At 42.1% G+C, this 72089-nt stretch overlaps 1 protein-coding gene across 2 annotated transcripts; it reads left to right on the top strand.

Moving 5' to 3' along the window:
* The first annotated feature begins 27426 nt into the window (after window positions 1-27426).
* Rlim (ring finger protein, LIM domain interacting) lies at window positions 27427-48670 on the top strand. Of its 2 annotated transcripts, none has more exons than XM_028891955.2 (5): window positions 27427-27646; window positions 29426-29482; window positions 39340-39529; window positions 40246-40329; window positions 41808-48670. In XM_028891955.2, the coding sequence occupies exons 3-5, from the start codon at window positions 39364-39366 to the stop codon at window positions 43379-43381; spliced, it is 1824 nt and encodes a 607-aa protein (XP_028747788.1). In that variant the 5' UTR covers window positions 27427-27646; window positions 29426-29482; window positions 39340-39363; the 3' UTR covers window positions 43382-48670. The 2 variants fall into 2 exon arrangements, with proteins under 2 accessions (XP_028747788.1, XP_028747787.1); XM_028891954.2 differs by having other exon boundaries at window positions 29421-29482.
* The last annotated feature ends 23419 nt before the right edge of the window (window positions 48671-72089 follow it).

Below are 72089 nucleotides of genomic sequence, written 5' to 3'. Positions count from 1 at the left end.
CTATGATGACAATTAGGGTATTCACTGACTTTTTATGCACAAAAACCATATCCTGGTTTGACACACTTCAATTAGCAAGAACAGTTAGCTGTAAGCAGAGCTATAGAAGCCAAGAAAACAAGGTTAGTACATTTAGACACTTTCTTAGAACTATGGACTATGATGGATTAGGTCTATGTTCTCATTTGGTAAGTTTTGGGGTCTACTCGGGTTCTTAGGTTAGAATGGTGTCTCTAACATGGTGTCAGTTGTGCTAAGGCCTGAGAGCTTGTTACATTCCCCACTGGTTCTATGGGCATGAGTCAAATTGTGGACTCATCATGAGGCAGGGATTTAGTTGTAGCACACCCTCAGTACTATCAATTTAACAGAATTTACTGTCGTACATAGTTGAGTAGGCAATTGAGCAAGCAGGGCCCTAAAGGAGCAAAAGGATTAATGGCCCAGCAATTGCCGTACATAGAACAGTGAACCAGGGGGACCAGGAGAAAAAGGATTGATAATAGTTATCAGATTCTCAGCATCTGTTTTCTCTCTCCTTAAGATTATTTCTGACCATGGCAAACTTTCTCTAATTACTCCTGGGTGGTTGGCACAGGAGCACCATGTTTCTCCCAGTACCATTCAGAGACTCCCTTACTTCATGAAGAGAAGGTCTAGACCTCTTCAATTCTGAAGAACAACCTCCACTAAGCTTCCAGATGGGAAACAGAACTTTCCAGATGGCCTAGATCTATGTTTACTTGAGTGCTAAGCTCCTTAAAGTTGTTATCCCCTACAATTAGGGCTGAAGTTCCAACTACAGTGGAGCCCGCAATACCTACCCCAACCTGCTGGGAATGTCTTTCTGTATGCTGATTGATTGATAAATAAAACACTGATTGGCCAGTAGCCAGGCAGGAAGTATAGTGTAGGTGGGATAAGAAGAGAGGAGAATTCTGGGAAGTGGAAGTCTGAGTCAGGAGACACTGCCTGCTGCTGTCGCCATGAGGAGTAAGTGTTAGGATTCTGTACATGTGCAGCTTGGGTCTAAAGTCTTACATCATCAGGGGGCACGGGCAGGTACATACATAGTCCCCACCTTAAAAAGCCAGATGCAGACCCCCACCCCTCTGTCTTTACTGTGTTTCCTCTCTCTGTTCCTGCTCTGCTCCCTCCCCCAGGCCTGGCTCTCTTTCTCCCCCTTTCTGTCCAATAAAGCTTTAAAAACTAACATTGGGTTCTGCCATGACCTGTGACTTTTCCACTGACCAACCAGCACCGTATTACCATCATTGGTGTCGTGGACTGGGATCTCAGATAGGAAGTTCTGCACACTCAGCGTCCAGGGCTGAATGTCGTGGGAACCCTATACTGAGGGCCTGCGACTGCCTACCACAGTACTGCATTGGGACTGTGCTTGCGTAACCATGGTTGTAACTGCATCCTGCCACCGTGTCCTGCAACCGCTGCATCTCACCACTGCTGCGTCTCCATCATATGTGCGATTGGCAAGTCCCTTCCTGCAGCTCTGCACCCTGAGGTATATTATTCAAGCCAGACCTCCCAGGGTGGGGAGGTCCTCTGACTGCGCAGGCAAGGACACATTCTGTCTTGATGAAGTACAGGATGCTGTCGGACCACCAGGTGGTCCACATGCTGTGTAGGCTCCCAGCTCTTACTCCTCTCTTAACAAAGGCTAGAATAACTTGTGCTGATTCATAGATCCTTCCTCTACCTCAGGGATGCTTGAGATAGGAGCCTAGGATCCTGTTTTGTTATTTTAACTTTTTATTTTTCTCTCTCAGAAGCAGCAATGGGACAAAAGTAAATTTGGCCTCATAATGGCTTCACAGGAACTTCTGCAAGCGAACAGCAAATGAAAAGAGTTACTTTATCCTCAAGCATTCTACTGAAGCTCTGAATCCTTCTCCCTCTCCCTAGAGCCCCCTGCCACATGCAATCACTTCTGTCTATCTGACTTCTGCTTTCCACTCTCCGGCAGTGGGCGCGCTTTAACCCACCTCACCTTAACTCCTGAACAAATGGGCAGGCTCTCTAGTGTTGTTCGGGCCACTTCTGCTGACTCTCACCCTAACTCACCTTAACTCCTCCCACTCATTCTCAAGCTGCTGTGAGAGGCACAGATGGGTCTGGAAGCAGGCTAGGATCCATGCAAATAAGTTTACAGTAATCAGGATGGCTCTTAAGCCAGAGATCAGTTTAGAGCCTGCCTCATGGCAGGTCTACCTCCCGACATAGGCATCTGGAGATCAAGGCTCCTGACCCCACACACGAAAGTGTCATCTGTGACATTCAAGGTGTACCAGGGAAGAGATAAAAAGCCCGAGAACAAAATTGCCAAGTGCTGGCATACCCTGGCTCACAAAATCTATTGGGTCCCTGTTTTAAGTGAGGAAAAAGGCCACGTGGCCTAGTGAGTGCCCTGCCAGGCCATCAGTTGCCTTGTTGAAAGTGCTACCTAGAAAACAACTGGTCAACTGACTGTCCCCAGGCACCAAGATGGCACAGGAACATCAAACTAAGACCTCCAGCAGACCTAGGCTTGGCCACAGGCTCATTCGCAGGAACCCAGAATGCAGCATGGAAGAGATCCATGTCTTTCCTTCTGGACAGCAGAGCTACTGACCTGGTTCTGGGAGTTTTGGGGTCTCACCTCTCCTTGTTTCCCTGTTGTTGGGGTAGGGAGGACAGCCTTACCCCCCCTCACCAGATTTAACTGTACTTTCAGGGTTACTTAATGGGAAAAGATTTTCCAGCTAAGGTAGGAAAATCACTGCTCCCTCCATGTGCCTCACTCCAGACCCACCTGTCTGTGCTTCTCCTCCTCATGCACACAGACAGGGCCCTGATCTCTGCCTTGTCCCTAATTCCAAAAGAATAAGTTCTCATGTACCACAAGATTTTCTCTTCCCAGTTCCCTCTTCTAATTAACTGCTCAGCTAATGGTTACAGGATCACCACAGAACTGGAGTCCAGAGATCATCAAGTAAGGAACTCTAACAGCTAAAAGGTATTTATGCCCCCAGACCCAAAAGTGTCTGGGCTCTACAAAAACTGACTTTAATATAACCACCTATTACTGTTAAATGCTTTCAACAATTGATCACCTGTGTCTCCTGGATGCTAAACTAATAAAGCAAACAGGTGCCTTAAATAATCTGTCTCTGATAAATCTTAAAAACATGTTCCAATCTCTCTGTCTCTCCCGTTAACACTAACCAATATAAGCAGAGTACTAAACACCACAAATGGTCACTAATTTTCTCATGGCTTCTTCTTAACAAGTTCAACATTTTCCCCAAGCTCCAGAAACCAGCTTAAATCCATCTGGACAGGTCGGATCTACTTCAGACTTTTCCTGTTTCACCAGCATCCTGCCAGACACAAAAGCAGCCAGAGTGCCACGCCAAGAGGAATAGATGGCTCCAGGGCAGCAGGACAGCCCACCATTCCAGAACACCTGTCTAACTCAGAAGGCCCCCTTCCTTACCCCCTCCCAAGAGCCAACTGACACCCACCAAGTCAGCTGGAAGCAGGTTTTCTGGGAGAAACAATGCTTCTATTCCTATTCACTCCCTTTTTTATAATAAGCAAAAGGTTTGGAATGTTAGGATTCTGTACATGCGCAGCTTAGGTCTAACGTCTTACATCATCAGGAGGTGCAGACAGGTACATACCTGCTGCATGGTCATGCAGTCCCCACCGGACACAGATCCCCACCCCTCTTTCTTTCCTGTGTTTCCTCTCTCTGTCCTCACTCTGCTCCATCCCCCAGGCCTGGCTCTCTTTCTCCCCCCTTTCCCTCCAATAAAGCTCTAAAAACTAATATTGGGTTCTGTTGTGGCCTGTGACCAACCATCGCCGTATTACCATCAGTAAGATGTAAAGATACCGGTAAGCCATGAGCCACATGGCAAGGTATAGATTTATAGAAATGGGTCAATTTAAGATGTAAGAACTAGATAACAAGAAGCTTGAGCAATTAGGCCAAACAGTTTAAATAATATAAGCATCTGTGTGTTTATTTGGGTCTGAGTGGCTGTGGGCCTGGGCAGGAATGGAGATAACTCCGGCTACAAATAGCACTCAACAGCTTGAGTTTCCACCTGAAACCTGAGAATATTTAATAAACAATTCTAAATGGAGCCAAAAACATGTCTCATGTGGGTGGCAAGATACCACAACATACAGGCTTGAGCTACTCTATGGTGGGTTCATGGCATGTGGGTTTGACCTATTCCCACCAAGTTACACAAAGGTTTCTGTATGCTGTACACCATGGTGTGCAGTGGATTTAGCATTTGCTAGTACAAAAAAAAAGGGGGGGTTCTTTGATAGAAGCATAGACCCACTGCTTCTGAGAGTTGATGGTACACGTGGCTCTCAGACCCAGAGCTGGCGGTAAATGTACCACTGCCATGTTGGAAAGCTGAGGTGGGCAGAGCCAGCAGCCATGGCTGCCTTTTCAGGCCTAGAAATGTTGCAGTTTAAAGCAATAGGTTCACAATAAGACAGATTCAGATAAAATAGTTTACAATGTGTGTAAAAATGTATGTAGGCTTCAAAGAGAGAGAAAAAGAAATATATATATATATATATATAAAGTTATATAAAGAAATAGTTTTAAAAAATAAAGTCTTTAAAGAGACAGTTAAGGTAATATAAAAAGTAAGCCACGTAAAGATGGATATTACACAGAGAATTTGGATTGTGTTATCTTAGGGATTTTTAACTGAAGAAAGACATTTGATTGTAAAAACTGTTGAGTTAAGCCAATATGTATATTTTAAACATAACGACTTCAAAATTTGGATATAAGGTTATGTTGTTTTGGAAAGGAGGTTCTGTTTTTGTTTCCACAGGAAGCAAGAGGCTATGGATTTGTTCCAGATTAAGATACATCAGGTTTGACAAGCCAAGACCCCCTGAAAGGTCTCCGATGACACCATGTCCCAGATGATCCAACATCCAGAATGGTTTCAAAGCAACTGGCTCAGACAATACAGCCTCACGGACTACTCCATAATCATAAATTTTTCTTTATGTATCCATAAGAATACAGCACCCTCATCCAGCAGGAAGTAGTATGAGAAGCTACACCCAAATTCCCAAATATACCAAGCTGGCTTTAGAAATGGAATTGGCTCACTCCTTCTCTAAACTCAAGCATATTGAAAAAAAAGGTTGAGAGATTCGTCTGTCCCATATCAGAAGAGCCCTCTGGTGTGGGACAGAAAAAACAAACAGAAAAACCAATTATTTTTATTTAAAGCAGGTTGATTATAAATGCAATCTCTTTCTAAAGAAGAAAAGGGGATAGTGTAGACATATAGGATGAAAGGGTAGATTAATAAACCTACTTTTAAAGAGCAACAACTTGTTTAGAAATGTCTTATGTTTATTTAACTCATTTAGATTATAATGGATAATTAATAATTAGTCTTCTATGATAGTCAAACTTATAGTCATGTTAAGTTCTCCAGGTATATATAGATATAATTCAATTAGGTAGGTAATCTTCAAAGACTTCAAAGACCTACAGAATATGGCATTTAAAATGTTTTAAAAAATTTAGACTTTCTGGACAGTGAGACATGTCTGCTCCTGGCAGCACCGATTTACTTCAGAAAGGAGGATGGGCATTGAAGACACTCTATATGGAGTTTATCTTCTTCTTTGCAAAAATAGCCATTTGGGCAAGAAACTGTTCTTACCTGGACTGCTTGATCGACTGGACATGCAGGACCCATAGGAAGATGACCACTGAACTTTACTTGGTAAAATGGTCCTTCAGGTTCCTGCTTCGCAGAGAAAACTGCCAGACATTCTACAGGACATAGAAAGAAGTGACTGAGAGACTCTAGGCCTGTGGGCTGAAGACAGATGCTCCAACTTTACAAAGGAACTTTGGATGACTGTCCAGGCTGCCAGCTGTCTCTGTCTACCCTGCAAGACTCCCAAAAGTTGCTTGCATCCTTCTCCCGTTTCTCAGGTAATATTATATCCTTCTGGGGTCTTTGATGCAGTTGAAGACTAGATAGTTATAATTTCCTCAGTTATGATAAAAGATAAGCTAGATATGAAACCTTAGACTCACAAATATAGGATAGATAGGATATCTTCTATAATTTTGCCAAATACAAATAGACTAGATATTGTAACTATAATTCTTGCTTGATAATTGTTTTGTTATATGTAATTTTACTATGTCAATATGTTAAAGTTAAAACCTTCCCTTTTGAAAAAAAGAAAATGGGAAGTGCTGGGAATGTCTTTCTGTATGGTGTGAAGGTGTTGCTCTGATTGATTGATAAATAAAATGCTGATTGGCCAGTAGTATATAGTATAGTGTAGGCAGGATAAAGAGAGAGGAGAATTCTGGAAAGTGGAAGGCTGAGTCAGGAGACACTGCCAGATGCTGCCGCCATAAGGAGTAAGATGTAAAGATACCGGTAAGCCACGAGCCACGTGACAAGGTATAGATTTATAGAAATGGGTTAATTTAAGATGTAAGATCTAGCTAGCAAGAAGCCTGCCACGGCTATTCAGTTTATCAGTAATATAAGTCTCTCTGTGTTTACTTGGGTCTGAGCAGCTACAGGAGCTGGGTGGACTGGAGAAAACTCCAGCTATACCAACCAAGAAGGGAATGAGAGTGGGGACAGCTTGGTGCACATGGGAAAGCTCAGAATCTAGATTTAGGTGGATCCTACCCTCCTCTCCATTACAGATGAACACCTGTGCTATAACCTACATAAGGATGCCAGGGAGTGGGGTCTCCTACAGAGCAAATAACTCAGAAGACGCCCATTTAGTTGATCCATTAGTGCAAGCAAAACAGGTAGTCTCTGGGGCCTGTTACACTGGCAGACATGTGTTCACAAGGCCCTTTGTTTAATACCAAATGCAACCCCCTTCATCTTTATCAGAATAATATTTACACATCACAAAATAAGAAAATTGAAGTATATGCCAGAGAATACTATACAGCAGTTTAATGGAACAAACTGGAAGGAGAGATAATCTGAGTTCTTGCTCCGTCTTCCTCAAAGTCTAGCTCCTATTTTGTTTTATTTTTGTTTTTACAGTGCTGGGGAGAGAACTCAGGGCCTTGTGCATACTAGTAATGTTCTACCACTGAGCTACATTTCGAGCCTCCCACTTACTAATTTATATTACTGAGTAATTCATTTTTGTGTGTTTATAATATATGGTATTGATCAAAATGCCTTTCTTCTCTACAGATATCCATTTATTCCATCACCAGTTATTGAAAAGATTATCAGCTGTCCATTGAACTGACTTTATGTAAAAAGTCAACTAAAATACTAATTATGAGGTCATACACCTGTAATACCAGCACTTGGAAGACTGGGGCAAGACAACTGTAAGTTCAAAGTCAATTTGTGATAGTTTTACATTATATCTTAGAAGGAACTGTATCCAGAATCTAAGAACTCAAGTTTCTTGGCCCTTTAAGATGGACTCAGTACCAGTGTCTCACCTGAGAACTTCTAACCATTCAGCATTGAATTGGGACCATGACAGTCTTCTACTTTTCCTCCTGGATTGGAAAACTGATCATCTGCTTCTCCTGCATGCAGATGGCCACTGTTGGACTCATGTAAGACAATCCAATAAATCCCCTTTTATAAAATAGACATGTACTTTTGTTCTGTCCCTCTAGAGAACCCTGCCTAATGCAACAGATAAACAAACTTAAAAGCAAATAATATAATTAAGTGTTATGGCCAGGGCCTGTAATCCAGAGGCTGAGGCAGGAGGATTAAGAGTTTAAGGCCAACCTGTCTACATAAGAAGACCCTGCCTCCTGGACCTCCCTGGACTGACTCTACCAGGTTGATCGCAGTCCTCGGGGGAGGACTTGTCCTGGAGGAGGTGGGAATGGAGGGTAGGCTGGGGGTAAGGAGAGGGGGGCGGGGGAGAATAGGGGAACCCATGGCTGATATGTAGAACTGAATGGTATTGTAAAATAAAATATATATAAACTGGAGTGCGGAAGGCTGCAGCCTAAAAAAAAAAAAAAGAGTGAGATCCAAACTCATTAAATTGTATGTATGAAGTACAAAAAAAAAAAAAGAAGACCCTGCCTCGAACAAAACACACACACACACACACACACACACACACACACACACACACACACACCATAAACACACACAATTAATAATAAAATAATTTGGAAAAATAGGCAATGCTAGGTGATGGACTTAGGAAATAATGGAGGCAGGAGAACCAGGGGTTCAAGGCTACCTAGGCTACACATAAGTTTAAGGCTAGTTCGGGCTATAAGAAATCCTGGCTCAAAACAAACAAACAACAACAAGGAAGTAAGCAACAAAAATACTAATACTATAAAATATCCCTTTGTACCTATTAAACTAACAAAAAATTAGAAATCAGAGACATGCTAAGTACTACAGAAGACTGGGCTTTGTGATCTCTCCTGCAGGCAGGAGAGAAGATTTGGGCCATCATTCCAGAGAACTAACTGGAAACATTTAGTTCAATTAATGCATAGCCCATGCTCCAGCAGTTCTGTTCCTGTGTTGGTTTCCTAAGGAAATTCTTAGCCTCACAGAGTGGCACATGACTGTGATTTTGACACTTGAGAAGGGCACGCAGAAGGGTGTTGAGTTTGCTTGTGGCCCTCTTAAACTACAAAGTGACACCCAAAATATTTAAAAAGAAAAAAATTCTTCCTGTGGGTTCAAATAGAGTCATGTTCACTGCAGTGCAGTTTCTGGTGGAAAGGAGCTGGATGCAAAGCATGGACTACCACGCCACAGAAAGAAATAGTGGGCTGATATAAACAGAGCTTTCAACACAGCCACTGATGGAAGAATGAAAAGCATAATATACTGTCATTTGATGTATTGAAACACACACACACACACACACACACACACACACACACACACACACACACCCCAAAGATGCATCAGGCACAGTAACATACACTTGTAATCTCAATACCCTGGAGGTTAAGTCAACATTGAGTTTGATGTCCAGTAGGGATACATAGTGTCTCAGAAAAAAAAATCATTGGGATAAGTAATAAAAGTAAGTGAAGTAGCTCTGGCTTCACTTAGAAGCTGGATTGTTAAAACAAAAACAGCTAGCCAGGTGGTGGTGGCCTTTAATCCCAGCAGTCGGGAGGCAGAGGCAGGTGGATCTCTGTGAGTTCGAGGCCATCCTGGTCTACAGAGTGAGATCCAGGACAGCCAGGACTACACAGAGAAACCCTGTCTTGAAAAAGAAAGAAAAATAGAAACATCTAGAACTTATGTCCTAAAAAGAACTAGCACTGTCAAACTTGATAGTGGCATGATGTCTTTATTTATTTTTAAGATGTTATTTTTAATATTTTGAGATTTAGTATTTCTATTTAATGTGCATGGGTATTTTTGCCTGCATGATGTGTGTCCGTGTGCCACATGTGTGCCTGGTGCCCATGGAAGTCTGATCCTCTGGAACTGAAGTTACAAGCAGTGTGAGCTGCCATGTGGGTGCTGAGAATCAAAGCCAGATCCTATGGGAAAGCAGCCAGTACTCTTAACCACTCAGCCATCTCTGCAAGCCCAAGATTTTATTTTAAGTTATGTGTGTGTTGTGTGTGAGTGTGGTTTGCACACAGGAGTGCAATGATCAAGTAGCCCAAAAGAAGGCGGTGGGTCCCACTGGAGTTGAAGTTGCAAGCCTTTGAAGTCACCTGATGTGGGTGCTGAAAACTGAACTCTGGTCCTCTGCTAGAGCAGTGCATGCTCTTAGTTGTTGGGCCATCTGTCAGCCTCCATGCCTGTCTTTTTAGTGATTTTTGTCTACCTTCTCCTATCTTTAGAAAAAAGAACCATCAACATTTCCAAACTGCAGTAATATACTAGTAAATCTTGGACTACAATCCATATGTCTTCTGCCTGTATATTTTGTAACTCAGATGTTAGAACAATGTTTATAATGGCTGGAGATGTAGCTTATTGATAGAGCACTTGCCTGGTTCAATCCCCACAAGGCCCTGGGTTCAATCCCCAAAAGAAAGAAAAAAGAGAAAAAAGGAAGGAAGGGAGGAAGGGAGGGAGGGAGGCAGTGGAGGAGGGGAGGGAGGAGCCAAGTATGGCGGCGCATGCCTGTACTACCAGCACTGGGGAGGTTGAAGCAGAAGGCTTGCAAAGTTTAAGGCCACCCTCGGCTACATTGGGAGTTCTAGATAAGACTGGACTACAGAACAAGACACTGTCTCAGAAAAGGAAAGAGAGGAGGAAGGGGGAAAGAAAAAAAGAAGAGAAATTATTTTATAAGAAAATTTATTTAACTGTGCCCCCAGATAATCAAGGAAATGTGTTCTTAAAGGGCAGAAAGCCTTGTGACTTTTCCAAGTCAACTTCTCTCTGTGGTCAAATGTATCTCCACCTCTCTACAAAACCAAAGTTCTACTTATCTGACTTATTCCCTGAGTTATTATTTTGAATATGGTCTGCCAAATGCAATATTCAAAATAAGAAATAATATGATTTGGGGGCTGTCAAAATGGCTCAACAGCTACAAGTACTTTTCAGCAAGCCTGAGATCCATGAGTTCAATCCCCAACCCAAGGTGGAAAGGAAGAAGAGATTCCTGAAAATTGTCCACACATAGACACACACAGAGACATACGAACGCACGCACGCACGCACGCACGCACGCACGCGTGCACGTGTGAGATAAGAACATATTTTAGTTTGATGTGGTTTGGGGGGATGTGGTAGTAGTTTTAAGATTTCTTTATAATGCAGTGTTCTGCCTGCATGTATCCCTGTCTGCCAGTAGAGGGCACCAGATCTCTTTAGATGGTTGTGAGTCACCACATGGTTGCCAGAAACTGAACTCAGGACCTCTGGAAGAGCAGTCAGTGCTCTTAACTTCTGAGCCATCTCTTATAATCAGCAGCTCCAGAGAAGCTAGGAAACAAGGAGGATCCCAAGAGGGACACATGGATCGCCTTGGGAAGGGGAAACAGAGGAGATCTCCATGAGTAAACTGGGGATGGGAGCAGAGGCAATAGAGGGGAGTGGATGGGGGATGAGAATATGAGGGGATGGGATGATTGAGCTGGGGAAGGGATGGAGAGGGAGAGCAATAAAGAGATATCTTGATAGAGGGAGACCATACGGGGTTAGGGAAAAGCCTGGTCCTAGGGAAATTCCCAGGAATCCACAAGGACGACCCCAGCTTAGACGACTAGCAATAGTGGAGAGGGTGCCTGAACTGACCTACCCCTGGTAATCAGATGGATGAATACCCTAACTGTCATCATAGAGCCTTCATCCAATAACTGATGGAGGCAGATGCAGAGATCCACAGCCAAGCACCAGGCCAAGCTCCAGAAGTCCAGTCGAAGAGAGGGAAGCGGGATTATATGAGCAAGGGGCATCAAGATCATGATGGGGAAACCTACAGAGACAACTGAACCAAACTCGTAGGAACTCATGAACTTTAGACCAACAGCTGTGGAACCTGCATGGGACCGGACTAGACTCTCTGCATAGGGGAGACAGCTGTGCAGCTGGGTCTGTTTGAGGGGCCCCTGGCAGTGTGATCAGGATCTATCCCTGGTGCATGAGCTGGCTCTCTGGAGCCCATTAACTATGGTCGGATACCTTGCTCACCCTTGATGCAGGGGAGGGGCTTGGTCCTACCTCAGTTGGATGTACCAGGCTTTGCTGACTCATGGGAAGCCTTACCATTTTGGAGGAGAGGATGGGTGTGGGTCAGGGAGAGGAGGAATGAGAGGGAGATCTGTGGTTGGTATGTAAAATGAATAAAAAAAATTTTTTAAATGAAAAAACAAAGAAAATATAAAGGAATAAATAACACAGGAGCCACAAGAAAAGCAAACTGTGATTGAAAACAATAAATATATATGACAAAAAAGATTTATTTATTATGTATAATGTGTTCTGCCTGCACGTATCCCTACAGGCCAGAAGAGGGCACCAGATCTCTTTATATATGGTTGTGAGTCACCATGTGGTTGGCAGAGACTGAACTCAGGACCTCTGGAAAGGCAGGCAGTGTTCCTAACCTTTGAGTCATCTCTCCAGCCCATAGTCTCAGGTTTTATTTAGATCAGGAGGTTAAAAAATTTCTCCCTTCATAAATAATTTGCCACTTTTATTATCAGGTACAAACGATAGCTATGACAAGGTGCTTGGCTACTCAGTGGTCAGTTGAGGATCTACCCTCTGCAGATGGCTGTACATTTTAAGATGGACTACATTTGCAAGTCTCACTGGTACTCAGTTTAACGCTAGCAGGCTGTCCTAGTTACTGTTCTATTACTGTGAAGAGACACCATGAGCAAGACAACTTAGAAAAGAAAGCGTTTAATTGGAGGCTTCCTTACAGTTCCAGAAGGTTAGCCTTCATGATCATCATGGCGGGGAGCATGGCAGGAGGCAGGCAGGCATGGTGCTGGAGCTGGAGCTAAGAGCTTACATCCTGATCCACAAGCATGAGGTAGAGAAGTAGAGGGAGGGAGGAAGGGAGGGAAGGAGGGAGGGAGGGAGGGAGGGAAGGAGGGAGGGAGGGAGGAAGGAAGTGAGAAAGAGAAAGACTAGGCTTCACATAGGCTTTTGAAACCTCAAAGTCCATCCTCAGTGACACATCTCCTCAAACAAGGCCACACTTTCTAATCTTTCCCAAACCAGTTCCACCAACTAGGGACCTAGCCTTCAAATATATGATCCTATGGGGACCATTCTCATTGAAACTACCACACAGGTACTAAAAAGTACCATCATTTTGGATTCAGTTTTTCATTCCTCTAACAAATAAATGGGTAGTTGGTGTTTGCTATGTAACAGGAAGATGGGGAAAGAAGTCAGTGGCATTGATGAGGTAAATTCTATGGGTATACACTTTGCCTGCAGCATAGGGAGAAAAAGCATACGATGTCATTGGCTGTTTTCATCAGGAAATGTTTGAAAGTGAACGCATTTCTAAAATCCTAGACTTTTCAGTTACTCTTCGCCAATCCCCTTTCTTCGACCCAAGAGTACCTCTTGTACCTTCCCGCAAAACACAAAATAGAACATTTTTTGAGGACCATACCCCAAAGGTAAGATCTTACATGCCTGAGGGGCCTCGGATAGGGTTAGGATTTTAATTATTTACAAATGAAATTTTCTGTACAATTTGGAAAAAAAAGAGTAAAGCAGAGTCTCCTAACGCCGCACCACAGTGCTCCCTACTCCTCAATATTTGTTGAACGTTGGAATGCCGCTGCCAGGACTCTGGTGCGATTAGCAGAGGGAATGTTAAGCCATGGTCCGCTGCATGGTGCTTCTGACTTTAATAATGGCATTTTATACCTTGACAGCCCAATAAATATGTAAGAAGACAGTGGCTCCAGTGGTGTCCCCAGCTAGAGTTTCCAATGGGTTCACATAATGAGGTACTATGAATTCACAGTTGGTCGATCCGCTCAGATTTCTAAATGCCCCACTTTACTGTGCAAAAATTTCCTACAGGAGATTTCAGAATCAATAATTCCCCATCAGTGGCTTTGAGGACAAAAAAGGAAACCCTCCCCTGTTGCCTGCTGGGTCTCTGAGGGAAGGCTGGAGTCATGATCAGGCTCCAACCCATCTCCTTAGCCCTGCGGCAGCCATAATTAAGGATAAGCCATAATCTGTCTTTAAAATGTCCTCCACGTTTTGTGCCTTCCTTTGCACAGCAGTAACTGTTTTAAAAAATCAAATCATCAAGAGCTCAGATTGGCTCTTTATCCTGCCCTCCTATTTCTGATATCAAATGTGTAAATCCTCCAGCCTTGCTGTCTGATTCTGAAGAGCCTGTTCGAGGACTTTTTAATAATTTAGTGGTTTGAGGGATTTGAACACTCATTCTCCCTTGGGCACCTGCTGATAACCCAAAGTACAAACTTTGTACTTTTATCTCAGTTTGGACGCAGAGCATGGAATTCTGAAGACACAGCAAACGAGATGTGACTGAAGCCCTGTGAACCTGTTTGGCTCTCAACAGGACAAGGTCCTTGTCATCTCAGCTGATTAAACACTGGCTGCGGCAAGCAGCCCAGAGTGGGTACAGACAGCCCATTTGCCACTTGTCTTGGTACATAGCTTTTCATTTAAACATTTTCAATCAAGTGCCCAGACAGGCTAGTTAGGAGAACTGTTGGAGAACTGGACCTAATCTCACCAAAAGCAATATAAGGAAATAATTGTGTGGGCAGAAATGGACAAATTTGAAATCATTACTGGTCACTCTGTACCCTCAGCCTTGGTGAGTAGAGAGCACCGTTCTTTTCCCAACACATGGGCAAATGGCCCATTAGCTCTTTTTAAAAAGCTGCTTTTTACTTTTTTCTCATTACTGATGAGAAAGAAGGTGGCATATTTAAATATGCATGCCCACATAGGTACATAGGCTTATATGTATGCGTATGCACGAGTGGACTTAGTCAACATTTATTGAATGCAGAACACTGTGTGGCAGGAAGTACCAGGGGAAATTAAAAAAAAAAAAACTAATTTCTGCCCACATGATAGTTACAGTCTAACGGACGATTTGTGATGCATAGAATGATGAGCAAAAATTGATTACTCTGGAGAGAACAGCTTCTCTGGTATAACATTTTTTTCCAACCAAGTGCAAAAGTGGTGCATATTTCTTGTAAAAACTTTAAAATATAATCACCTGTTAACTTCAGTGCCCAGAAATATATATTAGCATTTAAAGATACATCCTGAAGACATATCTTTCTGATGCTTAGAAAAATGTACTTAAGATAGTTGGAACCCAGCAGAGCAGTGCACATCTGTAATCTGAGCACGAAGGAAATGGAGGCAGGAATTTAGGACTTCAAGGCTATCCTCAGCTACATAATGAGTTTGAGGCCAGCAGTGGTTCCAGGACACCTTATCTCAAAAACGAATAGACCAGGTAGCACATGTGTTTAATCCCAGCATTTAGGAGACAGGGCAAGCAGTCTCTGTGAGTTGGAGGCCAGCCAAGTCTCCAGCATGAGTTTTAGGTCAACCAGGGCTACATAGGAAAACTCTGTCTCAAAACCAAACAAATAGGGGCTGGAGAGATGGCTCAGCAGTTAAGAGCACCAACTGTTCTTCCAGAGGACACAGGTTCAATTCCTAGCACCCACATGGTGGATCACAAACATCTAATATTTCAGTTCTAAGAAATCTGAGACTTTCTTCTGGCCAGGCATATACAGACATATATGGAGACAAAACACCCATACACATAAAATAAACAAAGAAATAATTAAAAACACACAAAACCAAAGCAAACTGTTACTGTACTATGTATATCATTAAAAAAATGATTTTTTCAAACCCAATTAACTGAGCTGCCTGGCATTCCATCCACCCTTAGGCCTCAGACCACATGGATCCTAATCCAGAGCCTGGATCGAGACACTCAGAGCCGATCTGCTCGTCCCCACTTGCTCACCCATCAGCCATGACACTGACCACCCCAGTCTGGAAGAGTTTCAATCTACACCTAGAATCTGAGCCAGAACTTCATGTAGGACTTCTCAGAACCAGTTCACTAACACCAGACTGTCAAACATCTCATCTACTATTGGACTCCAAGTTTTGTAGAGCTGAACCCAGAACCCCAGTTAGAGATTTCCAGAGCCAGTGCCCCCTTCATTGCCCTCATCTATCAGGTACCCCATCCACCATATAGATCTGAGACTGCTTGGTGTCTGAACCAGAGTCCAAACCATAACTTTAGGTAGGAACTCACAGAACCAGTACATTCCCTCCCTGTAAATGTCAGCTACCCCACCACCACACTTAGCAGGGACCTCTTAGAATACAAAATCTGAATATGAATCTGAATTCCAGGAAAGAGCTCCCAGAGTTAGCCCACCAGTCTGCCTAACTCTCAGGTACCCAATATACTGCTGGGTCCCAGGACTGTGTGGAGCCTGACTCAGAACCCCAGTTAGAGATATCCAAAGGCAGTATCCTACCCAGCCACCTGCTGAACTATCAGCCATTCTACTCACTACTCCGATCTGAGACCACTTGGAGACTGAACCCAGAACCTCAAAGTAGCCACAACACTTATAACCAAGCATCATTAAGCTGGTCTACAATCTAACAAGTTGGAGTAACAACAAAGAGTAAACACCAATTCAACAAAGGCCAAAGTAGATATTCATACAAAAATACCCTAACTCCAGATGCCTAGATCTTATAAACACACACACAATGAATGAGAATGGTCCCATAGATTCATATATTTGAATACTTGGTTCTAATTGGTGGAACTATTTGGGAAGGATTAGGAGGCATGGCCCTATTGGAGGAGGTGCATCACTGGGGGCAGGCTTTGAAATTTAAAAAGCCTGTGCCATTCTCAATTATCTCTCTCTCTCCCTCCCTTCCTTTCTCTCCCCCTTCTTCCCCCCCCCACCCCCATCTCCCTCTATGCCTTGTGCACTATAGTAGATTAGATATAAGACTCAGCTACTTCTCCATAGTCATGCCTGCCTGTTTAGTGCCATGCTCCCTGCCATGATGGTCATAGACTAACCCTACTTAAAGGATTTCTTTTATATGTTGTCTTGGTCATGATGCCTTATCATAGCAATAGAAAAGAAACTAAGATGATGAACAGATAAGATAATATGCCACCTCCAGAAACCAGCACCCATATTCCAATACACCCCAATACAAGCACTTACCTGATATAAAGACAAGGACTTCAAAATAGCAATTATGAACATATTCAAAGAGTTCAAAGAGGATGTAAATAAATGTCTAAATGAAGATGGTGAAAACACAGTTAAATGAAATAATAAATAAAAAGCAAAAATCAATTCAAGATATGAAAATAGAATGCAAAAAAGAGACTCTTTGAGGGGGATGAAAAATGAAATAAAAATTAAAAAAAAAAAGTTGGGAGGTTCCAGGCCTATAGGTGCACACCTTCAATCCCAGCACTCGGGAGACAGAGGAAGGAGGATCTTTGTGAGTTCGAGGCCAGCCTGGTCTACAGAGCGAGATCCAGGAGACTCTGTCTCAAGGAAAAAAAAGAAGAAGATAGAAAGAGAGGGGGGAGGGAGGGAGGGAGGGAGGGAAGGGAAGGAAAAGAAAGAAGGAAGGAAGGAAAAAGGAAGAAGGAAAGAAAGAACAATTTGGGAAGTCAAACAACAAGATAAAAGGAAAGCCTCACCAACATGCTGGATTGAGTGGAAGGGAGAATATCAGACCTTGAAGACAAGGTAGAAACAGATCACTCAGTCAAAGAAAATGTTAAATTAAAAAAAGACCTAGTAACAAAGCATCCAGGAAATCTATGACACTGAAAAGACCAAACTTATGAGTAATAGATATATAAGAAGGAGAAGAAGAAGGCCGGGTGGTGGCGGCGGCGGCGGCGGCGGCGGCGGCGGCGGCGGCGGCGCACGCCTTTAACCCCAGCACTCGGGAGGCAGAGGCAGGCGGATCTCTGTGAGTTCGAGGCCAGCCTGGACTACCAAGTGAGTTCCAGGAAAAGGCGCAAAGCTACACAGAGAAACCCTGTCTCGAAAAACCAAAAGAAAAAAAAAAAGGAGAAGAAGAAACCCAGGTCAAAGAAACAGAAAATGTTTTCAACAAAATCATAGAAAATTTCCCTTGTCTAAAAAAGACATGCCTATCAAGCTTCAAGAGGCATACAGAACAACACATAGACAGGACTAGAAAAGATATATGTCATTTGACAAATCATCAAAATACTAGATGTAAAGAGCAAACAAAGGATATTGAAAGCTGTGATTGTGATTGAAAAATACTAAGTCACGAGCCGGGCGGTGGTGGCACACGTCTTTAATCCCAGCACTTGGGAGGCAGAGCCAGGTGGATCTCTGTGAGTTCGAGGCCAGCCTGGACTACCAAGTGAGTCCCAGGAAAGGTGCAAAGCTACACAGAGAAACCCTGTCTCGAAAAACAAAAGAAAAAAAAAAGAGAAGAAAAACCAGGTCAAAGAAACAGAAAATGTTTCAACAAAATCATAGAAAATTTCCCTTGTCTAAAAAAGACATGCCTATCAAGCTTCAAGAGGCATACAGAACAACACATAGACAGGACTAGAAAAGATATATGTCATTTGACAAATCATCAAAATACTAGATGTAAAGAGCAAACAAAGGATATTGAAAGCTGTGATTGTGATTGAAAAATACTAAGTCACGAGCCAGGCGGTGGTGGCACACGTCTTTAATCCCAGCACTTGGGAAGCAGAGCCAGGTGGATCTCTGTGAGTTGAGGCCAGCCTGGACTACCAAGTGAGTCCAGGAAAGTGCAAAGCTACACAGAGAAACCCTGTCTCGAAAAACAAAACAAAAAAAAAAAAGAAAAGAAAAGAAAAAGAAAAATACTAAGTCACATATAAATGCAGGCCTGTTACAATAACATCTGGGTTTTTTTTTCCTTCTTTTTTTTTATTTCAAGATAGCGTTTCTCTGTGTAGACCTGGCTATCCTGGAACTTGTTCTGTAGACCAGGTTGGCCTTGAACTCAGAGGTCCACCTGTCTCTGCCTCCCAAGTGTTGGGATTAAAGGTGTGCGCCACCACTGCCCGGTGGACACCTGTTTTTTTAATGGAGACTCTGAAAGCCAGGCGAGCCTGGAATGATGTTCTTCACGTTCTGAAAGGTCACAGATGCCATCCCAGACTACCATATTAGTAAAACTATCTGAAAGACCATGGATGTCACCCTAAACTACTTTACCCAGCAAAACTATCAGTCATAATTGAAGGAAAAAGAACATATTTCATGGTAAAAATACATTTAATGAATTTATGTCCACTAATTCAGCTCTATAGAACATACTAAAAGGAATGTTTCAGTCTGAGGAGAAGACTGATCACACCCAAGTGGATACAAGGAATAAATAATCCCAGAACTTACTGGCACTTGGGAGGCAGAGGCAGGCAGATCTCTGTGAGTTCAAGGCCAGCCTTATCTACAAAACAAGTTCTAGAACAGCTAGGACTGTTACACAGAGAAACCCTGTCTCGAAAAACCAAACAACCCAAACCAAACAAAACAAAAATCTCCCGACTGAAAAAGGCCAGGGCCAGATCCATTTAATGTAGAATTCCATCATATTTTCAAAGAAGTACTAATGCTAATACTCCTCAAATATTCTGCAAAACACAAGAGGAAAAACATTTCTAAAGTCTTTTTATGAAGCCAGAATTACTCTGATACCAAAAACAAAGACTTAATAATAAAAGAAAATTATAGAGCAGTATCTTTTATAAACATAGATGCATTGCACACCAAATTCAAGAACACATCAAAAAGATTATCCATGTGGTTAAGCTGATTTCATCCCAGAGATGCAGAGATGGTTCAATATATACAAATCAAATAAAATTATCATAGCATTGCCACAAAAATGGACACATTGATCAATGGAACAGAACTGAAGACACAGACATAATTCCACACTCTTACAGACTCCTGATTTTTGACAAAGAAGCTAAAAATGCATGCTGTAGGGAAAACAGCATCTTCAACAAATGGTGCTGGTCAAACTGGACAGCTGCATGTACAAGAACGAAACCATATTTTTTGTTGGGGTGGGGGTTAGAGACATGTTTTGTTTGGTTTTTGTTAGTTTTTTTGTTTTTATTTTTGTTTTGTTTTTTGGGTTTGTTGTTGTTGTTGTTGAGATGAGGTTTCTTTGCATAACAATCCTGGTTGTCCTGGAACTTGCTTTGTAGACCAGGCTGGCTTTGAACTCAGAGATCCACCTGCCTCCTCCTCCCAAGTTCTGGGATTAAAGGTGTGTACCACCAGTGTCCGGCTCCCCATTTTTTTCTTTAGGAAAATTCCTAAAATTGGATCTGCTTGGCTAAAGGGTGGGACATCGTGCCTAAATATTTTTATGGATTTTCTTTCATTTAAAAAAATGTCTGTTCCAAGACAGCAAGAGCTGTTACACAGAGAAACCTTGTCTCAAAAATAAATAAATAGAAATTTGCCAGCCTCGTGGCACAGGCTTGTAATTCCAGCTATTCAAAATGGGAGGACTGAAAGAAGGCCTGTCCAGGCATCTCAAGTGAGACTCTGTCTCATAAAAAAAAAAAAATTAAATAAAAAGAGGGCGTTGGGGTGGTTCATTTGGGAAACACTGGGTGTGGTCATGCACACTTGTAATCTAAGTTCTGGGGAGGCAGAAATAGAAGGATCCCAGGGTTCACTGGCCAGCCAGTCTAGCCTAATGGATGAGCTTCAGACCAAGAGGTGTTATATCTCAAAGGATGCAGATGGTATTCCTGACAATGATACCTGAGCTGGTCCTATGGGTTCTACATACATAGTAGACATGTGTTCACACACACAGACACACACACACACACACACACACACACACACACACACACACCATTACAAAACAGAATGTGTAGTGCTGGTGGGGTGGTTGAGGGGGTAAAGGCACCTGCCACCAAGCTGGAAGGCTGAGGCAAGAGGACCATGTATTTGAGGCCAACCTGGCCTGCATAGTGAGACCTGACCCTCACTCTTGAAAACAACTGATTAGTACAAAGCAATCAATCATACCTTGCAGCACACTAGCTGCTCTGCCTGGTTTCTCAATTACTCCACTACTGAAAGGCACAACTGCATATATATATATATATAGATAGATAGATAGATAGATAGAGAGAGAGAGAGAGAGAGAGAGAGAGAGAGAGAGAGAGAGACTGACCCCACATGTTATGCTCGCCTTAAGTTGGAGCTCCTTTTGCTCAACCCCGCAAATTCTGGGATTTTAACAGTATTTGCTTGTCTGGTGTGCAGTGCTGGGTTTTGAACCAAGGGCCTTGGACACGCTAGACAAAACACACTTCCACCAAGCTATAGCCAGAGCTCTTCAATTTTAAAATCATCTTCTAGAAAATATATTTCCAGCTAGTGGTAGAATATTGTTTAATATATGTTAAGGCCGTGAGTACAATGTCCAGTATATATATAAATTACTGTCCTTTTTTTGTTCCCTGGCGTCATTTTTGGGTGTTTCTTCCATGTATAAGGTGTGCTTCTACTGTGTTGGTGTAAAAAAGAAAAAAAATTATTGTGCGATTCCCTTGAAACTCGATTTTGGAACCAAGAAATGCATTTTGATTTGGGCGCTGTTTCTCACTGCTTTGGCCTTCGTTGTCCTCACTTACAGTGCTCGTAACATCTTTCAAGGCGTTTGGGTGACGAGCACTAAGAGGCGCTATCGACTTCTCTTACATGGCAGAGATACAGTACACCACAGCTACTATCGTTTCAACTGTAGGGGGCCTCCGAGTGCTTCTCTGCGAATCATCCTGCTCTGAATCTTCGCTGGTGGCTGGAACAGTCATTAACATGAAAATTTCTACCAGTGGGTGGCGGTGACCAGCGAAACCCAGCAGCCTGGAAGCAGAGACAAGAGAATCCATAGCAGCATATTTCAAGTCAGCCTGGTCGGTAATTACAAGTTCCAGGCCACCAGGCCGGAGTGCGTAGAGACCCTAACTGAGAGAAACAAAACGCAACAACAACAAACCCTCAAAGTCATTTCAATGAATAAACACAACAGTTTAAAATCTGAAGATTCTCTCACGCTCCTACCTGAAGCATCTGAATGACAATCGTAGGGTGGGGTTGAAGTCTGTTATTCTAAATAAGCCTCCTTCCTGTCTCTCCCTGGGAAGCTTGGGAATCTAAGAACTGAGCCTTGGGATTTTCCCTAGAGTTCTAGGGGGAGGGGAAGACTTTGGGGAGTTTGGCATTTTCCGGCCAAAGTTCTGGGAAGGAGGGGCCTTCCTTCTCTGAAGAGACTTGGAAGGCAGAGAAGCAATTTTTTTTTAAAATGTGTTTCCCCAGAGAAAGCAGCTGCGAATATGGCCCGCACGAAGGACAGTGTGGGTGACATGGTAGAGGCCTGACGGCTGACCTCTGACCTCTGCGGCGAGTAGAGTTGAGGTGGGTAGGCTCAACGTTAATTTTTTGCTGACTGAGGAGACTGAAGATAAGAAGCAACGACCTGGGTATCTTGTCTCCAAAGAGACACTTGGTATGTTTGACTTCAGAGATGATAGTCCGTCCACAATTATCCAGAACCAGTTTTAAACATTTTATTCTCCACAGTTAAAATAAGTTAAACAAAGGGGGATTTACTTATTAAAATGAATGATAACAAGAATGCATCTTCTCTAAATCCACAACCCTCTCTAGGACCCTGTTCTTAATTTGCTAGAGAAAGGTTACATTCTAGTTGCTTTGGCAAAGTGTTCTGTGCTTTGTGACCCAGGCTGTGACCTTTTCGGTTTGGATACTGAAGGCGCATCCTACTGCTTTACTAAGGCAGGGTGCCTTTTAATTCCCAGACAGCAGAGTGTAAAGAAAACCCTGTCGTTGCTGCAGGAACAGCTGGGGGCGGGGGGGATGACTATAAACCTACTCCGAATTCTTTCAATATTAATGCAATTAGCCAGAACTCATTTTATTTCTAGTATGCCAAACATTTGCAATAATACTTCCTATTCTAGAATTTATTTTCCTGAGGATAACAACTGCAGTTAATTAAGTTACAGGGGGGTTGTGAGAGAAACAATATGCACCACAATGAACTTTGCAGAGAGATAATAGCTCTCAAGGATCTAACAGTTTTCAATAACAATGCCAGTATAAACAGGACGTTTGACAGGCACGCGCCTATAGTCCCAGCTCAAATGGGCCATTGTGCTGTTAGAAGTAACAGGAATTGTAAGCTTTGCCACGGATGAGGCTAACACAGAGACACCATTTCTAAAGCTTTGGGGCCTTGAAATGCCCTCTACAGGCTGTATGTGCTTTGTGTGCTTCCCTTTCTAATCGGTCTTTTGTTCTGTTTTATTAGAGTGTATCAACTGTACAAAATAATAGGCTTTATTTTGACCTTTTCTTGTTTTTATCACTGTGACATTTTCATACATGCGTGTAAGTTACTTTGATCATATTGATGCCTTCTGTACCCTCAAACAAATCACACGTGTGACTGAACTAGAGTGTTTCCTGGGCAGTCAATGGGATGAACACACATCTTTACAAAATGATGAAAGTACATCCTCCCAGGACTCCACTCTGTGAACAGGACAGAGCTTGTAACTTTTGTACACATAGCCCCAAGGCCTAACACTGAGCACTGGCTCACAGTATTTGTTGAATGAATGACTTAATCAAAGGAATAAATGAATGAATAAGAGGCTTAGGGATCTAGTTCAGTGGTAGAATTCTTCCTTAGTGTTCATAAGACTTTAGATGCCTTCGGTTTGATCTCTAATGCCAAAATAAATGAACAAATACTTTATTTATTTAAATAAAACAATGATTTTTTTATCTTTGTATCTTTATCCACGTCCTCAGACAAACCGAAGAAGGCATTTAGAGTTCACTCATATCTTAGCTTTTAGTGTGAACCACTAAAGAAGTAAACTGGTCAATGGAAGCACTAAGAAACTGGTAATGGGTTTTAGTTAAAAGATTTTGACCAGTGTATGTTTTTTTTTTTTTCATTTACTCATTTATTCAAATGGTTACAGAGTATTTATTACGGGTCAGGCATCCTCAAAGCATTGGGAATATAGAAGCAAAGAAAAGAGACAGTGCTTGTTCTCATGAAATAGACATTCTCGTTGAGGACATGCCATCTACAAATGCAAAACAAGTGCACGTTACGTCCAGTGAAAATGAGGTGCCGGGACAGGAGATCTCTCTGTTGTGCTCACCCGAGCTGCAACCTGACCAAAGGAGGAGTCAAAAGAGCACTGTGGAGGAGAGCTGGCAGAGACAGAGGCTCTGTGTGTGCAGTGGCGAGGTGACATACCCTGTACCCACTGGTGGCATCAAAGAGGGCCATGATTCTTGCTCAAAAGATTCTTAAAAGACATTAGAGGCAGTACCTGACCTAAATAAATATTCTGTAGCCGTTTTTTTCCCACACAACCTTTGGAATGTCTTAAAGACAGTGCTTACTTATCACATTTTTAAAACAGCGGAGTTATTTCTAGAGAGAAAAAGGAAGTTACAAACACACGGCAGCTGTAAATGTTAGCCCCTTATTTGACTATTATTTTTTAAAAAGGCAAAATCAAAATCAAACACATAGCATCCATAAAGAGCTTTAAAAAACCTTGAATCAGATAGTATTGTTCTATTGCTCTTTAAAGATCTAACGATTTTCATTGTTATTAGCATAGATCCAAAATCTGCAATAAGACCTACACACTAATTTGTTGACTCATTAAAAAAAATTGATTGAGTGCCTGTTAGTGTTTTAGGCTCGGGTGATACGCTGTGAGGGGGTGGAGCCAAGTTTCAGTTCCCACGGTGTTTACTGTCGGAGGGGGGGGAGCCAGCCAGCAGGAAGACTGACAGATTATAAACATACAAATAAAATCAATAAGCAAGAAAAACGGACCAGATAAATCCTGATGTGTGAGCGCTGTGAAGAAAATAAAATAGAATCTTGCTGGAGAAAACCATCTAGTCTTTCAGTAGCTCAGGCTCCATTTTCTCACCCCAGGATATTTAAATAAGGCTGTTCCTCCTCTCTCTCAGGGTTCCTCCTTTATTTTCCTGAGGCACCTTTCTGTTTTCAGATCTCAGGCACAAATAGCAGCTTCTCTTGGTATTTCCGTTGGTACGGTACTCTCTTTTGCAATGTTCTTTACATTGATATTGGTTCAATGCCGTCTTACTACACAGTCTGTCGTGTGATGATAGCTACTGATAGATCTGAATAGCAATCAGCAGACCATTGAGAGGAACACAGGAAATGTTATTTTTTTTTTCCTAAAGGCCATGTAATCAAGAAGGGGTTTTTAGGAAACATTTCAGTGTTGCATGAGAAAAACAAGTATGCTAAACAGAAATAAAGTGTTCAGCGTTTGTTTTGGGTGGTTCTAGAGTACAATCAATGGCATCACTGGCTGCATTTAGAGTTTGGCAATAAAGTGGATAGTTTCCTAAATACCTGAAGCAGCTTTATGCTTATGAAAGAGCACAGGAAAACAGCTAGAAGGAAACAAAGGCAAAGTGTGTATTTGGACCGTGGAAGGAAAAAAAATGGATAGGAACTCTTTTTTTTCTTTTTATATTTAGACAGATATTTCTTCTGAATGAAAATGGCTCTCTTCTTCTAAAACCTATTAACACATATATATTGCCGGGCAGTGGTGGGCACACCTTTAATTCCAGCACTCGAGAGGCAGAGCCAGGCAGATCTCTGTGAGTTCAAGGCCAGCCTGTTCTACAGAGCAAGATCCAGGACAGGCAGCAAAACCACACAGAGAAACCCTGTCTTGAAGCCCCCCCCAAAAAAAATAACCCACATATATATTATAAAATGTTTAAGACAGTATAGGAAAAGGTTAAGATGGTTAAATGGCTAATCATGATCACACTTTACTTGCATGTATGGCCATTTAGACTTCTTTCTAGGGGTTAGATGTTTAGCTTAGTGGTAGAGTGTTTGCTAAGGCCGGTCCCTAGCACTGGGGGGGGGGATACAAAAAGCAGACACACACACACACACACACACACACACACACACACACACACAATGTAACTTAAAGATTAAAAAAAAAAAACTCCACTATGACCAGCATTTAAAAAAAGGGGAGGGTCTCACTCTAGCCTAGGCTGGCTTGGAACACTCTAGGTAACCCAGACTGACCTTGAATTTTTTGTAATCTTGCTTTAGTCTCTTAGGTGCTGGCATAACAGGCAAAAACTGTCATGCCCACATACACTGAGGCTTTTGGCAAACATTACCAAATTGTCTTTTTAAAGTTACATGAATTTTGAGCAGTGAGTAATAGTGCAGGTTTGAAATATCAGTACTTGGAAAGTAGAAGCTTGATTGTAGATTCAAGGCCAGCCTAGGTCTCATAGAGAGACTCTCCATTAAAAAAAAAAAAAAAAAAAAAAAAGTCTTACATTTTAACTCAGGCTGGCCTGGAATTCACTATGTAGCCCAGGATGGCCTCCAACTCTCAGCAGTCCTCCTGCCTCAGCCTCCCCAGTTCTGGGGTTTTTATTTTGTTCTTAAATAGTGAGATAAACAGTTTATTTATTAAGTGCTTTACAGACAAGCAGGTAAGGGCATTGGAGAAGTTGTTAGGTTAAATAGGGTGGTCACAGAAGGTTTCTCTGGGAGGTGAGGTGAAGCTAGATGATTAATGCAAAAATATCAAAAAAATATTACAGCCTAGTTTATGTTTGTTTGCTTGGTGTTTTTCTTTTTTGTTTGTTTGTTTGTTTGTTTGTACAGTGTTTCTCTGTGTAGCCCCGATGGCTTGCAACTCGAACTGTAGACCAGGCTGGCCTCGAACTCTGGCCTAGAACTCACAGAGATCCGCCTGCCTCTGCCTCCCAAGTGCTGGGGTTAAAGGCATGCGCCATCCCAGCAGGGCTTCCAGCCTAGTTTAAACAGCTGAGGTAGGAATAAGTTAGGTCCTTTGGAAAAACAATTTAAAAAAGCTACTGTACCTATCCTTTTAATAGAAAATAATGGGGGTTGGGACACAGAGACATCCTTAAAACGCTGGTTTAAGGTTCTTTTCCCCTTTAAGCGTTCAATGGGAACTGGAAGCTGTACGGTGCATTCCCTTCATTCCTTCCTTTAGTCATTAGCATCTGAGAAAGGCTTCCCTAACCTCCCTTTAGAATTCCCTGCTCTCAGATTTTCCCATCCATTTACAGTCGCCGCCCCTTTAGAGTACCCAAGTTAGAGAGCCTCGTGGCGCCCTTCCTCACCACTTTTTAACATTGCAAATTTTGTTTTGTCCCTACCGCGCACCCTTCCCCCACCTTCAAACTCCCGTACTGAGCAACAAATAATGCATTTTAAAATTTTGTTCACTCTAGACTACCAAATCCCGTAGGAACTGAGAGTTCTATTTCTAGACTAGTCCAACTTTATTTTTGGTTCAACTTTCTCAACATCTACAGCTGTGCTTGATGTACAGTTGGCAATAAGTACGTGTTAAATAAAATGTTGCCCGCCGTCTACGCTAGTCTGGACTGTGTGGATCAGTGCCACTTAACACCGATACGACATGCCTGCTCTCTGAAAAAAGGCTGCAGGCGGCCCGCCGGTGACGTCCTTGCAGTTTTCAAAATGGGAAAGCGAAGGTTCCCACAATTCTCAGAACGCGAATTTCTCGCCACAATTCAAAATGGCGAAGGAGGGTGGGGCCTGTCACATGGTGGGCGTCACAGCAGCATTTTTTCCCTCCCCGCCTCCCCGCCTCGTCGGCTAGTCTACCCCTCCTCTGCCCACGAAGCCTTTTCGAGGAATCGGCTGCCATTGGCTGGCTAGCAGTCTGGGCGTGGGCCTGTGAAGTCGGGACGCTGGGCCATCACTTCCTGTTGTGGGCAGTCGTTTCCTGTCAGTGCTAGGTAACAATGGGGAAGATAATGGCTGCTTGAGCTACGTCTTAGAACGGGCGCTGGGCTAGAGGCGGGTCTCTCTCAGAGGTTCGGAGGCGGGCTAGAGAGCCGCGGAGGCAGAGGCACGGCGGAGCCTGGGTGGCAGCGGCGGCGCCCCGCGAGTTCGCTCTTGGTCGGAAACCCCGAGTAAGTGAAGGCGCGGGCAGCCTGAGAAATGGGGTGTCGGGCTGGAGCAAGGCAGCGGCGCCACGGCTCTCAAAATGGCCCGAGTGGCCGGCTGCGGCCGAGACACCCAGCACGGCCTCCGGACCCGGGCTTGTGGCTGTGGGGGGCTCCGTGGCGTAGTCGCCGCTGCCATTTTAGCTGGGTGGTGTGTGGCGGCCGGTTCGTGGAAGAAGGGGAAGGAGGTGGGTAGGACTTCCTCTCCGTGGCCCCGGAGTCGCGGCCCGGTCCTCCCAAGCTCAGAAGGCCGGGGAGGCGACCCTGGACTTTGGGCCTCAGGCGTGAGAATCTAAGCGTCTCCAGTTCTTCTTCTTCCTCGGAGTTTCCCCCCTCGTCGCCCCGCGTTGCCGCTCGGGCTAGGGTTTGGGGAAGTCGGGTGGAGGTGCTGTAAGTCGGATGTTGGGAACTCTTGGGCCTTCAGATTTTCCCAGGGTTCGCAAAGCCCCATTTTGAACCTTTCGGGAGGGCATTACCAATTAGTTGCCCTCTGGGGCTACGATGTCAGTCTTTCCCGAGGATTCGGGACAAATTTGGTTTGCTTCCTTGCTGCTTTAGCCCTGGTGTATCCTTGGTCAGATATTACTAGAAGGATCCCTCCCCCAGCCTCCAAAATTTTTTTTTTAAAAAAAACGGAGGGAAAAGACGTTGGGGGTTGTTTTCCCTGGGTAAGTGTGGGAATTGAGCCAAATTATTTTCAAGTTAATATCCGTGTGATCCGCCAGCAGTCATACCCCTCCCCCACTCAAAAACCCCTAAGGGTCTCAGCTTCTGCGGGCGGTACCTGCCACGTACGCCATAGCTTAGTAACTAGTATTAACCGGTTGGGCTTCTGCTTCCTGAATACTCAGTCCCTTTTCCCCTTATGCTGATTAATTTCAAGATGGAGGAGACAGCCACGTTCTTTCCCTAGATAGTTTCACCATACTTATTCCACAGGTTAGTCGAGCAGTCTGAGACCTAGCAGACTAGTTATTAAGGTCATTTTTTTTTCTTTTTAGGGGCAAAAGGATTTATATCAGATTCTCATGCATCACTGGCAGGCCCCACAATTTTTTTTTTTTTTACTAGAAATCAGTTGCTTACATTTCTTGAATCATAATTAACCACAGTGCGTTTAGATGATTGAAGACAGGAAAAATAATGTAGTGCTAATCATTTCTTTGATTTTTCATAATTACAAAGTTACTCATCTTCCCATCAGATCAGAGTCGTCTGGAGAGGAGGCAGGCACAATTACAGGCCGGCCTTTTTCTCAAATCAATTTCTGAAATACAGGTTAACTATCTAGAAAAACCAACCCAAGCACCCCTTAAAGTAACTATTTTAGGGCAGTTCCTCTTACTGAAAAGGGTCACAAACATTCTTTAGCCTAGATGTCCTGATGTTTTTTATTACTGTAGTTTCTACCTTAGGCTAGTGTAGTGTACCAAATAAGTCCTAGAAAGTGACTCTTAGAATCTGAAAATAATTACTAGTCTGATAAGGAAAGGCTTGTTTTAAACAAGCTAATATTAAAAGGTAGATTGCCTCTTGGCCATTAAAGGAAATCTTTTTTATCTAACTCCTGGTTCCCTCTGACACTCTTGGTTCCCCAAATATCCTAATACTAACATTGAATTAATTTGGGTTATGATGCATGTAACCAAAATACATATGGTATGTGTTTTTAAGAATTTGTTTTATTTCAATGAAAGTGTGGATTCTATTACAGGAAGAATAATGAATTTTTTTCTTCTAGAGCAGAGTGAAGAAAACTAAATCCCAGTTTATTGGATTTGAGTACTATGTCATAACAGACAGGTAATTATTTTTTGTTTTGTCTCCTGATGATGTATTTGTAGACTGTAGTTACAAATATATGTTGTTATGTTCTACAATCCCTGTGTTTGAATGGGTTCTTCATGATGAGGGTGGGTGCTTTTTACTGTGAATTCCAAGGGCACCTGAAAGTCACCTATGCTTTAGCTGGGGGTTGTATTTTTAAAAGTAATCTAAAGTTAGCCAAACTTTTATAGCACTGAAAGGAAAAATTGGCTGATTTAAGACATTGGGGCCGGGCGGTGGTGGCACACGCCTTTAATCCCAACACTCGGGAGGCAGAGCCAGGCGGATCTCTGTGAGTTCGAGGCCAGCCTGGATTACCAGGTGAGTTCCGGGAAAGGCAAAGCTACACAGAGAAACCCTGTCTCGGAAAACCAAAAAAGAAATTGCTTTTAAATGTTCAGTGAATAACTAAGTGAAATCTCAATAGAATGTGAGTTATTTTGTCTGCCATTTTATTTTTTTCCCCCTTCAAGATTCAAGAAGCCATATTGGTATGTATTATTCTAATTGGAATTAATTCTGTCATTATTATTTCTGTCATAACATCACATTATTATTACCACATAAATTGCTTGCACTAACCAGGGCACTTAAAAGTAAGTGGAACATTATGAATAAGTACTTCTAAAACACAGTTGCAAACTTGGATTGTCCTAAGCAAATTCTGCTGGATAGTTAACTAGGCTACATTTATAAGTAACTTTTCTTGAAGGAGTGTGTGCTAGGCTCTGGATTTGGTGTGTATTATTTTGTAATCTTCACAATCAGACCTTCATGGAGATGTTAAATATTTTAAAGAGGAAACAGACTACCCTGAGAAAAGGTTGGGTGATTTGTTACAAATTAGTATGTGGTGGAGCCCACATTTGACACTGGAAGTCAGCAAATTTGAATGCCTGTTTGCCATCTAGTTACATACATCACGAAACTAGTGGAAATTGAAAGCGATGTATGTTATCCTGCATCAGAAACTGGCATTAGCTTGTAAAAATAGTTTGCCTCAGTGGAACAGGTGAGAGTTTTCCAGCAGCTATGCATTATTTGGGTGGTTTGTTACAGTTTATGTTTCAACTGTTACTGCTCTTGGTGTAAGTTGATAAATGTACTTTATAAATCAGGGTCTGTCGTGGTGACCCACATCTGGAATACTGGCATTTGGTGGGGTAAAGGGGCGCAGACATAGGAGGATCACCACAATTTGAGACTAGCTCACTGATTTAGACTGTGAGTTCTAGGCCAGCCAGTTCTACATAGTGAGACCTTGTCTCAAAATATATATATATAAAATCAGGACTCTTAAAGAAATAGCTCAATGAAATCTTTAGAAATATTAGGCCGCTATCTTTCAGTTGGTAAACATTGTAGTAAGGCTTTCAGTAAGAGCAGGTCAAGTGGAGCATTTACATTTATAGAATTGTGTTACTATACTTTTTCCATAGTCCTATAGGACTGGGAAAGAGAATACCCTCACTGACTAGCAGCCTGTTCTTTTGATTTACCATTGAGTGGGTAGCAAATAACAGTCCAAACTAGACCGATGAGGTGCTGCATTTTGGGGTTAGTGCCCAGGATGAGGACATTTTCTTTTTTTTTTTTTAATGTAAGTTTGCTACCTGTTCTTTTTTTTTAAATTTATTTATTTAATGTGCATTGGTGTTTTGCCTGCATGCATGTGTGAGGGTGTCAGATCCCCTGGAACTGGAGTTACAGACAGTTGTGAGCTGCCATGTGGGTGCTGGGAATTGAACCTGAGTCCTCTGGAAGAACAGCCAGTGTCCTTAACCTGAGCCATTTCTCCAGCCCTGACATTTTCTTTTGTAGGTGTAGTTCTTTGACTTTTTTGAGTAAGAGAGATTTCTAAATCCTCATGTCACACTTTATATAGTACTTTGAATCTTTGATAACCAACGCTAAGATAGTAATAGTTCCATGTCTGTTTTTTCTTTCATTTTTTTTTTCTAACTTTGAATAGGGACATTTCCTAGATGGTGTAAAGCAGTTCATATTTCCCCCTCTAAATAACTGAGATTTTTTTAAAGATGATGGATATATATGTTTTTGAACATAGGGTTTTCTATCTGAAAAAATGAATTGTCATTTTTGCTCTAGATTTTCTCATATTACAATGCTTTAACTTGAGATTTTAATGTCATTAATTATAACAGCACCGATATATGTGTGGGATAAATATCTGTAGTAGACAGCAGCATATTGTGTGTGTGTATGTGTGTTTAGGTAGGTTAAAGGTAATACCTGCACATCTACTGATTATACTGTCTTTGCAACTTGTGAGAGTCTAAGGGGATTTGAAGAGAATGGCTCTTTCTGAGTGGGGAGAGATGCTTGTGTTTAATGATAACCTAAGTACAGGTATAAAAGGTTCTTAGTGTATGGGTTAGACCAGGGTTAAAGGCCCACCCTCAGGATTTCTATGTGGGAACACTGGTTCAGGAAGGATTTAGTTGTCAGCATGTTTGATCTTAAAATCATTTTTCCTCAACTAAAATTAAGTGATCGATATAGGTGATAGGCCAGTCTTTTTTGGTTGTGTTTTATTTTTTATTTTTTCTGAGACAATGCCTCTTCTGTAGTTCAAGTTGCCCTGGAGTTAATTATATAGCAACCTCATGGAGATCCTCCTGTCTCCTCCAGGTATTTCAGAGAAAGTATTTATTTTATTTTATTTTGTTTTTTGATAAGAGGATTTTGTTGTGTAGCCCAAGCCAGCCTTGAACTCACGATCCTCCTTCCTCAGTCTTCCAACTGCTGTGGTTACAGGAGTGCTTCACAGTCTCAGCCTGATGGGAAATCTTAGGTCCTGAGATAGTACTGTAGTTACCGATTACTATCAACACTACTAATAATCAGAGAGTTTTGTGTTAATTGCTTTTTAAAATAAACGTAGAACTCTAGGGGATATTTTTTAAGTTCTTCAGAATAATAAAACAGCAGTTGAAAATTGAGTTTATAGAGAACAAATTCTGATTTAACAAGGTAGAACAATAATAAAGGAACATGGAATGGTTGGGCGAAGATTAAATTTCCTGTCTGAATTACTTGAGTGGGATGAAATGTCATCATAGTGGCTTCCCACTAACTTGATCTTATAAATTGGTAGCATAGCAGAGTTTTCTGTCATTTAATTTTTTTTTTTTTACAATATAGTCCTTAATACTCTTTCAATGCAATTGTTTTAGAGGCTTGTTGTTTTAATTGTGAACTGCATGTCAGACATGAAGGACATTCCTGAATCCCTTTTGGATTTTTCAGCTACCCTTTATAAGCGGTAAAGATAGGAAAGTGTAAGCGAAGCTAAGTGTCCATTACTATTCAGGTACTCTGTAAGCTCATTGCTGTGGTGTCTCAGTAGTGCTGAATGCACTCTATGTTCTACTAGTCTACTTCTGGAAATGTTTCAACAAATCATGTGGTTGATGAGCGCTATCTTCCCATAAATAAATGCAGTAAAACAACCCTGTCCTGTTTTTTATTAGATTATTTTATTTGTATAGTATTTTACCTGTATATGTGTGTGTATGCACACACACACACACACACACACACACACACACACACGCGCGCCGCCCCCCCCGCGCGCGCACATACGCGCACACATGCACACGCGCCCACACACATGCACACACGCGCGCGCACCATGTGTATGACCGTTGCTCATTTAGGCCAGGAGAGGATGTCAGACGGGGTCTCACTGTGTAGCCCTGTCTAGCCTAGAACTCAGGAGTTCTGCCTGCTGCCTCCTGAGCGCTGGAACTAAAGGTATGTTTCACCATGCCCAGTGCCCTGTTTTTTTTTTTTTTTTTTTTGGTTGTTTTTTGGGGGGGCAGGGAAATGCTTCATATTTTTAAAAGTGAGAGATGACAGAAAAGCACAGCTAAACTTCCATCCATTTATCTATTATAAATTTAATGAACTTTAAAATTCTACAAAGAAAAATTCTTAACATTTTTGGTATCTACATACATGATGGTACTTTTTATCCTGACTTCAAATCTAGTAGATCATTTGATTGAACTTTGTATATTATTTTTTGGTGGAACGGGGGTTTGAACGTAAGAGTCTTATGCATACCAGGCAAGTGTTCTACTACTAAGTTCTAGCACTAAGCCCCTTTTTACTTTTTCTTTTGTAAATTGAGATCACACACATCTCATGAAGTTGCCTAGGCTACCCTGAAACTAACTGTAGCATAGGTAGGCCTTGAACTTGTGATCCTCCTGCCTTAATCTTCTTATTAGCTAGGATTACAGACCTTTGCCACAGGCCTATCTTGTGCTTTAACTTTTTGTTTGTTTGTTTGTTTGATTTTTCAAGACAGGGTTTCTCTGTATAACAGAACCCTGACTGTCCTGGAACTTGATTTATAGGCCAGGCTACCTTGAACTCACAGAGATCCTCCTGCCTCTACCTCTGATTGCTGGGATTAAAGGTGTGCACCACCATCACCCAGTTGGTTTAACCTATTTTAACCATAGTGAGACAGAATTTCACTTTGTATCCCTGGCTGTCCTCAAACTCAGAGATCTGCCTGCCCTGAGTGCTGGGATTAAGACGCTCATCATCATACCTGGCTGTGGTTGAACGAACAGGCATTTTTTTTCTTTTGGTGTTAGTACTTTATTGACCAAAAAAAGTGGAAAAAAAAATAAATAGAATGCAGACTGAGCTGTGGGGCTGGCTCAGTGGTAGAGTGTTGCCTAATACGCACAGTCCATTCCCAGCACTGTTGAGAATTACAGAGCCAGCATGGTGACATGGGCCTAGGCTAGATAGTGAGCCCATGTCCTTCCAAAAGCAGATCAGAAAAGAGAACATCTGGCTATTTGTGCCAGTACAAGATGTTGGGCTAGGGGTATAACTCGGTGGAAGAGTGATTACCAATCTGTTTTGTTAATGGGCTTCATGATGTAATCCCAGCTACTTTGGAGGTTGAAGCAGGAAGTTAATAGTGAAAATGTCTCAAGGAGTGCTCAGTGTGGTAGGGTGCTTGTCTTGCATATTTAAGGCCCTAGGTTCAATCCTCAGCACCACAAAAAGGCTTTTTAGGTTTGAAAGTGTTTAGCCAAGGACTGGTATAAAAAGCCCATGGGATTCAGTAGGCATGCCCTTTGGGATTTAAGGATTGTATCATAAAGCACACAATCTGGGATTTACTGGGAGGCAGTAGTCATTTAGAGGGAAGTTGATTGACTTTGGAATCAATAGACCTGTATTTAATTGCTGACCATTTATTGTCCACAGGGCTTTGACAAATCACTGGACAGGGTTGTAGTTCTGGCTGTCCTGGATCTCGCTCTGTGGACCAGGCTGGCCTTGAACTCACAGAGATCCGCCTGCCTCTGCCTCTTGAGTGCTGGGACTAAAGGTGTGCGCCACCGCCATCTAGCTTATTGGTAGTTTTTTGAGTAAATAATTGTTTTAAAATGTCTGAAGCTAATCATATGTAAGAGTATATGATCTGTGTCATAAATAGTAAACCTTGAGAATAAGGTGATAGCTAAAGATCCTCTCTGGTGATGTGGAAGGTGCAGGGTGTGGAGGCCTTTTTGTCCCCTCTATTCACCTCAGGAAATCGGGTCTTCACACATACTAGGCAAGCACTCTGCCACTGAGCAAAATGCCCCAGCCCTTTTTTGCTGTTACTAGTTCAACTGGAAAAGATCACATTTCCTTCAATCATATATTCCCGAAGAACCATTTTTAACATTATTTTACTGACATTTTCATACTAAGGTAGAGAAAAGTCTGTATTTGGTTATTTGGATCATGGTTCCCTAACGTCTTAGCTTTTTAAAATGTTCTTTTTTCACTCCTCAAACAATAGAACTTGTGAGTTACATTTATTACCTTTATTAATTTTGTGCCACAGCTAGTACAAGACTCCTTAAAATGAGACCAGGGTTCATTGAGTATTTGAGAGTAAGATTGGTTTACCAGGCATTGAGAACACTGCTTGTATTCAGCATTTCCTTTTATTTCAAATGTAAGCAGTCACCTGAGGCTCTGGCACCTTCTTGCAGTCATAACTCTCCATGTGACTGCCCCTGAAGGACGGATGTGCCTTCCCAGGGCCGAAATCTCTTCACTTATTCCACTCTTAGCCAATACAGATTTAAAGCAGAAAGGTTGGAGAGTTGGGGCGGAAGTGGGGAATGAATCAAGTCAGATTTGGTTCTCCCCAAATTGACCCCAAAATAACTACAAGGAACAGACTTTTTGATGGAAGCCACTACTTTGGCAAACACTGTGTTCTGTTTAGCGAGGCCTTCCTAGTTTGCTTGCAGTTTTGGAGTAAAAGTATGTTACAGAAATACGTGGAGAGATTTCTCAGATGTGTATTGATGAGTGCAGGGGAAATGTAGAGCAGTGTGTCATTATGGAAGTAAAAGGAATTTGGAGCTGGTCTTGTTCTGTTTTGAGGCAGAGTCTCATATTATCCCCATAGACCTTGCCAAGAAAGTGGTAGAATTTTGTGTCATTGGAACATATAGCTCAATATTACCGTATTCCCAGGACAAGGGAGGAAATAACCTGTACCTAATGACATTGTGGTTCAGACAGTTTTTTGAATTGAGTCTGTTCTAACTTCTATATGATATGACTACAGGTTCAGGTAGTTTGCTTACTTTAAGGTGCTGATCACATCTCCATTTGGGGGCAGTCTTGTTATACTGTTGTGTTAAAAGGGAGACTTACTGGCTTCCCTGTTTTTAACAACTCTTGACACTATGCTTATATTCTCTTGTGTGTTATGGCTTGCTATTTGAAAATGCCTTTGTGCATGCATGTACTAGTCCAGCCCCCAGGCTTGGTTTCAATGGTTTTAATCTCTTAGCGATTCAGTTCCCAAGTGTACCTTTTAGTATGTTATTACTAGGAGGCTAGATAGAAGGTCCTCAGCTACACACCATAGGAATTTTATTTTGAGATTTGTTTTTTATGTGTATGGGTGTTTTTTACCTGCATGTATGTATGTGTACCAAGTGATTGCTTGGTGCCTGTGGAGGCCAAGAAAAGTGTCAGATCCCTTAGAGATCGAGTTACAGATGGTTGTGAGCTGTCATGTTGGGGCCCGGAACCAAATCTGGGTTCTCTACTGGATCAGTCAGCTCTCTCAGCCACTGAGCATTGCTCTAGTCCTGTGCGTGAAGTTGAAACTGAGAAAATTCACTTTGCACTTTTGGAACTGGAGCTGGAGCTCTTGGATAGCCTGTGACACCAGTGTTCCCTCCTGTTAAAGTGACTTTAAGTTTTGCATGTAAGCATTGATTGTCCTGTTATTCATTAAGAGACATTATCTACTAGTTACCAGCCAAACTGATTCCTCAAGCCATTTGTGTTTTGAAGGTAGTATGAGAGGTTGTTCTCATTAAGAAAAAAATGATCTTTGACCCGAGTCCTACAAATCACAATAAAATCTAACCATTGTTAAGCCTTCAAAATGCTGTATGTAAAGGCTAAGCCTGTGGCTCATATAAAGCAAGATTGCCATGAGTTTAAGGCCAGCATAAGCTCCAGGACCCTATCTTCAAAACAGAATCCCAGCACTCAGAAGGTAGAAGCAGACAAATCTCTAGTTTGAGGCCACATTGATCTACAAAGTAAGTTCTAGGCCAGTCAAGGCTACAAAGTGAAACCCTGTCTCTCTCTCTTTTTTTTTTTTGACAAAAAATTCATACAACTAAAGGTGATTACATTCACAAGAATGAGGTTTCCATTGACGCTATTGGTTCACTAAAATGGTGGATTCTAATATTTTTTTTCAAAGTACTTATTGAGGAAAATAAAATGGTTAACCAGAAGCTTTATAAACATCTTGCATTTTCATAAACCTTTGTAAATAGTCCCACCAGTTTTTTTTCCTCCCCCACCTATATTTTTATCATTTCATTTATAAGTCATCTTGGCAGGTCTGCTTTAGGTTGTGCTTGAATTAAGTGTTTACTCAACTTCTTTTAAAACACCTCCAATCTTACCATTCAGAAAGCTAGGCCAGGAAGATTGATACTTCAAGGCCAGCTTGGGCTATTTTTTTTTCCTTTTTTTTTTTTTTTTTTTTTGTTTTGTTTTGTTTTGAGACAGGGTTTCTCTGTGTAACAGTCCTGGCTGTCCTGGAACTCCCTTTGTGGACCAGGCTGGCCTCTTCCTTCCAAGTGCTGGGATTAAAGGTGAGTGCTACCACTGCCCAGCCAAGCAAGCCTACGCTGTATTTTCACCTGTTGTTTTTTGGAGACTATTCATGGGACTGGTTGTACAGTTAATTTATACTTGAATAATTAGCACTTGTCTAGGGAAAGAAACCCTTGAACATTGTTGTATTTGTTAACCCATCGCTAGCCGCTCTATTACTTGAATGGTCAATGACAGCCTGTCCTTGACGTTTTGTAGAACTGTATTAATCAAAAGGCTAATTAATACTAACAAGTTCATTTCCTTCGTACACATTTCTGCCCTGGAACAAAATTTCATTTCCTGTTGATAAAATGACTTTCTTCACACAGGAAAAAAACAAGCCATTTGGAAACTTAGTTAAATCCTTATTTTTATCTTTTTTTTATTGAAAATATTTTTCATATAATATATTGACCATGGTTTCCCCTCACCCAACTCCACCCACCCCCCACTTAGAAAATAAACAGACAATCAAAAAAACCCTCCCCCCTAGTCCCTTACTTAACCCTAACCTCTGGTTATATGGATTAAAACATGTCTGTCAAAGGCTTAAAAGATAACATCCACATATGAGAGAAGACACAATATTTTTCTTGGAGTCTGGGTTGTCTCACTCAGGATGGATTTTTCTAACTCTATCCATTGACCTGTAAATTCTATAATTTCATTTTTAACAGATGAATAATACTCTGGTATGTAAATTTTTATGACGTTCTAGATGAAATCCTTCACTCTGAGTTTTCTAATTTGCAGAGCATAGGTTTCCTGTAGTGGGAGTATTTTGACAATTATTTTAGTCTTAATTTTACACTCTTAGCACATTCATAATGCATGCCTAAGTGAGGCCTTGGTCATCTAATCTGGTGACTATTAGGTACCTTCTGCTGTACCTTTATGTCCAGTGTTCAGGTACACTTTTCACTTGCCACAGTGAGTGTGTACTTGTACGGTTTTTTTTAAAGTTCATGGGCTGACACAACATGCCATACTTGAAAGACTGTCAAGTTACAATTGCATTGAGGTAACTGGAAGTGCAGAGAGAGCAGCAGTGCAAAGCAGTGAGGGAACCATTTCCTGGCTGTCACGGTTGTTCAGTTCTGCCCTTACAACACAAGTGTGCATGGCTGTGCTCCAGTCAGACTATGAATGCCCAAGTGTGTATTTCATAGTTTTCATACATCACATTTTTTTAACGTGCAAGTAGCCATGTTTTGTGGCACACCTCTGTAAGCCCAGCACTCAAGAGGCTCAGGCAGGAGAGCTGAGTTTTGAGTGAACTGGACCACACAGATTGCCCTGACTGAAATAACTATAAAACCCAGGAGCTGGATATGTATCCTTATGATAGAGTGCATGCAGGCAAGGCCCTGGGTTCAGTTTGTAGCACTCAGTGTAAAAACCAGTTTTAGATTACAAAGAAAATAGAAACAGGCCACATTGCTGAATTTGGCCCAAGCATATAGTTTGCTAATTCCCTGACCTAGTCTTCCTAGTGTAACAGTGCTTTTCCAAAGTTTTCCTATTACATTTCATTTACTCGTTTTTCATAAATTCACCTTTATACCTGCATTCTCAATTTCCATGTAAATAAAACTATGGAATACATAGTGACATTGTTTTCAAGTTGGTCTTTCTCTTTTTAGATAATTTTCCACTTGTTCATCAAGATGGAGAACTCCGATTCTAACGATAAAGGAAATGATCAATCTGCAGCACAGCGCAGAAGTCAGATGGACCGATTGGATAGGGAAGAAGCTTTCTATCAATTTGTAAACAATCTGAGTGAAGAAGATTATAGACTTATGAGAGACAACAATTTGCTAGGCACCCCAGGTAAGCTACATCTAATGTAAGGTTTATATGTAAGTTGCTGGGTTTTTAAGAAATAGCTTATTTTACAATGTGTTTTTACTAGCTAGCCATGCATCCAGGTACAAAATAACTAATAGGATTTTAGTTTCTAGGACAGACTCATCTTATTTTGTCGTCTTTTATTCTCTGAATATGTCCCAACTGTAACCCTACAGAATTAGCTCTGGGTAAAACAGCAACTAGAACTCTGTCCTTACTTTCTTTCACCCAGATAAGGTCTCATTTGATCCTAGTTAGAACTCAGTCTACATCTTCTTCCTTCCCATTTCTGTTTCCACCAACCTGTGGATGGTTTCATTCATTTTCAAAGGTAAGGTTTTTACACTTGATCTTAGCCAAAAGGCCGAGAAGCGATTTCAAAGGTAAGGTTTTTAGCAAGACTAGCAAATCATAAATACCAGACTTGAATTAGAATGTCTTAGCTGCACTCGTGGCTCTGTTGTTACTTGATGTGCTTTCTGGCAAGTCAATTTAAAGTTCAGATAACAAAGCCAGACAAGACCTGGTGGCATGGGCCTGTAATCCTAGCTGCACAGGAGGCTGAGGCAGGAGGAGGTTGTTGAGTTTGAAGCCAGCCTGAATGGACCCTTCTTAAAAGAATCATGAGGGTGGAAAAAAGACAGAAACCGACTTGCTGATTTTCATTTGTAATTTGGCAAACATTGTTCACCTTCCAGGAGAAAGTACTGAGGAGGAGTTGCTCAGAAGACTACAACAAATTAAAGAGGGCCCACCACCACAGAACTCAGATGAAAATAGAGGTATATTTTGCTTTGGGAGGAGGGTAGTGGATGGAATGATAAGAACTTCATAATAGTAAATGTCGCCAGAGATTATCCTGAAATGCCACAAATTAATTTGGTGATAAGTAACTAACTGTTCATAAAAAGAGAAGTGGCGTTTTCTTGCTATTTGGTGAGAATGTCAGCATGCTGTATTATTCTGCCTCACCTTTAGATTGTTTGTGTTAATTGGGCCACAGTGAGAAGTAGTCTATTTAAATGAGGTTCCCCCCCCTTGGCTTTCCACAGCCACTGAAATTTCCTGCTACTTAGTTCCTTGTTTATAAATGTGGCTTCATCAGCAAAAAAGAAATGCTGCTTTGTCTGCCCTAGTGCCTTTCACTGGGTGTAAATTTGTCCCCCTGGGGTATTAGCAATGACTAGAGACTGGTTGACACCACTGATGAGGGTTTGCTGTTAGGATCTAGCAGGCAGAGAGAGGGCAGGTATACTGCCAACCAGCCTGATACCCTACAATGCACAGCACCGTTCCCAGCCTGAATTGGTTCAGAGCGTCAGTGCTGCTGCTAAGCAAGCTGGCTCTAACCTCGAGCCTGGTGCTCCTCTGCACAGGAAATAGGGATTGGCTGGAACCTAGGAGCTGTGTTGGTAGATGAGTTTGTGAACCTACTGTTGGGTATGCTGTTATGTTCAGGCTGTCATTTGATACAGGCTTCATTGTCATGGTAGTTTAAGATCTTGATATTGACAAATCTTCAAGTAATTATAAACCATTAACCTTGTTTATGTTTTTGCTATGGCTACAAAATTCTTATATTTTAAAGCAACTTTATATTATCAAAGATACTTATTTAAGCCAGGCCCCTAGATGAAGTAATAGAGACTGAGAATTTGGTAGAAATATAATCGGAACCAAAATACCAACACTAACCCACAGCTAGCGGTTATGTGGTTGGATTTTGTTTAGACAGTGGACTAGGAAAAACATGTCGCCTTCTCAGTCTCACAGCTCCTTCTAGAGCAGCAGTTCTCAACCTTCCTAATGCTGTGACCCTTTAATACAGTTCCTCATGGTGTGCTGACTCCAACCATACAATGTTTTCATTGCTACTCCGTAACTGCAATTTTGCTACTGTTATAAATTGTAATGTGAATAGCTGATATGCAGGACATCTGAAACAGGCATTCACCCCCCCTCCAAAGGGGTCAAGACCCACAAGTTGAGAACCACCATTAACCATTACAGGCTCTCATGAAATAGTGGAAACAACTTCCAGATCTCCTAAGAAAATAAAGTTCTATTACTCTTAGCTTTCTCTTTTCAAACACCTAATTTTTTTTTTTGCTTTTTACTTAGAGATCAGTGTTACATACAGTATAAGACCTGTAAATGTAAAATTTGTTCAGAATTGCAGAATTCTTCAATGTTATTTATATCATTGTCCTGACTTTTGTAGTTCCTTTCTCTCCCTCTCCTCCTTCTTTGTTTTAAACAGGTGGAGATTCTTCAGATGATATGTCCAACGGTGACTCTATAATAGATTGGCTTAACTCTGTCAGACAGACCGGCAATACCACAAGAAGTGGCCAGAGAGGAAATCAGTCCTGGAGAGCAGTGAGCCGGACTAATCCAAACAGTGGCGATTTCAGATTCAGTCTAGAGATAAATGTTAACCGTAATAATGGAAGCCAAACCCCAGAGAATGAAAATGAACCATCTGCTAGACGTCTTAGTGTAGAAAACATGGAAAACAGCAGCCAAAGGCAAATAGAAAGTCCAGCATCTGAGGCATCATCTGCCAGATCATCTAGGTCAGAACGCAATTTAACTGAAGCATTCATAGAAGTGCCGTCCACCAGAGGTCAGAGGAGGGCAAGAAGCCGGAGCCCAGAACACCGAAGAACCAGAGCTAGAGCTGAAAGAAGTAGGTCACCTCTGCACCCAACAAGTGAAATTCCACGAAGAGCTCATCATAGTATCTCATCTCAGACTTTTGAGCACCCTTTGGTAAATGAGACTGAGGGAAGTTCTAGAACCCGTCACCATGTGACCCTGAGACAGCAGATAACTGGACCCGAGTTGCTAGGTAGAGGTCTTTTTGCAGCTTCTGGGTCAAGAAATGCCGTTCAAGGGACAAGTTCTTCAGACACAGGTACCAATGGTGAATCTGCAGGATCTGGTCAAAGACCTCCGACCATAGTCCTTGATCTTCAAGTGAGAAGAGTTCGTCCAGGAGAATACCGGCAGAGAGATAGCATAGCTAGCAGAACTCGGTCAAGGTCTCAGACACCAAACAACACAGTCACTTACGAAAGCGAACGTGGAGGTTTTAGGCGCACCTTTTCCCGTTCTGAGCGTGCAGGTGTGAGAACCTATGTCAGTACTATCAGGATTCCCATTCGCAGAATCTTAAATACCGGTCTAAGTGAGACGACATCTGTTGCGATTCAAACCATGTTAAGGCAGATAATGACAGGTTTTGGTGAGCTAAGCTACTTTATGTACAGTGACAGTGACTCAGAGCCTAGTGCCTCAGTCTCCAGTCGAAATTCGGAGAGAGGAGAGTCACGGAATGGGAGAGGGAGCTCTGGCGGTAACAGCTCTGGTTCCGGCTCCAGCTCTAGCCCTAGCCCCAGTTCCAGTGGTGAAGGTTCAGAAAGTAGCTCAGAGATGTTTGAAGGCAGTAATGAAGGAGGCTCCTCCGGCCCAGCAGGTGCCAGGAGAGATGGTCGACATAGGGCCCCAGTTGCATTTGATGAAAGTGGTTCTTTGCCATTCCTTAGTCTGGCTCAGTTTTTCCTCTTAAATGAGGATGACGACGACCAACCTAGAGGACTCACCAAAGAACAGATCGATAACTTGGCAATGAGAAGTTTTGGTGAAAATGATGCATTGAAAACATGTAGTGTTTGCATTACAGAATACACAGAAGGCAACAAACTTCGTAAACTACCTTGCTCCCACGAGTACCACGTCCACTGCATCGACCGTTGGTTATCGGAGAATTCCACCTGTCCCATTTGTCGCAGGGCAGTCTTGTCTTCTGGAAACAGAGAAAGTGTTGTGTAATAAGAACAGAACTCTGAGCTGTGTAGCTGGAATAGTGATGGGCAAACAAATTACTTGCTTTATGTCCACTTTGTTGAGTGGTGCTTAAATATAAAGTCATAACCTGAACCTGAGTCATTGCTTTCTGAGGGACTCATGTCTTTAGTTTCTCTTTCAGGATGAAAACAATATTTCAAAAGCAATGTTTTAGGACTTAAATGTTTGATTTCGGTACCAGATAATTGCTAACCTGTTACTGATAATTTACCCACATCCACTTGTCATTTTTCCCTTTGTTATCTTAAGGTCTGCCTTAGCAGTGGCTCCTTTCTCTACATGTTGACCTCTTTTTAAAGTTTCCCAGGCCATAAGAGAGGCATGAAGAAAATTCCCACTCAAGACTTAAGTTCCATTATGTGTTTTGTAAGTGATTAATTAAAACAATACCATTCCCAGTTATTGACACCAATTCAGTCACATTCTGAATATTGTTTGTTCACCTTCCAGAGTAGGTGATGATGGACATACCAGTGTAAATAACACTAAACAGTTAGGATCTTCTAAGTGTATTAACTGTCCTAAGCCCATCACTGTGGCACACAATAGAGTGAACTTATAGTTTAATTGAGATATTTATCTTGTGGAAATATTAAAAAAAAGCCTATGCTTGTGTAAGTGAAAAAAATCACATTCATTTGTTTAAAAATGTAAAGCTATTTTGTAGAGGCTCAGTACTTTTCCAATGCACTCTTGTATTAATGCATTCAAAATTGTAAAGTACCATGCTTAGAAATGAGAACTGCTTTTTGTGAGCCAGCATAGTATAACAAACACACCAAACAAAGTACGAAGCTGCTTTTGTAAGTGTGTAGATGTCAAGAGCAGAACATATCTATATTTAATGTATTTGTGAACAGCTACTGTGACATGAAAAGGAAAGGACCATGCAGAATCAAACTGCTTTAGAGACCGATGAAGGTCGTGCATTTTAACTTGGATTTAGGCAGGAAATGATAGATGAGGGTAAAGAAAAAAGCTCTGAAGAGTGGAACATTTTCATGATGACAGTAATACAGACATGAACTGCTTTCACATGGTGACAGCCACAGCAGCTTGACCCAGAATTCTACTTAAATAGATGAAGCCGATCAGTGAATTTGGCAGAGCTGTCTTTGGTTTCAGAAAACGAACCACTGCCACCTAGCACAAGTTCAATTGATGTTTTTACAATCTGCTTCTCAAAAAAAGGAAAGGTGGCGGAAAGAGAGAGACTTCTAAACCAATTTTAAAGTAAGGATTTCAGTTGGTACGGATGGGTGTGCTATTGGAAAAATCTCGGATTTGCTTGTTTTCGAGATTTATTATGCAAGGTACTAGTGCACACTTGTCAATATTTCATTGATGTATCTAGCAGATCTAACATGCCACCTTTAAAGACCTATTCATAAATTGAGAGATTTTTATTGACAGTGAGGCATGTTGGGTTATTTGAAATTCAGATCTAGTTGTGTTGCCCATATTTGAAGATGAGATGGCTGCGTCACATCTATGGACACGCACTTTATTGTATTTTAGTGGTAAGAATAGATTGTGATAACCCCAGTACTCTTGCCTGGGTTTTCTTTTGAGACTGATTGGGGTTAAGATTAGTCTTGCTGTTTCTCTGGGGAAAGCTGCCAGGCCAGAAGAGAAGCTGGATGCAGTAGGCACATCCCTGGCATTTAACCAAATGAGCTAACTACCCAGATTAGTCCAGGACTTTAGAAAATGTTTTACCCAAATCTGCCTTAGGAATTACCTGCTTACTCTCACTGATATCACCTTAGCAGTAAAGATTATTTCAAAGTTCATTCTTTCATGTTTTCCTCTGGCTTTCAATCTTACCTAAGTATCAAAGAAACTCAATTGTAAATATGGTAGTTGTTTACAAAGGATATGTACTGCTCTTGCAAGGAAGTAATGTCCAAACAAAGCTTCACTTATTTTTTTTAATATAAGCAGATTTCACTGTTTATGGCGCTTATGTAATACATTTTTATCTTTTTAAAAGAATTGTCCATGTAAAAGTCAGGATTCATTTATATTTGTGAGCCTCCTTGTCACCTTTCTGTGGTTTTCAGATCTGCAGGATAGTCCTGATTAACTAAAAACAAATCCATTTTCCTCTTGGTAAAATGTTCCATGTTAGAGATGTTCATTTTATATAGCTCAAAAACAACTGCAGCACATTCTAAACATAAACTTACTGACAACAGGTACCTCCCTGACCTCCTCAAACTCATTACTCGTTTGTGAAGTCCTGAAGTCAGAGGTAACTCAAGCAGGATGCTGTTTATGAATGTAGATGCTGAAGCTATTCCGAAACACTGGAAATCAGTTTTTCCATTTCTAGCCTTCAGTATGCACATGTTTGGCGTGCATGTGGACCCTTTCAAATAGCACTCATATCTGTTGGGTTGTGTAGAGAATGAATCCAAGTATTTTTAGTAGGCATTGCTTTTTTATTTTACAGAGTCCATGACTATTATATATTACTAATGTTGCAGATGTTCAAGATTCATATAGGTGTCAGGTATAGAGTAAAGAAAGAAGATCTTTTTCCTCACCAGTGTCCAAACACCTATTCTTGAGGGAACATTCTCTTGCAAAAGACTTTACATTTCATTTTGTATCTTTGCACTTTTTCTTTATTACAGAAAGGTTCTGTCTTTAAGACCTACTTTGAACTTCATGCAGTTAATGTTGGGAGATTACATTGTTCAAAGCATAGGGAAATTACTAAAGCCTGATTTTCCTTGACTATTTCAAATGTTTTTTTTTTAAGCCGCTTCCTAGTGTGAAGGTTTGTCGTGTTTTGTTTTATTCCACACAGCTTACAATGTTAAGATTTATTAGTGCAGAAAACAAAATTGAACAAGTTAAAAAATGGCAGGCTATTTGCGGTGACACTGAAGAGAGAGAGCTGTGGTGGGGATTCGAACATTTTCTCTGAAAAGAACATGTTAGCTGCACCTCTGTGTTAATGGAGGTGGCATTGGGAGAGGGAAGAGGCTCACATGCTAGCATTGGAACAGTTGATAATTGTCCAATTGATAAGGAAATGTTAGTGCCAGGAGATACTCAATCTTTAGGGCATGATGGTCAGAATCCATCCAAGGTAGGAAACTGGTTAGCTCTGTTACCTTAAACAATGGTTTGTTTTGTTTTGTTTTTCTCCTGGGAAAACTTCATTTCTGTGCCAAGTATTCTCTGCTTTTGTCCCTGTCTTATATTTTTTGAAGGGTTAGCATTTAGCACATTTTGTATTTAACCACCTGCTTCTATGGCTTTTAGTCAGTTCTCCAAATACCCACGTGATAAAGAGGTCAACATTACAAAATGACTGTTAAGGCCTTTTTTAACAGTTTGCTAGAATGCAGTGGCACCTTGGGGTTGACATTTTTCTTAACAGATAGGGGAAACTTTTTACTTCTTTTGTGAAAGGAAATAATTTGTAATCTGCCTTAGTTGATTTTTTGTTTGTTTGTTTTTCCTGACTGGCTTCCCTGTCACACGTTTTACCAGAAATATGCAGGACATGGAAGCCACGCTTGCAGAGCACTTAGGGTCCTGAGCCGGTTCTGATTGTTGCTTTCCAAAGTATTCTTTCTGTACCTTTGTAACATGTGGGGAAGGCACATGTGAAGGTGTCTGGTTTTCCCCTTTAGCAGTTCAGTATGTTTAATGCTCAGCAACAGTGTTGTGATTGAGTTCACTAGAAAATGGTTCTTTTCAAAAAACAATTTTTAAATGTACATTGATGTGTCATGCTTCACTTGGGGAGTTAAAGTGCAGGGTCTGAGTAAAGAGTATTTCTAAGTCACAGTTGAAGCAAATCAAAACAGCTGTGAGCTCCATGTCTGCCTTTAAATGTTTTAGTTTTCGAGGTTGGGGCTTGTGCTGTGTACTCTCAGCTGGTCTGGAACTCAGGCTAGCCACAAACTTGGGGCAGTCCTTGTGCCTCTGCCTCTTGAATGTTGGGAATACAGGCACTTGCCACCAAACCTAGCTCCAGATCTAGCTCAGCACTCTGAAATTAAGGATTCCTTTATCTTCACTGGAACATTTCTAAAATACTCTCCAACACTCCAGGAAGTAAGTGGTCCCCTGTAAGTCACCATAGTTTGTATCTAAAAGCCTACAGCTTAGATTAGAATTACTACCGGGAATTTTTTTCCTAAGTATCAGTTTTATGATTGTTTTCATGTCCATGTAGATGTCTGGATTCAACTCTCAGAACTGTGGTGAGATACTTGGGACTTTTTTGTTTTGGTATTTCGAGAGGGTCTTGTTTTGTAGCCCAGGCTGGCCTGGAATTAGTGATCCTGATTGCTGGGATTACAGGTATGTGTCACCCCACCCAGCAAGGATTTGTTTACTAAAGTCCTAGAGATGCGCAGTGAAACTGAACCCTATCATACCACTGTGCCTTGTTTCAAGGTTTTTCTCATTTCTCATCTTGAAGATTGTTTCCAGTTCCAATTTCTAGTCAAGCCAGCTGCCCAGCCTTAACTCTGTTCAGTGCCCTGTTACTAACATTTTTTAACAGATTGGTTTTTATATGTTTAAACTGTCCAGCATTTGGATTTTACCTCTTGATAGCTCCATTTGTTCCTGGTGCTGCTTTTAAAGGTATAGGGCCCTGTGAAGTGTCTGGTGGAGTAGGTACGCAGCTGGCCTGGTTATGGACCTATGTCTGTCTTCTCCCAGGAAAAGCTGCTTTGCTATAGATGTTTACTTGGGTTCCTGGAAAGAACTGGGCAGCAATCCTGGAAAGCTCTGTGAAGCCTATATGAAGCTGAAAGGATTTGAAAAGGGCAGCCTTTAAGTCTTTGAACATGCAGCACATGTGTGCATGCTGTGTAAAGACTAAAGTGATTGTCATAGCAGGGCTTCCTGACCTCTGGGAAATGTTTTCAGAAAGCAACAGTGGAACGCAAAGGGAAGTGAATTGGCTTGGCTTGCTTTGTCTGGTTTCTCATTTCCTTATCATTTAAATCGGAATGAAACACCCTTCTCCGGTATCTGATGCAGCAAACTCCTGGTTGGGAAGCCCTGTATTAAATTTTGAGAATGTACCCAACTTTTTTGTACAGTGCTTTACACCTGCTAAAATTTAACTTGTTTAATGCAGAACAAGACCTTGAAAGGTCATTCATTAAAACTGGTTTGATTATTAATAGCTATCTTTTAGGAAGAAGCTTTTTCCCTATGTACAATGTCATACTGCAGACTTAAAATATAGACTATCAATAAAATGCATGAAGTGATCATTTGTGCTTTTTCATCTTTGGGGTTTTAAAAGGTGGACGCTAATCAAAGTTCTGGTATCTTAAACCAGTCACCTAGGTGATTTTTAGAGTATTTGAAGTAGATGTTTCTGCTGTTTTTAACTTGACTGCTCCCTTGCTTGACCTCCCTGCACAGAATGGGTGTGGCTGTGTGCTTGTGCAGCTTCTACCCTCCGTCCAGTCTCCCAGCTCACATGGTTTACGTCCTTCATTCAGATGGCTCTTTCTAAGCAAATCATCACTCTGATAGGTGGGTAGAATTTCCCTTTTAGACACCCAAAACGGGTAGTGTTTGCTTAAAGTTTTCATTGTGTGTGGCACCTGCAGAGTCTCGACTGGTAATCAGACTCAGTTCCTCGGTATAGTTTTGATGCAGTAGGCCTTTGTTTCATTACTTTTCTAGGGTTTTTAGTGTGGTGATTCTATTTCTCAGAAACTCAGTGTTGAACCCAGGGCCTCAATGCATGCTAGGCAAGTACCCTACCTAGTACTCAGCTTGACTCCTCGGACGTTTTGTGTTTTTGTTTTAATGTTGAAACTGTCCCAGGCTGGTCTTGACTTGGGGGTTCTCCTGTCTCTCAGCCTCTAAGTAGCTTTGATTATAGACCTGCATTACCAGGTAGTCTTCAGAACTCATTATCATGAGCTATACACACACATACACACACACACACACACACACACACACACACACACACACACACGAGATTTTTTTTTTTTGACGAGGCTTATTTAGTTCTGATGTAACGTGGGTCAGCAGATAAGATAGGTCTGTGCATAGCCATAGGTCAACTTTTCAAACTTGGTGCCATTTGCATCCTACGCACTTTAATTACTTCTCAATCTAGAGTTCTACTGATCAGTATAGTAGTCACCACCTATTATAGATGTAGCAGTCATAGGCCATGCGATGAGAAGTGCAGCAATATCTCTTAGACTTCAGGACCCACTCCAGAAACAATGCTAAAGATACAGATGAGAGACGTGGTTCCTTCCTAATAGTTGAGGAAACTGGAAATTCAGGTGAGCTCTTGATCGTCCCCATATCCTTCACTCCATTCAAATACGTGAGTTCTCAGCTATGTATCTGAATGGTGATAGTTATGGTACATACATCTGTAAGGTTTGTTAGTATCTATTTACACACCTCCTACTGAAAAGCCTGCTTCCTGTTTATCTTGGTGCTTCAAATGTTGAATGAGACATGATCTTCAAGTCCTCTCCTCAACAGCCATTTACTTAGTCCAAACACCATTGAAACTATTATTTGGAAATGGCTTGTTTGCACTTGCCTTTAGAATGCATAGCACATACTTAAGTAGTAAATATCCATTGAGATAAAGGTGATTCTTGGAAACAGCCAAGATTAACCAGAAAGGTAGCATGTGAACCAACTGAATAGGGTTGCTTTATTGAAGCTCATAAAAGGGTTCCCCAAAACAATTTAAACAAGTATCTTCTAAGCGATGACAACATTCTTCAAAGGCCTATGGCAGCTTCCAGGCAACTGACTTTAAAAGGCATTTTCTCGGATGCCAGTAAACTGATGGGCATACTAAAAAAACTGTCTGAAATCCTAACTATTTCAAATCAAGCCATAACTGAGGCCAGTAGTACAATAATAAAAAAAATTTGAGATGGCCCTTAAAGATTGCTGGTGGTGTTCAGTTTGGGCTGGTGGTGGTCGATGGTATAGTGCCTACCTATCCTGCACAAGCAAGGCTCTGGATTCAATTCCCGGAAGCATGAACATTTCCCAAAATTTTACACACTAAAATATGGAAAAAAGCTGGGTGGTGGTGGTGCATGCCTTTAATCCCAGCAGAAAGACTAGAGACGTGCTATTCATATACAGTCAGTTGACCTTAACTGGGACTCTACCATACACTCAAAATTGTGTTAAGGGGGCCAGAGACCATGTTAAATATTCTTTTTTTTTTTTTTTTTTTTTTTTTTTTCATTTTTTGTGTAGCTTTGCGCTTTCTGAGCTCACTTGGTAGCCAGCTGGCCTCGAACTCACAGAGATCCGCCTGCCTCTGCCTCCCGAGTGCTGGGATTTAAGGCGTGCGCCACCAACGCCCGGCTAATGTTAAATATTCTTAATACATTAAAATAAAATAAAAATGGGGCCTAGCAGTGGTGCAGCACTCAGGAGGCAGAGGCAGACAGATCTCTGAGTTTGAAGCCAGCCTGGTCTACAAAGCGAGTTCCAGGACAGCTGGGGCTGAGAAACCCTGTCTCGAAGAAAAAAAAAATCATACCTCATAATCAAACTAGCCTAGGAGTTGGGAGAAATACCAAACAAAGGAGACCATAATGAAACAGGATTAAGAGTGCAAGGAAGAACTTCAGAATCAAAGATGTCAGTGGAAATATCCTGCAGTGTCCTGTGGCCCTTGGCAAATTAGCCAGTTAAGTCTATAACTTAACCTGTGTCACCTAGAATGCAGCATGGTCATATGAAAAGGCTTAGCCATTTGTAATATAGCTGTTAGTAATCTATTTGCAAGTTCTAAGATTATTCAAGAGCCTGAAAGAAACCTGAAGCTGACCTTCATAGTTTTAACATTTTAAACAACAGAGTTAGGAAAGATGCTTAGCATGCACAAGGCCATCAATTCTATTCCTAAAATACACAGACAAAATAGATCATTGAGAGTGAAGTTTTTGTTTTATCTTATTATATTTTATTATTCCTTAGAAGCCTGTTTGTATTTAATGAGACACAAAAGGGGTGTGGACCAAGATGGGAGGAGAATGGAAAGGAATATATATATTTTTCTCATAAAATCTATTTTCAAAAAAGGATTAAAAATAGAGTCTATAATCACCCTGGATTTATCAAATATCCTGCTCTGGATTTATCTGGATCTTTTTCATCAACGTTCAGACTTCACAGTGGTGATGTTGAGGGGTTTTGGAAAATATTTATTTTACATGTATGTGTGTGCCAGAGTTTATGTGTACCATGTGTATGCAGGAACCCTCAGAGGTCAGAAAAGGGTGTCAGATCCCCTGGAACTGAAGTTACACACAACTCATGGTTGTGAGCTGCCATGTGGAGGCTGGTAACTAAGCCCAGGTCCTCTGCAAGAGTATCCAGGGCTCTTAAGCGCTGAGCCATCTCTCCAGCCCCAGCAAGCCTCATTTTTAACTTGTACACCAAAGCTGTTGGCTTAGAATGCCCAGCCAAACCTCTAAAAGTACCATTCACCCCACCCCCATCTTGTATTTTAGTATTTATTTATTGTATGTCATCGGATGGCTGAAACCTTCAGACACATTATCTAATTTAGATATCACATTATCTAATCCTCAGACCAGCTTTTCAATATGTATTTTTATGTCTTTCTCTAATGGTGAGTATAAAGCATTTCTTCACATTTCAAAGAGAGGCAGGAAGTCCTGGAGAGGAATTTGTACCTGAAGAACCTGTTCCCCAAAGAGACAGGCTCACTAAAGTTTTGGAGACTATGCCTTGGAGACAAATTTGTCCATCAGGAAGGTCAGATGGAACTAACTGCTTGGGGTCAGAGTTCTAAAACTATTTCCTGCCCTCTACTTTCTTTTTCTGTGTAGACAGATACAGTGGCACATTTACCCTTTTGTTTTCTCTTTGTCAAAGTATATCTTCCATTTTTCTATCAATCTCATCCACAAATTTTCTGATCCTTATCTTCTCGTGTTCCATAAAATTTAAGTTCTAGTATATGGTCTTTCTCTGAGAAATGTGTCCGTTCAGGAAAGCAAATAAGAAACATAGGCTTAGACATTAATGCCTACTGGCTGCAAGGTCAAGCAAATCTAGTTCTCTACCAGGATTTCCCAGAGGCCATGCCAACACAAAGGAGGCACAGGCCAAGGGACAGAAAAACAATACCAGTTAGTTTAAGGGGATCTGGTCTAGCAATTCTGCTTGGGTCTCGGAACTCTGGCTGCGGGTGAAGAAAGAAGAGACATATAGAGTGAGGCTGGGATCAGATGGGGTTCTCTAACTGCCACAACTGCAACGTGGCTCCTCAGTGTGTTCATTATACACAGCACAGGGGGAGGGGTCAGCTAGGCTCTGTAGCAGGTCTCTGTAGGTGAGCAGTCTCAGGCTGCAAACATCCAAGGGGAGGAAACTTCAGTTGTTAGTCTTTGTATGCACTGATTAGTCATTCATAAACACTCCCTAGGAAAGCTTTGACATCTCTCTTGAGCCTGGCCCATCTGGGTAATGACGTTGCCAATTCATCATGTGCCAATAGGTCTCAGAGTCCTTGACAGTCCGTGCCCATGTCAAAATATACATTCACTCAGGACTTCACTCAAGCTTGATGGCCTGAAATTGATCTGGGGGCCCACATCGTATAGGGAAATTTGACCGTCACATGTACCCACATAATAATAATAATAATAATAATAATAATAATAATAATAACAATAAACTTTTAAAACGAATTAGAAAAAGAGTTTAGCCAGTTAGGGAAGGCCATTCCAACTGCAGCACAATGTGGCAGCCAATCGATAGCACTGTTACACTTCCCTCAGAAATAAACACTTACAATTTCTACAGAGCCTCTTGATTTACTTCCCTAATTGTTGGTAAAACCATACAAATGATTTCATATGAAATACCTACAGTTGAACATCCCTGTCGATGGTAGAAATAGCGAGTGTGGAATTACAATGTCTTTCAACTTGAGTTAGATAGTGATAATATGCCCATTTAAGTGAGTGTTCCAGGGTGTAACAGGAAAAGCAGACAACAGGAGAACACAGGCTACCTACCAGATCAGACTTCAGCCCTGATGCGAGTGTTTCCCAACACTAAATCTCTCTGATGCCATTGCTGAAAGTTTGTTTTGTTTGGCAACGTGGAGTGAAATATTAACAGTCCTGTGAAGAGAGAGCCTTTGGAAACAGGTTTAGGGAAAGGCGGCTTCCTTTGCCTTTACTCATTTTTGTATGTGAATATATTGTAACACTTGTGGCCTTTTTGAAGTGTCTGGAAACTGATTCTGCAGTGGAGGATTGATGAGTTCTAGCACGGGTGACTCCAACCTCTCTCTATATGAATCTGCTTTGCGTGAAGTCAGGGACCCACCACTCCACACTTTTCCTTTTGAAAGAAAAGGTTTATTCTAGCTCACCCACAATTCATTTCCTTTCATTCTTCCTTTCTCTCTTCAAAATCTTCAGTGCAGCCCCTCTAAACTAAAGGCCCAAATTGAAGAAAATTATTTTATTCTCTTTTGCCTTAGCCCTGTCCTCTCTTTTGTGTTGTGTGGGGAGGTGTGTTCAGAAGAATAGTTTTAACTTTTTTTTTTTCGGTTTTTTGAGACAGGGTTTCTCTGTGTAGCTTTGGAGCCTATCCTGGAACTCACTCTATAGCTCAGGCTGGCCTCTAACTCACGGAGATCTGCCTGCCTCTGCCTCCCGAGTGCTGGGATTAAAGGCGAGCGCCGCCGCCGCCGCCGCCGCCGCCGCCCCACCACCACCACCCCACCGGGCTAGTTTTAACTTTTAAATTCAATTTTTTTTTTTGAGATTTTCATACATGAGCATTGTATTTACATCAGTTTCTCCCCAGCCTGTTTTCCTTCAACTCTTGTGTCTCCCTTACTCCCTTTCATGCCTTTATCTTAATTATTTTTACACACACACATACACACGTACATACATATATACATACATAAAATCCACTGAGTCCATGTAGTGTTGTTCATATCTATATGTGTTTAGGGATGACAATTTGGGATTGGATAACTTCTCAGGGGCTCATCCCTGGAGAATACTGAATCTGCCTCTCTCAGCATCCACTAATTGCCTGTAGCTCTTCATCTACAGGGGCGGGGCTTTGTGAGAATTCATCTTCCCTGTTGCCATGTCAGTGGGTGTTATCATGGTGCAGATCTTGTTTAGGTGATCATATGGTTACAATTTCATGGACGCAGCTTTCCTATTACATATAGAAGACACTATCTCATAACACATGTCCTGGTCCTTGGGCTCTGACAATCTTTCTAGACTCTCTCCCATGTTGCCCCCTGAGAATTAAGTGTAAGGGTTGTGCTGTAGATCTGTCAACTGGGGTTGGGGACCACACAGTCAGTTGTTCTCTGCACTTTTATCAGTTGTGGCTGACTTCAGTTGTCTCTGGAAAAAAAGCTTATTTGATGATGAGTAGATATAATATACAATTAGAAATTATACTACTTTAAGAAAGTAAGTTCTCCTTTAGTGACCATGACTTCATCAGCTATTGGTAATTGGCTAGGTTTACAGCTCTAGGCATGAATTCCTTCCTACTGAGCAAGGCTTATGTCCAATAAGATGGCTGTTAGTTACCCCAAAGACGTAAGTGCCACTATTGCACCTCTATTAGTCAGTGTTCTAGAGGAACAGAAGCAATAGGATGAAAAAATGTGTGTATATATGTACATATGTATGAAACTCTTTAGGTCATCTTATATGAAAATAACAACAGCTGCATCAAACCTGAGAGGCTGGGGACCTGATAATCGCTTGGTCCCTGGGACTGGGTGCCTCGGCTGCCTCTCACCGGAGAAGCCAACAACCTACTAGTTGCCTAGTACACAAGGCTGGGTGCCTTGGCTGTCCCAATCTAGTGCTGAAAACCTGGAAGGTTCCTAGAGAGTCACTGGTCCTTAGTCCATGATGGGAGCCTGGAAATGCTGGTTCCCGGATCAGTGAAAGAATCAGCAGCAGCAGCAGCAGCAGCAGCAACAGGGTAAATCAAGTCATTGGCAAGAGGGAAGGTCAGGAGAACAAAGTGAGAGTCAGTTATCTTCCTTCTGTTGTACACTTTTTATCTGGACTGCTACCACAAAGTGTTCCTCATAACTGGGGTGGGTCTCCCTGAATCTATTAAGACTCCTTACTGAGGGGATTAATAAGTTGTGGCAAGTTGACATTAAAGCCAACCATAATAGCACCACTGGGGATAGCTTGTCGTGCTGGTCATTGTGCTTCTCAGGCTTTACCGCTGGGTAGGGGGTAATGATTGCTTTAATCCCTTGGCAGCTTGCACAGTACCTCAGATATTATGAGAGCTGGACCTTTGGAGGAGGCTTCCAGGTTAGCTCTGTTAAAGCTGGGCTTTTCTCACCCAAGAGAAGGAGACCAGGACAAGCTCTTTATGAATCTCAAGTTCTTGTTGAGCCACACAGACCCAGCTGTGAGCACACACACTCTGGTGACTACAATTCTAAAGAGGCAGCCCTGAGCTGAGAGAGCAGGAGGTTTATGAAACTAAAAAGCCCAAGTTTGGTGCATCCCATTGATGTAGTTGTGACGGCTCTTAGCAAGCATGACAGGATATGAACTTGTAATAAGAATAGGACACAGCTGTGTCACCATGGTGTTTCTGTTTGATTGGGGAGCAGAAGGCCTTGTGGTTACTGAAGTAGAACAATGCAGATTATCCAAAGTTCCTGTAAGTGCCTCACATGCCTGGGGGGTCAGGCTGACCTCAGTTTTAGCCCAAGACTGGGTTGGGATTTAGCTGATAGGTTTTCTCACTTCAGTTCCAGCCCCAGGTCCTGTATCTGAATTGTATTGTGTCTTCAGCAATAATAGGGTCTTTTTGTTTGGTTGGTTTTGGGTTTTTCCAGACAGGGTTTCTCTGTGCAGCCCTTGGCTGTCCTGGAACTCACTCTGTAGACCAGGCTGACTTTGAACTCACAGAGATCCACCTGCCTCTGCTCCCGAGTGCTGTGATTAAAGGCATATGCCACCACTGCTTGGAAACAATAGGGTCTTACATTCAAGTCTTGGGAGATAATTTAGGGCAATGGAAATAGCCAATGTTGTTTTGGAAGCTTTTGAAACCTCAAAGCCCACCCTAGTGGCACACCTCCAACCAAGTCACAGCTCCTAATTGTTCCTAAACAGTCTACCTACTGGAAACCAGACATCCAAATATATGAGCCTATGGGGCCATTCTCATTTAAACCACTTGGCCCCCATGGGCTTGTAGCCGTATCACAATGCAAAATTCATTTAATCCAACTTCAAAAGTCCACAGTCTTTCACAGTCTCAACACTGTTTAAAAGTCCAGAGTCTCTTCTGAGACTCAAGACAATCTCTTTAACTATAATCCCTTGTAAAAATCAAAAAGCAGATCACATGCTTCCAGCATATAATAGCACAGAATATACATTACCATTCCAAAAGGCAGAAAGGAGCATAGTGAGGAAACACTGGACCAAAGCTGGACCAAAGCCCAGCAGGGCAAACTCCAAACCTTGTAGCTCTATGTCCAGTGTCAAAGGACTCAGATGGCCCTTCAGATCTCCAGCTCTTTCCAGCTTTGTTGACTGCAACACTTGTTTCTCTTGGGCTGGTTCCACACTCTGTTGTGGCTCTCCCCAAGGAGACATCCAACACCTTGGGGTCTCCAATGCTGAAGGCTTTACTTTCATAGCTTCACATGATAGCTTCTGTAGGCCTCCATGCAGGGACTCCCCTGCCACACAGCTGGCCTCAGATGCTTTCCTAAACCACAGAAGAAGATTCCAGAATCCATTACTCCTGTATCCTTCATGACTCTAAAGCCAGAACCATGTGACTGATGCTGCCAAGTTCCACTGCCTGTTTAGGATGGAGCCTGGACCCCTCACTGAATTACATTTGCATGTGCTTTCCTTTGTTTATTGCTTTATAGAAACATGATTTTTTAGGCCTTTTCATTTTACAAATTGCAGGATTAGCTGAGTGAGGTCTTGCCCTGAGGGCACCACTCCCTTTATTCCATTTTACATCTGGCCTCTCTATTTCAGCAAAAGCTTTGGCTCCAACATTACATTCCCTAGTGCTCTTTTTCTTCTCAAATTGTGCATTTTGTATTTATTTTTGCCCCACTTGCTCTGTTTCATTGTAGACCCGCATGAGAGTGATCACTAATAACCACAGCCACAGTCAATATTAGCCTATCTTTAAAACTCCTCTGCCAATGAATTTATTCCAAAACTCTTTAATTTCGTCTCAGGCAGAGTCTTAGGACAAGGGCAAAAAGCCACCACATTCTTTGCCAAAATATGGTCCATGCCTGGTTGCCAATATTATCCCCTCTGAAACCTCTTCACTTGGTCCTTCACGGCCCACGTTGCTCTCAGCACCGCTTTCTTCCAAGCTCCTACTAGGATGGTCTGTTAAGCCCTGCTTACAGTGGTCAATCGCTTTCCTCGTCTAAAGACCTAAAGTCTTCAACATTCCTCCAAAATCAACATGGTCTGGTCTGTTACAGCAGTTAATTCTTGTTTTTCCAACTTTTTGAGTTATTAAGCCGTTTATTTGTGCTCTTTCATATTTTTTTTTAGTGTAGGCAATTAGAGCTATAAATTTCCCTCTTAGGACTGCTTTTAATGTGTCCCAGAGTTTTTGCTGTGTTGTGCTTTCATTTTTATTTAATTCCAGGAATATTTTTACTGTTTTCTTGATTTCTTCTTTGACCCATTCACCATTTAGTAATCTGTTGTTTAATTTCCATAAGTTTGTTTAATTTCTAAATATTCATTGTTGTTGATTTTAAGCTTTACTACATTGTAGTCAGATAGGATATATGGAATTCTTTCAATTTTTCTGATTTTGTTAAGGTTTTTGTTTGTTTATTTGGTTGGGTTTGTTTTGGTGCTTTGTTTTTTGGTGAGCGTGTGTGTGTGTGTGTGTGTGTGTGTGTGTGTGTGTGTGTGTGTGTGTCAGATATAGTGATGTGATGCATGATCCACATTTTTAATCGCCGGAACTTGGGATGCAGAGGCAGACAGATCTCTGAGTTTGAGGCCAGCCTGGTTTACAGAGCAAGTTCCAGTACAGCCAGGGCTACAGAGAAACCCTGTCTTAAAACAAACAAACAAGCAAACCAAAAATTCAATAACTCATCTGGAAAACTCCAAGGAAAGCCTTAGGAGTAGAATGAATGAGGCAGAAGAGAGGCTAGCAGAACTCAAAGAGCTAGAGGATCTAGGCGAAATAAACAAAGAAGATGAAAACAATCTTAAAACATAGATAGGGTGCATACAGGAAATGTGAGAAACCATGAGAAGACAAAAGCTTCAAGTTATAGAAATAAATGAGAGAGAATCCCAAGGCAATGACCTTGACCAGCTCTTCTAAAAGATCATAGACAAAACCCAACTTCCCCGAACTAAGAAAAGACATAAGTATACAAATACAAGAAGCACACAGAGCCCCAAATTGACAAGACTAAAAAAGAAACGACCCACAGCAAAGACAAGTTAAAACATTAAATATGCAGAACAAAGAAAGGTTTATTGAAAGCTGCAGGAGAAAAAAGAATGTGGAAGAGGGGAAACTCACAGGCCTCAGCCCTATACATAGAACTACAGACAACTAAGGAATGTTCAGTCAGAGTGGGAGAAACAGTCTTCCTCCAGGAAGAGCACACCAATTGGTTGTCCAATACCAAATAGTCAACCCTGAAAATATATATATAAGTAATATATGGACTAAGGAGGACGTGTGTGTGTGTGTGTGTGTGTGTGTGTGTGTGTGTGTGTGTGTGTGTACAATTGAAGAAAAAGAGGCTGGGCAGTGGTGGCATGCCTTTAATCCTAGCACTCAGGAGGCAGAGCCAGGTGGATCTCTGTGAGTTCGAGGCTAGCCTGGGCTACAGAGCGAGATCCAAGACAGGCACCAAAACTACACAGAGAAACCCTGTCTCAAAAAACAAGAAATGAAAAAGAAAAAGAGGCCATGAATTAATGCAGGCAAGATGATACATGGGAAGGGTGGAGGGAGGGAGGGAGGGGGAGAAATGATGTAATTATATTATAATCTCAAAAATTTATAAAAACATAGTATGCACTATTAAATCCTCTGACTTTCCTCAAACACAACATAACAAATCAAGATTGCGAATGTACTGTTTTATGTACTTTTTTGTATGTACAAATTAATAAATACCATGATTTTCTCTTTAAAATTTAAAAAATTCCCCCGAATTAAAGTTACTATTGAGAGGTGTGTTTTGGTTGTAGCCGTTATGATATTAGTGACGGTTTCTTGTTTGTGTTCTTAGTCACATTTGTGTTTCAATAGTTATTAATGTGTTTACTTTACTTGTTCTAGTATTAATAAAAACTTGGGAGTCAGAAATGAAGATAAAACCTGATAAATCCAAAGAACAGCTGAGGAATGATCATTTGACTCATGTCTCCCTCCAAGCTCCTCCTTGTCTCTTCCTGTCCCCCTCTCTCCAACTCTCTTGGTCCCCCAACATATCTATGGCTAATTCTGGTCAGCCAATCACTGACTCTGCCCTCTGGATCAAGGTTTAACAATTGGAAATCCTGGAGCGTCAGTGTGAACAAATATCCCACAACAGATTGTAGCTTCATTTGTCTTCTTTCTATTATGCGCAGCCCACCAAAGATGACCACTCTAACACAGTTTAGAGCCAACTGAGTCTTTATTCCAGCCAAATGGGACTACATCCAGATATTTAGGGACCCAGGTGTGGCCTTGAGTGTCCAGAGCACAGAGTTCTGGGGCAAAAATCAAGTCAGGGCATGTCACTCGGCAGCTGCAGTGAGGCTTCACACACTCGGCAGCTGCAGTGAGACTTCACACACTCAGCAGCTGCAGTGACGTTTCACAGAAGCAAGCAGTTTAACAGAAGCTAAGATAATTGCTTAGCCGGAGGGACTCTGTACAAACAGGCTAAAATAAGGAGGTCAGACATCCTGATCTTGGGTTCCTAGAACAGAGTTGAGTAATTTTCCATGGGATTCTCTCCTAAGGAGACCAAATGCTAGTTAAACCTGAAATGGCCTCAGCCAGAGTAAAAGATGGAGGGACTGCTGCACTGTCTTGCCTGTCACATTTCTTTCTTTCTTTCTTTCTTTCTTTCTTTCTTTCTTTCTTTCTTTCTTTCTTTCTTTCTTTCTTTCTTTCTTTCTTTCTCTCTCTCTCTCTCTCTCTCTCTCTCTCTCTCCCTTCCTTCCTTCCTTCCTTCCTTCCTTCCTTCCTTCCTTTCTTTCTTTCTTTTGATAACATGAGTGGATTTATTTCATAAGATTCAAATGCAAACTTAAAAATAAGAACAAAGCTTTTCAAGAGTAAACACAAAAAAATCTAAGTAAAAATCCTACAATCGTGCATTTTAACAGAAAGTACAAATATGAATACAAAAATTTGTAACTACATTCAAAATTAAAATTATTTCTCTCCAGTTCCCAAATGTCACACAATCTTTAACCTGTTCCCCTCAGCTTGTCACTGTAGAAACATTTGTCATATGCTACCGGGAAACTGTAGGCAAAGATTACTAATCAGTCTCTAGGAACAAAGAAAAAGGACTCTCCTTCAGTTCAGACTACATGGATCATTCACCTGTATTTCAGTTCTTAAAGGTCATACAATCATACCTTCAGTCTAGATAAAAAAAGAATGAGTACAAATATCAAGGAGATAAGATCCTTTCATGTAATTAAAGCAAAAATCATGAGTGTTCAACTTAGAAATGCTCACTTATAATCAATATTAAGTACAGCTTCATTTGATGGCTGACATGTAATAACAACTGTGAACAGTTGAAATAGGTATAAAAATGGAGATCAAAATCTTTAGGCTCAAATACTTAAAAGTCACTATGAATATGGAAAATATTTCTGTTTACATAAGCATGTATATTTCTGATGAAAAGTCAGGGGGCAGTGGCATCTCCCTGGTCCCTTAACATGTTTGTTATGTATATGGTGGTAATAAGGAAAAAATCATCTGGTATTATAAGCAAGAGTGAAGGTTTTTATAAAAAGTTTCTTTTCAGTGTTCTGCAAAATAAAATTGGAGGCAAGTTTTCCCTGAAGTTATATGTGAGTATTCTCATGCTTCCCAACTTGCCTTTGAAGCGTGAAAAGACATTTTCAAGTAGACTGCTATTCAGCTTCTATTTCCTCCTGCCCCCTGTTAATCCTTTAACAGTGCTTTTCGTTGGCTTTTCCAATCTGTTTCCACTTGCAATGGCGGTTTTAAATGTGAGTGCATACATACTATCTTACTTCAGATACTTGCACCCCACCCACCCCATCTCCCAAAAGCTGGAACACTGCCAACCAATGTGTTGACTAGGTCCTTAAGAATCACGTACTTAACACTTAAGGTTGGGGGCTGCTGATTGTTTATGAAAAGCCCGTCACATTTCTACAGTCTCTTGGTTATACTTTTTCCTCATTTTTGTTCAAGCTATTGCTTTCTGTATTTGGTTTAGGGTTGCTTTACTAGATATGAATTATTTTAGCCTCTTTAGATCATGGAAAGTTTTTCTTTTTCCTTCAACTATGGCAGGTATTTTTGCATGGCTATAGTAGTCTAGGTTGACAGTCATGGTCATTTAGAATGCAATGGAGTGCATTGTTCCAGGATCTACTGGCTTTCAGAGTTTCCATTGAGAAATCAGTTGTTATTCTGATGGATTTTCCTTTATATGTGACTTGTGAATTTTTTTTTTGTGCAACTTTCAATGCTCTTTCTTCTTTTCTCTTCTGGTCTTGTCTGCTTGATGGTCTGTGGGCTTCCTGTATCTGTATGGGCATATTTTTCCTTAAGTGGGGGAAGTTTTCTTCTGTGATCTTATTGAAGATCTGGTCTGTGCCATTGACTTGGGATTCTTCTTCCTCATCTCTAATTTGTTTACCACTCTAGAGGTGATGGGACCTGGGAGAGTGGAGCCGATAAATGAGGTGGACTAAAGTCTCATGCAAAAGCCAACTTTATTCAGAGCATCAGACAATTTATACTCTGAGGGTTAAGAGAATCCCATGAGTAAAGTGCTCAATCATGTGGCAGAAACATGTTTTCCATAGAGGCAGATAAGCAAATAACAATAGTGAGTTGTAATGAATAATCTTAAGTAAACTCACACCTATCTGCTACACCTGGGAGGGGCATGAAAGCATATTCTAAGAACAACTCCATGTTTTTGAAGGAACTGAGATCACAAGACTCTTATCTTTGTTGGAATTTCCTCACAAGCACTCAGAAATCTCCTCACACAACTCCATTCTTGGATCATTTTCTGTCAGTAATTCAAAGATTTGGTCTTTTCATGGTATCCCACATTCCCTGTATGTTCTCTTCCTCTGTTTTTTTTTCTCATGTTTCTTATGTGGTATAATTCCTCTGCTGTATCTTTCAATCCTGACATTGTATCTTATACTTGATTCATCCTACTTTGAAGGCTTTCCCTTGAGTTTTCTACTTGGGTGATTGAATTGTTCAGTTCCATCTTCATTTCAGCCTGAGTTCTCTTCCCTATTTCTGTCCCTTTACTGACTTCTGATTTCCTGTCATGATCTGTCTTTGTCACCTCACTCAGTCTTCTATTTGTATTTTCTTGGACATCACTCAGGCAGGCATTTAGTGTTATCTTCTTGAGGTTCAATGAGGTGATTGTTTACCTTCTTTAAACTTCTTCAATTCTTTGATAAAGTTTATGATCTTTTAAATTCCATGTCCTGGGGTTCATCTAGGTAATTCTCATTAGAGAACATTTTTATAGGACTAGGGCAGTTGATTTGAGACATTCATATTGTTTTTGTGTTTGCAATGTGACCTGGCTATGTGGACTTCTTTCTTTGGTTGTGTGTCTGATGTGAGATTCTAGCCTGCTGCCTTAGAGTGGGCTAGTGCAGGGTTTCATGAGTGGAGTTAGGCCAGGAAAAACTAGTGCATTGTCTACTTTATTGGACCTCGACCAGGCAGAGCTGGTGTGCAAGCCTTTACCTGTGGGCCATATAGGCCTGTGGGCCTATACAGAAATTGCAGCAAGGTACAGTGCAGGGCATTTGAGTGGGACAAGGGACCACCAGGCAAAGTCACTTTGTAGGTCATGGGTTTGGAGCTAGGTCTGTGGGTGTGGAGGTGGTGGCCAGGCTATAGTCAGACTATTTACTAGCCCTTGTGCATACGTAGGCACTGATTGAGCTCATTCTCTGCCCTTTTTTCCTCAAACTGAGAAAATAAGCTGCAGAAGCCACCCTTTGGCTCCATTGTCTTTCCCTCACAGTGTTTGCCTTCAGTTCATACTATTAGTATCTTGGATTTTCAACACTTTAAAAAGTAATTGTCACAGGCCCATCTGGTGCCACCTGGCTCAGATGGGTGAAAGCCACCCAGTGGCCACTTTGGGTCCTCACAGTCTGAACTGGCCAAAGATATCCACAGGCCCACCTGGCAGGAGTCATTATGATGAGCAAGCATCATAATGGAGGGTAGTGGTATTTGCTCCGCCCAAGGCCTTGGGTTATTTGGCCCTAAGGACACAGTGCTTCCTGTCATTGTACGTGACTTCTTATAAGGAGTAGGAAAAGGGTCATGCCTGCGAGGTAGGTTTGCTCCCAGTCAGAACAGAGGACACCTTCAGCTGTCTGCTCTGTTCTGTAATTGTGAGTGTATTTCCTCAATTTATATCCTAATAAGTCCTGTTACCCATTTAATAGACTCCCATGGATTGCTCGTAATAGTGGAGAAATGGGAGAGAAAGAGAAACAGACTGATTCATATTCATGTGGTGTGGAGAGAGACAGAACTGAAGAAGCAGAGGCAGTGAGGAACAGGCTGATATGGGTGGCCTATTTGCCACCCAGGGCCAGGGTGATACCTGGGCCCAGGCTGCTGCCAAGAGCCATGTCTGGGTCTGTGGTCTTACTGCAGCCAGGGGCCTGTGTTGACATCCATGACCCATGTTGCCACCAAAGGCTACATGGATACCTAGGGTCTGGGCACTCCTCTGCCCAGGTTGGTGTCTGAGGGCTGTGCTGCCACTGGGGCCATGCTAAGCTGAGGGGCCTGTGCTGCCATCAGGGGCCATGATGACATCCAGGCCTGAGCCACTGCCAAGGGCCATGTCTGGGTCCGTGGCCCTACAGCAGCCAGGGTCTGTGTCGCTGTCCCTGACTTCAGTAAGCACTGAAGGCCATGTGGATGCTCAGGATCTGGTCAGCCACCTGAGTCCATGTTGGTATCTGTGGGCCAAGCTGCTGCTGGGGCCATGCCAATCTGAGTGGCCTGTGCTGCCACCTGGGGCCATGGTGACATCTTTCTTCGGGCTACAGCTGAGGATCATGTCTGGGTCTGTTACCCTACAGCAGCCAGGGTCTCTGTTGATGTCTGTGGTCCATGCTGCCACCAAAGGCCACATGGATGCCACAACCTGTGGCTATGTGCTGCTACATGGGGCCATGGTGTCATCCCAGTCTGGGTCCATGGCCTGATAGCAGCCAGGGTCCGAGTTGATGTCTGTGGCTCCTGTAACCACCAAAGGCCATGTTGTTGTCTGAGGGCCATGCTGCCACTGGGACCACACTGATCTGGATAACTTGCGCTGTCACTGGGGCCATGGTGGCAACCAGGCCTGAGCTTCTGCTGAGGGCCATTTCTAGGTCCATAGTCCCACTGCAGCTGCAGTCTGTGTTGATGTCCACATCCAGTGTTATCACAGGAGGCCATAGGAACCGTGCATGTTGAAATCCAAGAGCTGCGCTGAGCCGGCCCTGACCTTCACTGGCCCTGGGATAGCTGGCCCTGCCCCTCGCTGAACACTGCAGCAAGAGAACCAGCTCCCCACCTCATGGAAGAGCTGGCCCCTGCACTCAGGAGAGATGGACCCACACCACACCACAGGTGTGGGAGAGCTGGCCCTTTTGGCATGGGCCTAGGAGAGCTGGATCCACCCTTCACCTGAGGGGGGGCAGTGGACCAGACTGACCAGCCCAGCTACCACCCAGACCTACATCATGGGCCTTGAGTTGGCCCACCCTAACATCTACCCCACCTATGGCCTGCTAGAGTGCATGAAGGAGCTGGTCCTGCCGAACGATAACCACAGGATCTCTGTGACTCGGGGCAACATCAGGATATCTGAGAGGAGTTTCTGTGAGGGTCCAGTGATGATGGTGTGACAGAAACCAGAGGCCTTGAACCAGACCAGTGATTCAGAACATTGTGTGGGTGGGGATGGTTAGACAAAAGGGTCTACTGTGTGACACACCACAGTTCCCAATGCCATTAGGAGGAATGAAGAGGTGTTGGAAAGATGGAGGAGTGTGATGGGGTTTTGTTTGTTTTATTTTTAATTATTTTCAGTTTTATTTGGGGGTGGAGGGCGGACATGGAGGGACTGGGAGGTGAGTGGATTTGGGTGCATGATGTGAAATTCCCAAAGAATATACATACATACATACATACATACATACATACATACATACACACACACACACACACACACACACACACACACACACACATATATGCCAGACAATTACTTTATATATATGAAAGCCACCCAGTGGCCACTCTGGGTCCTCACAGTCTGAACTGGCCGAAGATATCCACAGGCCCACCTGGCAGGAGTCATTATGATGAGCAAGCATCATAATGGAGGGTGGTGGTATTTGCTCCGCCCAAGGCCTTGGGTTATTTGGCCCTAAGGACACAGTGCTTCCTGTCATTGTACGTGACTTCTTATAAGGAGTAGGAAAAGGGTCATGCCTGCGAGGTAGGTTTGCTCCCAGTCAGAACAGAGGACAACTTCAGCTGTCTACTCTGTAATTGTGAGTGTATTTCCTCAATTTATATCCTAATAAGTCCTGTTACCCATTTAATAGACTCCCATGGATTGCTCGTAATAGTGGAGAAATGGGAGAGAAAGAGAAACAGACTGATTCATGTGGTGTGGAGAGAGACAGAACTGAAGAAGCAGAGGCAGTGAGGAACAGGCTGATATGGGTGACCTATATATAAAGTAATTGTCTAGCATATATTATCTAGGACTGGCTTAGGCTCTATTGCCTGCTAAAATAATGCCAGTTTTAAAACCAGATCATGGGATTGTGTTATTTGGCAGCATATAACTGTAATTCTAGCACTTGGAAGTTGAGGCAGGAGGATTGCAAATTCAGGTTAGTCTGGGCTATAGAGCAAAGACCATGTCTCAACAACAAACAACAACAACAACAAAATGTAAGTTTTGAACCTGGAAGATTGAATGACTGGATTCTTAAGTGACATCTTCGTGGATGTCTCAAATATCTACCCACAAATGTTCCATGGAAATCCCATAGGGCCTATGGAGAGCATCCTATGATGTACAGTGACCACTCTTTCCAGTCACCACCCCGACACAGCTTTATTTTACTAATGTTCAAAGGAGAACTTCCAGAGTGGCCTTGAGTGAGAGAGGGAGCCAGAGACATGGTGACTGACTGATAAATAAGCCATATCCTTAAATGTATTGGATACTTGTTTGTTAGCCATTGAGTCTTTCCTCAGCTGTCTTTTTGACACTCATATTAATATGGAGGCAATTGAATATTTGTACTTTATAAGTTAAATATTATGAAGGCTAAGGATCACGTTCCAGGTCTCCCTGCAATTATTGATCATTCAAAAAAAAATCGAGACCCAAGCATGCTGGTATGCACCCATAACCCCAGCACCTGGAGCATAGGAGGCAATAGGATCATGAGGTTAAGGTCATCTTTGGTTACATAAGCAGCCACGTGAGACTTGATCACAAAAAAAATGCAAAAACAAACCAATATTTGTAGTCTATGTCCCAAGCAATGTCATGGGTGGAGAGAGCACTGTTGTAAAAAAGACAGAGGTCTTTGCCTTCAACAGAAGATATTTCTAATGGAGCAAATGAGAGAATATATTTGTAAATACAAATTCAGATAGTGAGGTGAAGAAAATAAAATGTGATGTTGTGACTGAGTCCTTTTTGAGTTGACACAGATTGCTATCTGACCAAACGAAAGGAGGCAGGACACCTAAAGAAGCCTCTGGAAATGAGCTTGGCCCATTTGGAAGGAAGAAAGAGGATGGGGACTGAAGAGGACAGCCAGTAAGCGCTAAAGCAGTGGGGCAGGTTGGGAGGTTTCACAGGGCAAGGAAAGGACAGAAGAGTTCATTCTGAGATGAGAGCTGTTCCGGGTGTCTCAAAAGTGGGATCAGATCACTCTGACTTTAGTAACTAGTGAATGGCAAAATTAGGGCTGGAAGACATATCTGACACAAGATGAAACCACAGAAAAACACCCCCTTACATAGCTGTCCTTCCTTATGCCCAAGTGGAAGCGTGGAGAAGATGGGCGCAGGGCTCTTGGGATGGAGACACGGTGCCCTAGGCTTTTGATTTTTTCCCAGGGTTCTTTATTTTCCTAAGGAAGTTGGTTCATGGGATTCATGTGCACAATCACAGTGATTTGTGTTTTAATCTAATATGATTTGAGTGATCTTTTCCTGTCAGCACTGAGGGCGTTCTCAGGTAATAGGATCCGTGATCACCAACAAAAGTAAATAAGCTTCTCACTAGGAATAGGGAATCCTTACTCTGGTTTTTCCTTACTGTACCTCTAGGGGGCAGGCTTGTCTAGCTAATGAACCAAAGCGTTGGCTATGCTTTTTTTTCTTCTTCCCCTATTATTCATTGAGAACAACTAGAGTGAAATAAAATGTTCTTTTGTGTGACTACATATATACTCTTTATAGAATCATTGTCTCCTTAAATTTATAACTGCAACTTTTGAAATTATTTTCAGATAATTTAGAATTCTATAATATAGAGTAAAATCTATACAGTATTGCATTTAATATTAATAAGTACATTTCAGACAGCACCACTAGTTGCATAAAAACTTTAAGAGGGACTTATTTTAAAATTCAACATTTAATTAAATTCCTCATATCAAACAGGGCAAAGTCTTAGAAACCATCCATGTATCAGTTGGACTCTTCACAGGTGAAGAAAAAGTCTGCATCAATAAAATAACCCCTACAGTCAAATGAAAACCATCATTTCATTCCTAAGGAATTGAAATAAATCAAAGAGAGCTATAATTTTAGAATACTGAGTACACTTTTGTTGTTATTTTTGAGACAGGGTCTCACTACGTAGATCTTGCTGTCCTGGAACTCACTGTGTAAACAAGGCTGGCCTCAAACTCACAGAGATCTGCCTGCCTCTGCCTCCTGAGTGCTAGGATTTTAGAGACTGCACCACCACTGCCAGGCATAAAGTAGAATTTAAAGAAGCAGGTAATACACTCCAAGAAAAGTTCTGCCTTGGTCAGTCATTTATTTTACTGTTTTCTTAAAACAATATTTTAATTGAGAATTTCATGCAGTGTATTTTGTTTATAGTAACTGCTCCTCCCCTGTCTCCTCCTAGATCTACTTCTACCTCCTTTCATGTTCTCTACCCATGCAACTTCATGTTCCCTGTCTTAAAAACCTCGGGGTCCCATTTGTCTTGGCCAACTGCTGTTGGATATGGTGGCTTCCCTGAGGTGTAGTTGAACTATGAGGGGTCACAGCATTAAAGAAAACTGACTCTCTCCCCAGCGTTACCAAATGCCAATGCCTCCTCAGCTAAGAGTGAGACTCCAGGCCGCCTCCCTCATCTCTCTGCTGGGGTTTTGCTGGGCTTGAGCTTGTGCAGGTCTTGTATGTGCTTTCACAAGCTCTGTAAGTTCATATGTGCATCTGCCTTGGTCTGTCCAGAGAAAACCTTTTTTGAAGTCATTTACCCTACCACCTCTGGCTTTTATCATCCCTGCACCCAGTTTCTGCAATGATCCCTGACCCTTGAGGGGATAGGTATGATGTAGAAATCCTCTTTAAGGATTTTTTTCTTTTTTAAATTTATTTTATTTTTCTTTATTAAGAAATTTTCTACTCACTGCTCATGCTATCCACAGACCCCCCTCCTCCCTCCTCCCACCCCCCAGCCCTGGTCCAGAGGGTGCCTGGACCAGTCTACTCTGGTGACCAGCCTAGCAAATAACCTAGCTGTCAGCATAGAGCCTTTGTCCAGTGACAGATGGAGGCAGATGCAGAGATCCACAGCCAGGCATCAGGCTGAGATCCAGGAATCCAATTGATGAGAGACAGGAGAGATACTGCAGGCAAGGGTCTTCGAGATCATGATGGGAGGATGTGCAGAGATGAACGGCCACACTAGTGGAAGCCCATGAACTGTGGCCTGGTGGCTGTGGAGCCCCCATGGGACTGGACTAGGCCCTCTGGACACGGAAGACAGTTGTTTAGGGGGTACCCAGGCAAGGGGATCGGGATCTGTCCCTGGTGCATGGGCCGGCTTCTGGGAATTCAGTGTCTGTGGTGTGACACCTTGCACAGCCTTGGTGCAGTGGGAAGGGGCTTGGACCTGCCTAGGCTCAGTGATCTGGACTCTGCTGACTCTTTAAGGATTTTTAAGTCTCTTATTCTCTGCATGTTGACAAGTTGCAGGTTTCTGTGTTAATTGCTATCTACTACAAGAAGAAGCTTCTTTGATGGAAGCTGAGAAATGTTCTGATCCATTAGAAGTCATTTTAATGCTATGTCCACTTAGAATAATAGTAGTAAGTTTTCCCTTAGGGCCCATGACCCTATGTTCTTTGTCTCAGTAACAGTGCTAGGTATAGATTCCCTCTCATGTAGCAGGTATTAAATCTACTCAGAAACTGGTTGGCTACTCCCATAACATTCTTGCTACTGTCGCACCAGTTGGTATATCTTGCCAGGAAGGTCATTATTGTAGCTCATAGGTGTATAAATTTAGGACATGATGGCTCCAGAGTATGGTTGAGGTAAAGGTTTTTGTTTTTGTTTTTTCAAGACAGGGTTTCTCTGTCTTGAACAGAGACAGGAACAGCCCTGGCTGTCCAGGAATTCACTCTGTAGACCAGACTGGCCTTGAACTCAGAACTCATAGATCTACCTGCATCTGCCTCCTGAGTCCTAGGACTAAAGGCATGCGCCACCACTGCCCAGCTTGAATGGAATTGCTGTAAATATCACTCTGTATGCTGTGAATGTGCTGGTTGATAAAATGTTGATTGGCCAGTAGCCAGGCAGGAAGTATAGGTGGGACAAGCAGAGAAGAGAATTTGGGGGACAGGAAGGCTTGCTTAGTCAGGAGACACCACCAGCCGCCACCATGAGAAGCAAGATATAAAGATACTGGCAAGCCACAAGCCATGTGGCAAGATATAGATTTATAGAAATGGATTAATTTGCCGGGTGGTGGTGGCACACACCTTTAATCCCAGCACTCGGGAGGCAGAGGCAGGTGGATCTCTGTGAGTTCGAGGCCAGCCTGGTCTACAGAGCTAGTCCAGGACAGGCTCCAAAGCTACAGAGAAACCCTGTCTCGAAAAACAAAAACAAAAGAAAGAAGAAAAAAGAAAAAGAAATGGGTTAATTTAAGATGTAAAATCTAGCTAGCAAGACACCTGAGGATTAGGCCATAAAACTTCTGTGTGTCTACTTGGGTCTGAGCGGCTTTGGGCCTGAGCAGGACCGGAGAAAACTCCAGCTATAAATGGTGCCCAATGGCTCGAGTTTCCACCTAAAACCTAGGAATACTTAATAAACAATTCTTTTATATATATATATATATATAATTTTGCAATACCATTCAGTTCTACATATCAGCCATGGGTTCCCCTATTCTCCCCCCTCCCATCCCCTCCCCTTACCCCCAGCCCAACCTCCATTCCCACCTCCTCCAGGACAAGTCCTCCCCGAGGACTGCGATCAACCTGGTAGACTCAGTCCAGGCAGGTCCAGTCCCTTCCTCCCAGACTGAGCCAAGTGTCCCTGCATAAGCTCCAGGTTTCAAACAGCCAACTCATGCAATGAGCACAGGACTTGGTCACACTGCCTAGTTGCCTCCCAAACTGATCAAGCCAATCAACTGTCTCACCTATTCAAAGGGCCTGATCTAGCTGGGGGCCCTCAGCCTTTGGTTCATAGTTCCTGTGTTTCCATTCATTTGGCTATTTTTTTCAATAATTGAGTAAAACTGAAATTTATTATATGCCACAGTCGTCCTAGGGACCTCCATGCTATATATATAGCCTCTATGGTTCTATGGGTTGTGGTCTGATTGTTCTTTATTTTATATCTAGAATCCACCTATGAGTGAGTACATACCATAACTGTCTTTCTGGGTTTGGGTTACCTCACTCAGGATGATTTTTTCTAGTTCCATCTATTTGCCTGCAAATTTCATGCTTTCATTGTTTTTCTCTGCTGAGTAGTACTCCATTGTGTATATGTACCACATTTTTTTCATCCATTCTTCCATTGATGGGCATCTAGGTTGTTTCCAGGTTCTGGCTATTACAAATAGTGCTGCTATGAACATAGCTGAGCATGTATCTTTATGGTATGAATCAGCATTCCTTGGGTATATGCCCAAGAGTGGGATGGCTGGGTCTTGAGGTAGTTCAATTCCTAATTTTCTGAGAAACCGCCATACTGATTTCCACAGTGGTTGTACAAGTTTACAACCCACCAACAGTGGAGGAGTGTTCCCTTTGCTCCACATCCTCTCCAACATTGGTTGTCATTGGTGTTTTTGATC

The sequence above is a fragment of the Peromyscus leucopus genome, chromosome X (assembly GCF_004664715.2).
Source record: "Peromyscus leucopus breed LL Stock chromosome X, UCI_PerLeu_2.1, whole genome shotgun sequence".
NCBI lineage: Eukaryota > Metazoa > Chordata > Mammalia > Rodentia > Cricetidae > Peromyscus > Peromyscus leucopus.
The sequence above is the reverse complement of the archived record's forward strand: the minus strand, read 5'-3'. Positions and strand labels throughout refer to the sequence as shown.

Coding starts and splice junctions, on each gene's coding strand:
- Rlim (XM_028891955.2), top strand. CDS start 39,364: ATGGAGAACTCCGATTCTAACGATAAAGGAAATGATCAATCTGCAGCA. Junction 39,530..40,245: donor CAATTTGCTAGGCACCCCAG/GTAAGCTACATC, acceptor TTCACCTTCCAG/GAGAAAGTACTGAGGAGGAG. Junction 40,330..41,807: donor GAACTCAGATGAAAATAGAG/GTATATTTTGCT, acceptor TGTTTTAAACAG/GTGGAGATTCTTCAGATGAT.